The 72,089-nt window shown below is 38.5% G+C and overlaps 6 protein-coding genes across 8 annotated transcripts in view; 2 read left to right on the top strand and 4 right to left on the bottom strand.

The window, feature by feature from the left end:
- The window catches only part of LOC139127478 (uncharacterized), a 99,564-nt gene extending 99,346 nt beyond the window's left edge, over positions 1-218 (bottom strand). Inside the window, exon 1 of the mRNA XM_070693403.1 lies at positions 164-218. The gene's annotated coding sequence lies outside the window, so the exon portion shown is untranslated. The remainder of the gene's footprint in view (positions 1-163) is intronic.
- LOC139127467 (B-cell receptor CD22-like) overlaps positions 1-9,453 on the bottom strand; it is an 11,847-nt gene extending 2,394 nt beyond the window's left edge. Inside the window, exons 1-7 of the mRNA XM_070693389.1 lie at positions 9,355-9,453; positions 7,041-7,147; positions 6,593-6,907; positions 3,686-3,970; positions 2,579-2,851; positions 1,517-1,783; positions 766-1,092 (exon numbers count right to left, since the gene is read on the bottom strand). Of these exons, the coding sequence (XP_070549490.1) occupies positions 766-1,092; positions 1,517-1,783; positions 2,579-2,851; positions 3,686-3,970; positions 6,593-6,907; positions 7,041-7,107 (1,534 nt within the window). The 5' untranslated portion in view covers positions 7,108-7,147; positions 9,355-9,453. The remainder of the gene's footprint in view (positions 1-765; positions 1,093-1,516; positions 1,784-2,578; positions 2,852-3,685; positions 3,971-6,592; positions 6,908-7,040; positions 7,148-9,354) is intronic.
- Positions 9,454-14,754: 5,301 nt separating this feature from the next.
- LOC139127508 (complement C1q subcomponent subunit B-like) lies at positions 14,755-21,373 on the top strand. Of its 2 annotated transcripts, none has more exons than XM_070693420.1 (3): positions 14,755-14,996; positions 15,738-15,965; positions 20,772-21,373. In XM_070693420.1, exons 1-3 carry the CDS (start codon positions 14,895-14,897, stop codon positions 20,826-20,828), a joined length of 387 nt encoding a protein of 128 aa, XP_070549521.1. In that variant the 5' UTR covers positions 14,755-14,894; the 3' UTR covers positions 20,829-21,373. The 2 variants fall into 2 exon arrangements, 1 of the variants encoding a protein (XP_070549521.1); XR_011551034.1 differs by lacking the exon at positions 20,772-21,373 and adding an exon at positions 19,984-20,170 and having other exon boundaries at positions 14,765-14,996.
- A 2,751-nt stretch (positions 21,374-24,124) lies between these two features.
- On the bottom strand, positions 24,125-46,922 carry LOC139127509 (hemicentin-1-like). Its single transcript, XM_070693421.1, has 18 exons — positions 46,652-46,922; positions 43,306-43,575; positions 42,737-43,024; positions 40,976-41,239; positions 39,737-40,000; positions 39,250-39,513; positions 38,123-38,386; positions 37,642-37,905; positions 36,292-36,555; positions 35,139-35,402; positions 34,464-34,760; positions 33,313-33,597; positions 32,290-32,427; positions 28,237-28,264; positions 27,120-27,202; positions 26,871-26,992; positions 25,817-25,862; positions 24,125-24,995 (listed from the first exon to the last, which is right to left on the bottom strand). The coding sequence occupies exons 1-18, from the start codon at positions 46,854-46,856 to the stop codon at positions 24,988-24,990; spliced, it is 3,618 nt and encodes a 1,205-aa protein (XP_070549522.1). The 5' UTR covers positions 46,857-46,922; the 3' UTR covers positions 24,125-24,987.
- A 1,366-nt stretch (positions 46,923-48,288) lies between these two features.
- Positions 48,289-54,468, bottom strand: LOC139127468 (kin of IRRE-like protein 3). The gene is made up of 2 exons (XM_070693390.1): positions 54,214-54,468; positions 48,289-48,629 (listed from the first exon to the last, which is right to left on the bottom strand). The coding sequence occupies exons 1-2, from the start codon at positions 54,272-54,274 to the stop codon at positions 48,289-48,291; spliced, it is 402 nt and encodes a 133-aa protein (XP_070549491.1). The 5' UTR covers positions 54,275-54,468.
- An 11,298-nt stretch (positions 54,469-65,766) lies between these two features.
- The window catches only part of LOC139127502 (hemicentin-1-like), a 24,018-nt gene continuing 17,695 nt past the window's right edge, over positions 65,767-72,089 (top strand). For both annotated transcript variants that reach the window (XM_070693416.1, XM_070693417.1), the window contains exons 1-6: positions 65,767-66,046; positions 67,282-67,605; positions 69,093-69,381; positions 69,665-69,948; positions 70,371-70,640; positions 71,605-71,889. In XM_070693416.1, coding sequence (XP_070549517.1) covers positions 66,016-66,046; positions 67,282-67,605; positions 69,093-69,381; positions 69,665-69,948; positions 70,371-70,640; positions 71,605-71,889 — 1,483 coding nt within the window. In that variant the 5' untranslated portion in view covers positions 65,767-66,015. The remainder of the gene's footprint in view (positions 66,047-67,281; positions 67,606-69,092; positions 69,382-69,664; positions 69,949-70,370; positions 70,641-71,604; positions 71,890-72,089) is intronic.

The following is a 72,089-nucleotide window of genomic DNA, read 5'->3' on the forward strand; positions in this document are numbered from 1 at the left end:
ATGATGAAATCATCCGTTTATCAGACACAGGAGGGAACGTTGAACATCTCTTTCAAATATTTGACGTGATAGGACCAACAACACTACAAGGTCCAGGCTAAAATGGTTTTCTTCTTGATCAATATTACTACTAGTGTTCAACAACATATAGAACGATACTTACCGACAACATGTAGAGTGATATATTCGGAAATAGATGGCGACCCCGGGAACAATTCATTAACGGCCTTGCAAGAAATATTTTCGCCGTTTTCTCTGATTTATAACTTAATTGTAATACTATGTTCAGTTACATTTCCTCCAAAGACGCCTACACTGATATGTTCACTTTGATTAACGGATGATCGCATAGGTTTGTTACCAAGATACCAGTGTACGACAGCAGTCGGATTGCTGCTACATGATGTACATTTGAATGTCACATAAGTACCTTCAGGTATTAAGTTTGTTGTGTTTCCCTTCGTTCCGGATATATGTATCCTTGTTTTACAGCCGTCAGGGAGCCTTGGTGGAACTATGTGTTTTGAATAAGCAACATTTATTTCAAGTGAAAAAATATGAGTCATAGAGGGGCAAACACTAATTGAAGGAAAACGATGTTTACTCTAGATCTTAATGTTGGTCTAACTTTTAAACCACTTTCTAGGTTGCTATCGCTATTCACTAACTTAGATTCGGCCATGGTAATACATTCCTATACATATAGCTCTCATTACAACAAGAAATTTACATAATTCTTACTGTTGAAAAATTTTGTCGACTCACATGTGGCCACAATGATTTCTTCATTTGAAAAGACTTCGCCTTCAGTAAAGTTTGGATTTTGTGCAGAACACCGTATATGCACGTCTTTATCGCCAGGTTGCATCAATATATTCAGTTGTTGTGATGTCATAAAACCAACATTTTCACACTCAGACTCGATAACGTCTTCAAATGTGATGTTGTCGCTAATGCTATCAATCTTACTATCATTCACATACCAAATCACTTCAGCTGCCGGATTGCTACAGTCTGTAGAGCATGTCAAACTTACAAACTTTCCGTATCGCTCCGAGGTGTGCTTGCACAATATGGCAGCTGTTGGTTTGACTATAAAAAGAAATGCAAGAGCTTTCCCGTTGGTTTTGATATAATAAATACATGTGTCTCAAGAATAAGATGAGCAAGATGCCAAAAGATGCCTGCACATAAAGCGACGATCAAGGGGAGATTGAAAATCAAGTTTGTTCGTGTGATTAAGAATGCAAAACTCACAAAATAAATACATCCAGTGTCAATCGCGACTTTCTCTAATAGTTCCCTACCTGAACAAAAATGTTCAAGGGCCAGTGAATAAGATCATATAAATTCAGATTATTTTAAGACTGTATCAACTAAATTGCTCTTCTATTTTTCTTCAAACAACATAAGTGTATTTCCACACTTTTGATTCCCTGTCCACTTATGAGAAATGGGTACTGTAGCTAAAAAGCGGAAGCCCTTGAAGAAAGGCAAACTCGATTCGTACACTTACAGTTTATAGTGACATTCGTAGAACTACTAACATGCCAGTTCCAATCCATACCATCACATAATTTATAGGTTGCATGACAAGTGTACACTCCTCTGTGTAATTTTGTGACGTTTAGAACAGTCAGGATTTGTCCAGGATATATACTGCTATCAGGTGCAGTCCATTCAATGTCAATAGCTTGTGTTATTGATTTGACATTGCAATACAGTTTAAGGTCTTGACCTTCATTTATTTCGTATAAAGTACGTGTGCTGACGCTTGGCTTGTCTGTTGATCAAGAAAGGAAATACCAAGATGAATACTTAATAAGGTTAATCAACTGAGAGTTGTACGCAGAGGGGAATTTACCAAACTGAGAGTAATGTCACCGAATTTAACATTTATATCAGTTCTAACATAAGGATGTACCCATTTTATAGTTACAGTAAATCATTGTCGTTGCTTAAACTTGACCCCCTGGAAGATAGGCGGCAAAAAATATGTTTGAAGTTTGCCAGAGATATTGTACAACCAAATCATAAGCTCAACTACCACATTCCTACACCTGTTCCTCACAGTTATTCGACAAGAAATCGTAATCGTGTAGTGTTTCCATGTCGGACACGACGTAAAGAAGTCAGTCCCGTTGTTTATAGTGTTAACTTGTTGACAAAAGTGTAAAGTATCACTGTTTAATTTATTGTTTTGTACAGTTTGTAAGTTAGTCGTGTGTTTTTCTAGAGTGTATTGTTGACGTTTTAATATGTAACGGATTGAACATTATTTTGTTTTTTTCTTACAACGCTGTGGACAGCAATGAAATTTTTCGTACAAGTTATTTTTTTAAAGTCTTGTATATAAACGTAATTTGACCTTTTGGTCACAATCATTATTATTATAGGATAGCAACATAGTTGCCGTTAACAACAAGCCATTAAAGACAGCATTTACCAAGGTGTCCTGTCAATTATTTTGTACAAATATTGACAACCATATGGAAGTTATTTGAATTAAGGACATACCCCGAAGTATTTTAAAAGGGAGTCAATTAATTTCAAAGTTAATCCATAACATTTAACCTACATTCAAATTGAACCATAGTTATTCCATCATCTCGTCCTTCACTGCCATCAAAGAATGTGTTGGTAACAATGCATGAATAGTTGTGAAGATTATTCGAATGTTCATCGACACTATCAATGATAAGTGGGTTATCTCTTGTGGCTGTTTCGTCATTCGGTGCTTTCCATTTCACCTGTGTATCAGATGGATTTCCCGGCGTGTATTCACAGTCTAATGCCTGACGAGTGCCAACCATGACACATAAGTATAGTGGAACTTTTACGACGGGTGAATCTTTGAATTAGAACGATAACAACAAATATAAATATATATATATATATATATATATATATATATATATATATATATATATATATATATATATATATATATATATATATATATATATATATATATATGCATCTAGTTTCAATAATATGTTCTCCTTGGCACTGGATGTTTTATACCTTTACACTACTGATACAAAGAAATTATTTTATCTTATCATATTATTATTATGTAGGAAATTATACACGCTTATAAACTGGCATTTGCAAATCATGCTTTAAAGTTTACGTTCGGTCCGGCTAGATACTGTATTTCATTGGAATAGATAAACACCTGCATTCATCTGCATACTCTGCTATGTGTGGCATTTCCTCATCGCTCGTCCGCTTATAAATTACAAACAGACTTGAAAAGAAAGTCTAGGGCGTAAAGTTGGGAGGAAATTATATAATATTTATATGATTGTTTCTCTTGCATATACTATTAATGAAATTCAATGTTGATTCATTTATCTCCCAAAAATGCAACTCCCATAAAAGGATACCAGAATTATAAGAAATAAAGAAGGACAACACTGCTCTTGAAAAATGTGATGATTCGTAGGATGGCCAACAGATGCCGGATTTCCTTGGGTTACTGAACGACCTTTGGGGAAATTTAGGAGTATCTCCCAATGTAAGGGCTGAACAATATCGACATCAAGTTTACATACAAGGGTTTGAAGTAGAGGTGCTTATGCGCTTGAATACAGAAAATCTGATTGCAGAAAAAACTGCGAGTACTCTGAGCACTGATTAGCAGTATATTTATGAAAATACGAAACATTTAGCAAGCACTTACACTGTACATCCAATGTAACTATGTCTCTGCAAAAAAAGGAAGTGTCTCCATGTTCCAGTTTACAGCTAAAATTAGCACCATGGTCTTGTATCTCTACTGACACTGTGTGTGATAACTGATTGTGGTGGACTTCCTTTACATTCTTGTTATCTCTCATCAAAACGAGTTTTGCAGACGATGGTAAATTTGACTCAGTCTTGCATCCCAATGTTATGCTACTCCCGACAATTACTTCGTTTCTTGGACCAATTCTTTTTTTTCTAAAACAACTTGGCTCGTTTGACCCTTAAATTAATGACGAAAAAGAGCAATAGTCAATTATTACGTTATGAAAAGGGACAGCTAAATCAAATAAAGGAGTAGGGACGCACACAGGGACACAGACACAGAGAGACACACAATATGTTTTTATAACTTTGGCCCGAAAGCGAGAAGTTGTGCGGCTCCGCGAAAAACACGTGAATACGATGACAATTGCAAGGGATTATATATTTATCTTATTAATACTCTTCTTAATTTCCGTTTGATGTGGATGGATCAAAATTATTGCCAAAAATTGTATGTTATTTTTTCGCGATTTGTATTTATTTACCCGGATTATTTTCTTTTTAAAGCTAAAGCGGAAGGTCACGCAGGAGATATGCAAATAATTTACAGGTCCCTTCATATAATTATCCGATCAAGCTGACATTGTGATTCTTTCTGAGAGATGCCGTGGCTTTTAAAAATACAAGTTTACGACCTTTGACAGCCCGAAAGATTTCGTTTGATGACACACAGCATGGTTGTGGGCACAACGCTGCCGTCACCGGTCAGCCAGTGTCAACTCGTCAATCCTGATCTCGGTCGTCAATTACGGGCTTTGTTGTTTGCAGTGACACATATCTAGCCCGTACATCCATCCAAATGTTGTTACTTGACGGAAACTCTGTGCTGTTGTCCGAGTTAACTTTCGATATTACATTCATAGCGCCGCTCGGCAGAGTTCAAGGTACAGCTCGACAGCTTATCGCTTCGCTACAGCCCTACGCTGCATGTTTGATTCCGATCGAGAATTTACTGAACTTCGTGTGTGAAGGATATTTAAACGTTGTTCTCTCGACTGATTTGATGCTTGTGCCTTCTAGGTCGCTTTTCCTAAGATTATACCGTACTCGTTTATTAAGTTGAATTTTGCATTAAGGTGTAGCTTTCGGGTTTATCGCCAACCAGCATTGTCAGGTACGACATCTATATTTAGCCTTACAAATAGACCGGAACTACGAGGTTACTGATCCATTAATACGGGCGAAGGTATCAACATTAGGCAAAACGTCCCGATTGATGACGTTAAACAAAGTTAATATGGATATATATATATATATATATATATATATATATATATATATATATATATATAATATATATATATATATATATATATATATATTGAAGTTTTATTTCAGACAATGTCTCCAGCAGCATCGCACAAACAAAGGAAAGTTATACTGAGATGAAAAAAAAAGGAAAAAGGAATCAGAGATGATGAGAAACAAAAACCTCCGAAAGAAAAAGTAAAATTTTATACAACTGCTTCCTCAAGAAAACGAAAATCTTACTGTGGCAATTCAAGTCTGAATTATATAAGGCAGAAATCAATACGCTTCTAAATCAAAACACAAATGGATTGCTTGTCAATGCAGGCTTTGTGTAGTGCTCAATGCATTTCTGCAGGGCGGTAATACTGAGAATCTAGGAACTTGTAGTTGTTACTCTACAGGGTGTTTTTATACGCTAGTCAATCATCATACAGGGTGTTTCATGCGCTAAGCAATCATCAGGAGTCCTGATGATTGCCAAGCGCATGAAAACACTCTGTATGATGAATGCCTACATTCCTAGTTCCTAGATTCTCAGTGTATGTATATATATATATATATATATATATATATATATCATATATATATATATATATATATATATATATATATATATATATATATATATATATATATATATATATATATATATATACATTAAGATAGATAGATAGTTAACTATTAATTGAGTTCAGTCGATCTCACACGATCATTTCAATGTTACCAAAAGCAGAAGTTTGACAATATAGATCAATTGCATATTCGAATATTTTTCCTGTAAATCCCTCTTTCAAACACTTTTTGCAACTTCACGAAATGCTGAAACAGGATTTACGTTTCACTGTTATTCTTCCTGAATAATTGATTGTTGAAGCCGAATTTTGTTTCTGAAGAATTTTTTTCTCCTCGGGAGTTTCAATTCCTACAAGTAAAGAAGCAAGTTACAAATACAAGGGAAGCAGAAAAGCTCAGGCAGTCGGTGACAGTTACCTTTGGACGAAAGGTGTAGGGCAGGAGTACAATCGCGTGTCTTTACACCTGTACGGATGTAATTTTCTGCACCAGTGTTGACTTTTACAGAACAAAGTTGTCTACTGTCCTTTCTTTACGATAGCGTCTACATGTGTCACCACCCCTGACATTGACCTATAGCTTTTCCTTGCAATGCGCCACATGGCAAAACATTTTAGACTGAGTAACATATAAATATTAATAGACGTCGTCCAAACCACCAAAAATAGCTTGTGTGTCGTTGGAGTCATGTCTAACGATCTGTGTTGGGAAAGCTTTCATGTTCTCTTCAGAAAAAATATTATTTGCAAGTTAGTCACTTCCTGTCAGCATTTGCCTTTGGTCGAAATATTCTCTGCCTCACGTCTTGTGAGTTTACATCACCCAAACTAATCAATGACCCAAGCATTAGCTTATCTTGACATGCAGAGTAAATAATAATAAAAAGAAAAAAGAATAAAACGAATATTTAAGGATGTAATAGAAAATAAATAAGAAGTAACGCAGGCAATGTGTGAAATGAAAATGTCACTCATACCTATTACAGTGATTCTTGCATTCTTCTTTCCTAACCCAGCAACCAGACACTGCCATTCTCCATCGTGAGATTTCGTTGTGTTCTTGATGAGTAAGTTACTCTCACCATTTGATATGTCACCAGTGACGTCACAGCATTCATCGAATGATACACCTGCTTGTGCAACTATACGGCCTGATTGCTTAGGATTCATTATCCACGTAATTACCGGGTGCTGCTCTCCATCCGTGTTGACTTTACAGAACAACGTCGTCTGTTGTCCTTCCTTTGCGATAGTGTCTACCGGTGTTACCGCCCATGACATTGACCCGTCGACTGAAATAAAACTACTAGTTTACGTTAGCAATGTGAATGGCATACAAAGCTGCACGCACAATCACTGTCGATGTAAATTGCTAGGAAAGGAAGAAATGTACACAGTCAGAAAGTGTTACTGTCAATGACTCACCTCTTTGTATGATGAACAGCAACGTCATTTGAATTAGTCGAAATACCATTCCACATTGACTTTCCATGTCACTTTAATCCTTTAATATCCCTTACATTGTAGCATCTCTACAGGGAAGATGAAATGGTACATTTACAAAAACAAACGTCCCGATCCCTCATATAAATTTTGATGTGTTAATACTTTCTGTGCAACCTTTAACTACTGACAAACCTGGCGTGTAAATATTTACCTATGGGGAATAATTGTTTGCGAGTCAATTCGATTATCTGTGCGTTAATTGTCCACATTCGCTCATGGTGCTGTAACATAATGCTATTAAAAACATCTAGAAACGTATGTAAATTTTTTGTGTTTTTCCAAAATCACTATTCTTAAATTTCATGAAATTTAGTTCATAGAGTTACGATTAGGGTTCGTTGTTTGTTTTTTTTTCTAAACTTCAATCGTAATTCGTATTTTGTAGGTCTTTGCATCAATATCATATTACTGCGAGCACAATACTTCTGGTTGCTAAATACTCGTTAGCGTTTTGTTATTATTGTCGTCATTTTATCCACATTTGTTCGGACACAAATATAAGATCCGACATCAGAAAACCAATGTCACTGATAGTCACTTCTCAAAGAGTACATTGATTTTTTATTGCTGGGTTTTAAACTTGAAAGTTCCACAATTTAATACTGTCATTTTTGTAATATCAGAAAAACTCTCTGACTATAAAAATGAAAATGTTTAAATCCTATCGGACATTATTTAATAACACGGGACCATATTGCAGTTTAGTTGTTGTTACATTTTTATTGATATAATTAATTTATTTTTATTGTTCTGGGATAAAATAATCTAGATACGGAAAAATCCTCTTCTATGAAAACTAATGATGAAACATAATAGCGTTTTAATATTTTACTATGGAAGGTGATAACAGTCACTTTGACCGTGTGGTCACAATGCGAAGATACAGTGATTTAGTATCGTTAGCACGACTTAATGAAATTTGGCGTGTAAAATGGGCAAACAATGTTTAGGATGTGATATTGGCTGCTTAAGAAAAATTACCCATCAACGTCATCGGGTTACGGTCAAATCATACTCAGCTGCAGCACAGCTGTAGCTGTAGCTGTAACATTGCTTGTCACATGAAGGCTCTGATAAAATATAATATAATATAGTTACTATTATTTGCTCGAAGTGGTTGTAATGGAAATTTTTATTAAATAAATTCATTTAATATCGCAGACCTCGCATATATTTGTGACTGTTTTCAAATTTTGGAATGCCAGATACGCGTTTGCAATATTTTCGTGGCATTCACTTTAAGTTGTTTGAGCTTGATTTATTGTGGCAATTCAAACAGTCGACAAGAAATTTGTAAACAGTACACATAAACAAAAATGTTTCCGTTTCGCAAAAATTGTAGTAGAGATGACTTAAAACCTCAAAACATAAAAATTTTGAATCGACACATTTGCAAGTTGCACTCAATCCTTATTCATTGGGATTCTTAGTCTCAGTCTTTGCTTGATGTTTAGAGAGTCGTGGCCCAGATTTCCGTGTGTGGACGCATAAATAACCCAATTTCAGGGTGAGGTACCCATAACCCACTACCCCAATGGAGCACTGATGAGTAAAGTGCCTTGCTCAGGGGCACAACACCGTGCTAGAGTCTCGAACTCACCGTCCTCCGACAGTGAGCCCATAACTCTGGACCTACCAGGACTTGAACCGGGTCTCGAACTGATCACTCTGATAGTGAGTCCGTTACCCTAACCACTGGCCCATAGTGCCTCCTATATTTTCTAAGTTAGTGTCGCTCCGCAAAAGAGAACATGTCGCCCGATTCCCTGTGCTTCATACACGCGGCTGACATCAACAACGTCTGTAGAAACACCATGTGGAAAGTGACCGTTTTTCAACAGTCAATCGTATCCGATTTAGGCCTGGTCGATCAGGAAAGATATACTGGTCAGCGGCCGTTAAATTTGCCCTTCTTGCGCGTAAAGCGATAACGAAAGCATGAACAGTATAAATATTGCGATTTTATGTAGGCCCGCCATTTTGTACTATGAAAAATAAGAGGTAACATAGAGATAAAGTTACGTTGACGTATTTTTAGGCTACGATCATTTCTGAACGGAAATTGAATTTGATCCTTGGACCGGTGATACGTGGGACCTATTCTGGCCCTGACAAAATCTGCCTGTTTGAACCAGGTTATTGACGCAAATGTAATGTTAGATGCACAGAGGATGATTTCTTAAAGTAGGACATTTAGGGGACGGTAAAATTGAAAAAAAAATTGAAAACTTACCAACAATAAGTGTTGCCGCAATTTATGTTCATAAACACTTTCTATACACTCACGCACCAGGCCAAACTTCAGATTGCGACTCGTGCGAGATAGAACAGTATTAATTTAACCCCGCGCTTTAACCTCGCGTGTTTTGTATGTTTGTTGCACTATAAATCTAGTTTTTATACGTGGTCGAATTACGATTCATAACAATGTACTATAATCTGTAAGTTGACGTTAAAAAATCATAAAGGCGCCACCTCTGCATGCCCTTGATGTTTGTTTAACGTTTTTGTTTTTTATTTTTATTTGGAAATATGCGTCTTGCAAATCTTATGTAGAATACCAAGGGTGATTTCTGTATCAAGGTTTGTAGGCAAAATATGTCTTTAACAAAGATACAATTTTAGAAAAACCAAGAGGAACGCCAAATCTGATTCATATATTTTTTCCGTCAAATTTTGCTGTAACGACGTGGTAACATTGTGGTAAATGTCAAGAACGATAGGGAGCTAAACTCAAGTCTGACGATATATAACGTACAATGGACATTTTTTTTAGTCACATGAACCTTTTTATAGTAATATTAGATGCTTTTTAATACTTTAACTAGGAAAACAACAAAATGTCGGCCCATTTCTTGGTACATTCGGATGGTTTTGTGAACGTTTAGGCATACCGATAGAACATAATTGAGCTTGTCGCTGATTTTTTGAAGGCGACACACAGGGCAGCACAGGGTATGGTTCCATAAACATGACTAGAAAATCTCATGACGCAGAATACTCGTTTCTTTGACACGAACACCTCGACCTCAAATGATCGCCATTTGTTAAAGACGTTTTACTATTGGATCATATAGTTCTCCTTTATCAAATATGGGATCGCATCTTCAACCATTGCGTGTTTTGTCTTCCCTTTTGACTTTTTGGACACAGGAGAATTGGAGTGAATTCCACACGATGCAGAATTCAAAATGAGGAGCAGTCTTCTTCAAAAGCTAACGATATGTTAGTTTGTACTGATTTTGAGATTTCGCGGCATCCGACGCGTTATGCAAAACACAAGCTTAGTAAGGTCACGTCTGAATACAGCATGGATTAGACATTGTTATACATTCAAATATGACTTGGTTACCTGGTTACAATATGTTTCTTATTTAATCGAACGGTATGTATGACTCTTACATTATGTGCATTCCATCAGACAACATTCCACAGTGCCCTTTTCACTAATACTTATTACTTAAATTATCACAAAAATACTTTCATTGGTGCACTTATTTTTGTTTTATCTTTGCCATTCCAATAAGATAAGGCCTAAAAAAAATTGTGTGTTTCCGGTAACCCGACCTACTCTAGTTCAAACCCCCCGGACCCTAAACTTTTTGTTGGACCTTGAAAACAAATCCCGCGAGATTGGCTGGGAAAAGTTTTAAATCACGCGTGATTTCATGACGTCATTAAACAACAATAGCGACTGCTTGTGCAAGCGTGTTTTCCGTAACATGTGAGAAATGCGATCACGTTCAAGAAAAAATGTAAAAAGTGTGAGAGGCTCCCCACCTAACTATCCAAAATGTTTTTGTGTCGAGTTTGTGTTTGATTCGTTTCAAAAATGTGTTCCTACATTTTTATCCGATTATTTGTGTTAATGAAAATGTTTGTTTCGCCTCGGATATTTGTAGGGAAGTTTGGATTAGTGTGTGCGGTAAGGTTTAGTTTGTGTGGGGAAAGCTTATGGCGATTGTAAAAAAGTGTGAAAGAGGCTCCCGACCTAACTAACCAAAATGTGTTTGTGTCGAGTTTGAGTTTGATTGGTTTCAAAAATGTGTTCCTACATTCTTATCCAATTGTTTGTGTTAATGAAAATGTTTGTTTCGCCTCGGATATTTGTAGGGAAGTTTGGATTAGTGTGTACGGTAATGTTTTGTTTGTGTGGGGAAAGCTTATGGCGAGACGCAGCCGGACCTATGATGTTACAAAGTTGAGATTGGCCCTTTGACGCTTGCGTTTCGAAACCCGAGTGTGGTTTCTCATCAGTCACAATGTAGATTCTTTCGTTAGTTTGTGTTTGTGAAAATTTATTTTAATGTATTTTAGTGGTCTTGCTCTTCGAATAGCGAGGCAAGAATATCAATGTTTGGGTCTCGTTGTGAGTCCGTTTGGTGGTCTGGTTTGTTTGTTTTTTGTTTCTTTACTTCTGTAAATTTTGTTTTGACTAGTGTGTCTTTTAGGTTTTTGTTTCTCTTGTAAGCAATGATTGGTGATTCTGGGAATAGATTCCTTAGTGTTGAGTCCTTCTCCAGTTTAAAAAAATGTTTCAAAAGACTTCCCTTAAGATCTTTTGTTTTTATGCAAGGGCTGTATGTTGTACTGAAGATGAGTTTGTTTGTTGCTTCTTTACGTGTACTTGTACAGTTTGTTAGTGTATTACGAATACTGTGGTTTATTTTTTCTGTTATATTCGTGATTTCATTGTTTTTGTATTCTCTGTCGAGTAGTTTGTTTCTAAAGAAAGCGACTTTTTTTAGTAAAGTCGTCATTGTTGTTTCAAGTGCTAGCGTATTTACGGATTTCACCTTTGATAAAGCCATTAAATGTTGCTGTCGGGTGACACGATTCTCTATGTAGAAATTGGAATGTGTCTGTTGGTTTAGTATGTGTTTTTGTGTCGAGGATATTTTCTTTGTGGTATCTGGCACCTTTGAAAACTACTACATCCAGGAATGTAATTTCTTGTGTTGAGTTTTCGTATGAAAACTTAAACGTTGGGTGCATTGTGTGGATTATTTGAATGAAGTTAGTGAGTTCGGTTTGTGTTCCCAGAAAGATTGCAAAGACACCATCTCTGAATCTTTTCCAGAAGTGAATGTTGTTGTGGTTGTTTACGATCATTTTCTTTTCAAGTTCATGTAAAGCAATGTCTGCTATCTCTGGCGAGGCATTCGATCCCATGCTGCAACCGCGGGTTTGGCGGAAATATTGCTTGTTAAATTCAAAACTTGTATTTTAGAATTAGTGAAAGCATTTCTATTAAGTCTTCCGTGGGTGGTTTTTTGATGCCGTAATTTGAAGCGAGGTTTGTGAGTTGAATGTTTCACTGACTAGCCGAATCGCTTCGTCGTGAATTGTGTTTGTGTCCATCGACACCACGTCGAGTGTTACAAGAAATGCATGTTGGGGGAAATTTGTTTTTTCTATTTCTTGTATGAAGTTTGTTGTGTCTTTATATTTGACGGTTGTTGCTTGACCAGTGGTTTTATGAAGTAATCCAGGAATTCTGAAATTCTGTTAGTGGGACTGGAGCAGCCACTAAATATTGGTCTCCCTGCAAACGTTGAGTTTCCAGGCGGCGGTTTGTGAATTTTAGGCAATAAGTACCAATGCGGGGTACGGATTTTTATGTTTTTTGGATCGAGATACTTGTAAGTATCATGGTCGATGTGTTTGTTGTCGTACATTTTGTTTATAGTTCGTGTACTTTGTTTACTCTTTGTTCTGTGTCGTCACTGTCTAGTTGTGTATAATACTGAGTGTTGCGTAATTGTCTTTTGCATTCGTGTATGTAATCTTTTGTGTTGACAATGACGATGCCTCGACCCTTGTCGAAGGGTATTAAAATTTTCACATTTTCTTTTTGCAGAGAAAAAAAAGTTACCAAAAAAATTTTTTTCCTACCTACATGTTACAGGAAACACACAATTTTTTTTGGCCTACCTTTTTGGCCTAAGGTAAAAATTAATATTTTGCCGTCAGCTAGATTAAAAACATTAGTTGCAATACATTCAGTGTGTAGCAGTGAATAAGCATGAAAGAGTATACTCAATAATGCTAGCACAAAATAGTGTCATTACAATATATGTATGTGATTATATCGCTACATCTGGTCACACTGTCATAGTTTGCTTATGTTTCTATGTAATATTACTTTTTGCTATGGGCGTATTTAATCAATTGGTTGTGTTCGGGTCAAACAAGTAGCTATGATACAGAGTATGACATTTGCATGACACCTTATGTTCACTGGTGTCAGTTTTCTCCCATCCCCTAATGTAAGTGTTTGGACATTGAAGCATAGCTTATGTATTTATCGTATAGTTCGCTCGAAATTCATAAAAAGAGCATAAGTTTATGAGAAAATATAGGCAGAGAAAGTCTAATGTAACATACATACCTTCGTTCTTGCTGTATTCTAGTACATCAACATTCCACATCGATTTCTGCTGATAAGCGCCCTCACAAGATCTTTTACTTACATATCCATCTGTAACTGTACAAATATGCAATTATTTTTCAATCGTAATTTATGTATATTAAGAGGGAAAATGTTATGTTGTTGCTTATATATATATATATATATATATATATATATATATATATATATATATATATATATATATACATATATATATATATGTATATGTATATGTATATATATATAACAAATCATATAGACTGACAGATATAAAGAAATAGATAGAAAGGCGGATAGATAAATCGATGAATAGACAGAGAGACAGACAGACAGATAGATAGATAAACCATGTGACGTAAAACCATTTGCAAAAGTGACTAAATTAGGCAAAAACCTGTGATAAGAACTCAACAATTTATTTCTTAGTGGAGTTTTAACTATATAAACCATGACCCACTCTTTAGGGTCCTGTACACTTGTTCATGCTAATGTATTTATATTAGTATAAAAAGGGATACAAGTCAAGGACGGCCTCCTTCTGACTTAATACTCCGCTGATTACCAAACATCTCGCACAAGGTAGCCTGTCCAATAAGTAGTTCATATGCAAAGCATCTCAATTGTTAATTAGTTGTATCTATGTAAACTACGTTTATAACGTAACCACAAAGTTGTGGTCTGCAGATGCCACAGATACAATAATTTCGGAAGCAAATCATATCAGCTCAAGTGGTCATTCTCTGAGAAACCCCCCAAAAAAACAAACAAACAAACAAACAAACAAATAAAACAAGAAACAAAACAAAAAGTCAGATAAATTTCGTTTTTCGTATATTTACATAACAACCAATATTCTCTTTTTGACAAAAATGAGCAATTAGTCTCCATAGGTTTTTTCTTGCCTTTTTCCTTGCAGTGCAGGATACTTTACGTAATCTTCAAAAACGCAAATCGACAACATTACTTGCTTAAAAGGACGTTTATCGATTCTAAAGCTAGTCTACAATTTGTTTTACTCACAGGGGACATGCGAAACGTCCATTAAAAATCCCCCTGGCCACATAACATTCGTTACGATGAATCTTCATAAGTGTGCCTTATTCTCCCATCGGCACAATTTATCGGGTCAATTCAATCCCTAGTGTGCAGGTTTCAGGTTATTTACACATCACTCTGTTCATTACGCATGTAGCAGCGAGTCATAGTCATTTTCATGTAGCAAAACATTATCAAGTGAAAACAATGTTCCTATTCCGGTTCCTTTCGAAATCGGTCATACCATTTCCCGGAAAGTATCTACCTAAATATATACGTGACTTCCCTGGCAAGACTCCATTTCCAGTTACTTTTCTTGACTGACGATGGACAGCACATCAGGGATGTTGCCGTTACGTGTAGTATTTGTCCTGATCGGTATCTGCGGTGGTGTTGTTGAATCCCAAGGGCAAACAGGTTCTCACCAGGTATGAACACTGTATTTCTGTTGCAACTGCCAGAAACACGGTCAAAAGTACGAATACTTCGAGAAGTGTGATCCCACTTCGATTGCTCAATCAGCGAAAGTTTAATGTGTAACCCAATGAGCTGCATGTGCCGTTGAACTTGTATAAGCACTAACAGCTTTATGTATACAAACAGTTTGATCATGACAGATACACATATGAAGGGCTATATTCAGATCGTCCACGTTATGTTCAGTAATCTTCACAAATTATTCAAAATGAAAAAAAAAACAACATACACCCTGTCAAATAACCTAATACGCATGCAATTTGATCCACAATTGTTGAAGAAGTTAAAAGTGCTTGGTAGCTCCTACGATGAAATATGCATAGTCGCCCCCGGGTTTGTAACTTTTAATAGATATTTTATGAGCTGCATGCCATCGACTGGCATCTGTGTGCGGCAAAGGTTGCTGTGCAATATCCTTACAGGGCGGGCGGTATCCGTTGCGTTTGTACATAGTGAGAGTGTCATAATTCACCAATCAGTAAATTATCGTGAAGAAATATGATGAATCAAGTAGGTTCAAGGTAGTGTTACGAGTAAACAATCCAGTCCCACGTTATAGTAGATATGTTCACGAATCATGAGCAATTGTGCCTTTGCTACCATATTCCAATGAACTCAGCTCTCATGTGATTCAAGGGTTGTTTTCATGTATTCAGTCCAAACTTCGACGGGAGTTCGTTTGCTTTCTCTAGCCTCATTCCGTAGGATGTCCAGCGCCAGCTGGTATTCCAGGAATCCCTGGTACACAAGGCAGTCCAGGTCGTGACGGGCGGGATGGGATCAAAGGTGACAAAGGTGAACCAGGACAGGCAGGTCAGAAGGGAAAGATCGGAGAACGAGGTCCGGGTCCTGACCCTCGGAACATCAAACAATGTGCTTGGGACAAAATCAACGACAGTAGAAACAACGGAATCATTAAGGTAATCCATATTTATGAATATGACACTCATATATATATATATATATATAATATATATATATATATATATAATATATATATATATATATATATATATATATATATATATATATATATATATATATATATAAGGGGCCGTTGGTAATTGAAAGCATGCGCACAATAAACGCTAAGTGCGTTTTGCCTCAACTCTTTCGCCCCTCTCCTTAACGAAAGTTTGGAAGTGTAAAAATCCAACCAAGTCTCATTCTGTTTCGGCATACCTACAAATAATCGGTAGTTATGACGCTATGAATTCACGCATACGCTAACAACCCCCTCCTGCTGCATGCCCGTCTAAAATCAATATTTGTTCAGCGCCAAGTAGACAATAACGCAACCAACAGAAATGAATTGGAACAGAGTATCCAAATTATGATTGATACGATATTTTACTCGTACGCTGAACCACATGTATGTCTAAGTAATCCTGGTGTAGTGCCGGTTTCACACTAGCCTGGTATACTCCAAACAATGTTGCGCGATATTTTGCGATACATGTAGCGGGATGCTACGAAATGAAAACATGTAGTGCGATTTTTGATCACGGTAATCAAAATACAGCCGAACCCTCTTCCCCCTTAACACAAAAATTGCGTTTACCATTATTTATCTATGGCCCCTAAATAAGATAGACCACATGTACGTATGTTCAACATGAAATTGTAGACTCAGAGTAGTAGACTTTTCTTAAGTTCTGTGAGTTTACTTAGAAAGCGATGTACTCACTAAACCACGCGTACGTAGACAACATTTACTTTGTTCAACCATTCAAAACAATACCGGGAAGCAACACTGCTTATCTGTATCCGACATTTAAGGAAAGTGCATGTCCCCCGGATTTTATGTATAACGCAATAGGTTGAATAGCATTTACATTTACCGTTGAAAGTTATCATTCATGAAACGAGTGAACAAACTATGGCAAGTAAGTTGCAAGATTCTAACGGGTCAATCATACTATACAAAGTCTGAATAAGAGAGGTTTTGAGATTAAGCGACAGCTTAGCTACACATGAGGAGTGATATGTATATCGGATATTTCTGACATTACTAATTTTAGTGGGTAAGGGTATTACGCGCTGCAAAACTAAAGAGTGTTAAACTTTTGCTCAAACTTTACTTAATGACAGTTTCGTTCGATCTCTTAGCATGTCAATAATAAAAAATCAGGGGTCACTGTGCAAAGTAGGAAACTAGAGAAACTAGCTACCTGACATTTACAGATATTGGCAATTCACAATTGCCGCCATCCTGTTTTAACTCTACGAAAATCTACGATGGTTATTTTTTCCTTCTCCTAGAAATTTAAAATAGGCCTCCACAAGTAGTACATCAGCAAAGAATCATAAAATAATCAGAATCCGAATATCAGCCTCTTGAAGGTAGAGTTGACTTTTCAGATCCTCAGATTCAGACCTCAGATTCAGACCTCAGATCTCAGATCCTATAACTTCGGACGCAGATTCAAATTTACAAGCCTTTTACAATACCCATATTAACAGTATGATTACAATATTTAAAATAATAATTTGAATTTGTGTACAAGGCAGGTATGAAAAAAATTGTCTACATAAAGGGTCTTGCCCAGCAAGCTTTAACAAACACAGGTTTAGGGACTGGTCAGTTTCTTCAGCCTGGGGGGGCGGTGGATTCATGGGGGGGTCACCCTGTTTTTGACTTTGGTGTAGGGGGGTCACCATGTTTTTGAAATAACCAATAGGGGGGGTCAGTGTGTTTTTTGAATTTTGACATAGGCTCATCATTGCCTAAAATGCTAGTGTCAGCCAAAATTTCATCATTCAGTTGTATTTTTCGGCGCGCCCTTCGGGCGCGTAACTTTAATAATCAGTCATATTTTTTAGCACGTCCAACTTTAACATATCAAGCATAGTTACATACATCAGAGATATCTGTATGTTCAATATTTTTCAGCGTGCTCTTCAAGCTCTTACTTTAATATATCAGGCATTTTTCAGCATGCCCTTCAGGTGCATGAATTTAATATACAAGGCATATATATCAGAGATATCAGGATGTTTCATATTTTTCTGGCGCCATACTGTAATAAATCAGAGATATCTTGATGTTTGCAAAGTGAAAGTGTACATTATGAAATCTGCATTTCATATGAAAAGGATGACAAATTCCTGATACTTTTCTGTTCTCTCTAAGAGAATTCAATATGAGAAAGCAACATGCACAAATATTTCACAATATATATTTGATTCAGTGACTTATTTTAGAGATAGATAAATGACAAGATATCTTTCCTTCTCATTGATGCAATTATTTTCCTTTGTGTCACAGGTTTTCTGTAGAAAGATGCTTTTTTATGAACAAAAATAACAGTTAAAAAAGGCAGTTTTTGTCATTATTAGCTGTGCTTTTGTGGTTTCAATGTTACAAGAAAAGGTCATCTCAGACACTGCACACATCAGATTTGGCTAAAAAGCTCTCTCTATGGCTCCTCAGTAGATTTAATTGGATGGTTGGCAAGTCTTAACACCCATCAAAGTTTTTGATTCGCTGCTTTTTCCTCTTTGATATCAATGATTGACATCCATTTCTGTACAACAGTTCAGGACATCTGGTTAAGCATAGAAAGTGTGAAATACATCCACAGCTCATTCAAAATACAGCTCATTCAAAATGTACTGTATTCAAACTTTAAGGTTGACACTTTAAAATTCCTATCTTACAACTGACATGTTAACAATTTCATTAAAACATAGAATGACTATTCAAAATATAAATATATATGTAAAAATGTAAAATATATATATATATATATATATATATATATATATATATATATATATATATATATATATATAATTTATGTCTACCTTTTGTTTTACCTATGTCGCGCGCCGGGGTGGGGTGGGGGTCACCCTGTTTTCAAAATTTGGAAGGGGGGGTCACCCTGTTTTCAAAATTTGGAATAGGGGGGGGTCAGCCACTTTTTGACGTCGGCAAAAAATAATCCACCCCCCCCCCCTCAGGCCGAAGTAACTGACCAGTCCCTTACAATTACAGATTAGCTAACTTGCTTCTTCCGACCCCTGAATTCCTGATCTAGCCCGCGGTCACTGGCCTCCAACATTGATTAGTTATATTCCCTCGCCATCAATATTACGAACGATGGTAAAATATGGACGGTCGATAGCCGGCATTTACATGATCGTCGCGGTCTTGATCGTTCGATCGCTGGTGTGTTTATCTCTATGTATTGACTATAGAGGGCGTATATCGGCACTAACTTGACGTTCCTTCTGGCATGATTGCCTACACACGTTATCACATAACAAGTGGAATCATTGTCTGCATTGTGCACCCTGTCTTCGACTGATGACGTTCTGATTCCGTTATCGAAGTTTTTAAGTTCAAGATTCAAGATAGGAATAAAATAATTTCTGAAGCCTTTTAAAATTTAAATTATATTTTGTTTATCAGAATACTACATCAATTTTGAAAGTTGTGAAATTTGAATTCCTTATCTGCGTCTGAAGTAATAGGAGCTGAGATCTGAGATCTGAATCTGAAGGTATCTGAAGATTTGAGAATCTGAATCTGAGGATCTGAAAAGTCAACTCTACCGCCTCTTGAAGCATTCTAATTTAAAGCGCACAGCAATTGGACAGAATAAAACATTTCGGTGCCAGCTGACACTGAGAGAGTAATAACACTTAGGCCTTCAAAGTCCCTTGGTAGTATATCTGCATGGGACTAATATAGTAACAAAAAGTCATAAAATACCTTATTCTATCTTGAATACTTCTAATTGTCACTAAAGAGAAACTCAATGCCCCAGTTGGTCACATGGTAGTTCTCACAGTGTTTGAGATATGAGATCAACTATATATATATATATATATATATATATATATATATATATATATATATATATATATATATATATATATATATATATATATATATATATATATATACCACACCTTGTTTGATTGTTCTTCCAGGAGTGCAAGTTCAATAAACTATCAGATAATACTGCACTACGTGTTGTCTGGAATGGTAACTTTCGTGCAATGTCTTCTAGCTACACCTGTACTCGATGGTATTTTACATCGATGGCGCAGAGTGCAATAACCCTTTGCCAATAGACACAGTCATCCACACACATACCAATCTGAATATGCTTTTCGGCTCATCGGGTATGTGCTCTCTCTCTCTCTCTCTCTCTCTCTCTCTCTCTCTCTCTCTCTCTCTCTCTCTCTCTCTCTCTCTCTCTCTCTCTCTCTCTCTCTCTCTCTCTCTCTGCGTTAAGGCGACTGGCAGCGCTGGTCCAGGTAACTTGGCTTAACGCCGGTGCATTGATATATATATTCAGCCAAGTATAATAAGACCATATTACTAAATAAAGCTTTGTCGCACTTTTACTTTTCTCTGATCGTGCTATATGCTCAGAAAAATAAACTCTGCATCATTTTTCCAGTTGTCATAAATATACTCATCATGAACAATCTTGCAATATCAGTCGTACATATTACACCAAAAATATGGTGATCAGTACACTATGATCAGCTGCTACGGTACGATGCAAGCCTATCTTCCCTCAACACTTTTCCGAGTCTTGGTCTCCTTTGGAATTTCATCCAGTGACTCAGCACTATTTGTCGTCCCGTGCTGAGTTGCTACCTTCACACTTACAGGTTTGCCATATCCAAACCTCTGTATTTGTCGCGAGCACGTCAATATCGATACTCAGTAAAATTTGTAATTATTATAATTTCTCTATTTATTGCAGTCGAGGGTCTGTGCTTCGGTATTGGAAGAGGGCGAGTTGACATCGAATTTCGTGTAGCAACAGGTTGCTATGACTACCCAGCAGGGGATGCCTATACTGGTTGGCAGTCAGTTAGTAGGATCATTGTCGAGGAAATATCAGTGTAGCTCCGAGGCATTCCAATCAGGACAACGGGTGCATTGGAAGCATCAGAGTGTATGTTAGTGATTACATGAATGGTTGATTTGCCAACATCCGAAGACATGTTAAAAAGTTGTCAACGTAACTTTTTTTTATTTCATAAAAGGTTAATTTTTTATCAGAATGGTCGACTCATTTGCGACAGTTTTTGTCAGTTAGCAGACTGCACGTCATCGATTGAATTGAAACACTGTGCAGCAATAGCTGCTTGCACTGTAAACCGTGTAGCCTTTATGTATCTGAACAGATGACAAATATTCGATATACCTACCTTGGCAAGTCCTCAATATCAAAATTTGCGTACCCCTTTTTGGAATCACAATTGGACAAATGCTTTAGTTGTTGTTGGGCGGATTTTATGTATCTCGGCAGAGAGTATCTCGAGCATGCATATATGCAGGTCAACAATAATGTGAATAAAAACCGGGACATGAAAACAATACAATATTTTAATGACCTTCACCTGTCCGCAAACAAAATCATGAATGCACGCAAATATTTTGTCTCCATGATTGTACCATTTGTAAAGAAAACTTCTTGCTAGATTATGCGTTTAAGTTTGATTATTCTTGTTTCTCAAAAAAACTTTGATACGACCCATTCACAGTTATCTCAATGGTTAAGTCGCGTGTCATAGAGTTGCAAAGATGAAGTGTTCTTAGTTGCCCGTGCGCATGCGTGTTACCTATATGTTCATGATCTTATTCTGCACAGCATAGCAGAAGGGGGGCGGGAATGAAAATTGACGAGTCGAGTGATTCTGGATTGTGTTGTTGTGTTGTGAATTCGTTGGCCGAAGGGTATATCATTATATAATGTTAATATTCCCGATAAGTAGCCATGATCTAGCAAGACTTGGGATAGCCTCGACCTCGCGCGAGAAACCAGTTATTCACGACATGTAAGCTTGGTGTTAAAAATAGGTTTGATCGGAGCAAGTACTGAGCAATGTTATGGACTTTTGTAACGTTTGAGGTTCGAAGAATCGAACATTACATTAAAGTGTGAAACAATAAATTATCATGGTGCATAAATAAGGATTATGAGTCACAAGTTAGAAACGGGGATGTCTTAAAATGTGATAAACAGAATGTTTCACTTGTTAGTTTACGGTCACTGAGTTAACATTCTGGTCTAGGTTATGCTTGCAGTAACTGAAGCCGACACACCAAGTCGTTGGGTGAACGCACCATTTACATCTTAATACAAAGCACCAACCGTGACCACTCAATTTGCAACTTTGTACCGAGCTTTCAGCTCTACTTTTGTCAAGAATGTTTACAACTTGAATAAATTGCAAATTGATTTATTATAATGAATGACTCGGCATAGAGTTTTAATTAAAGGAAGTCTGGAAAATATTAAAGTGCGTGGATTGTCAAAACAGGATGAGATGATCTTTGACTTTAAACCTTGGAGTCAAAGTCAACCTCCGGTCATTTCTAAAAGCTTTAGCATTTGTTAACACAATGCGTCACTCAACGCAAGACAAATGGATACTTTTACGTTTTGAATGTTAGAGCCAATCACTCTGTATTTCAACTAATAGGAGAAGTGTTTAAGAATTTCTTCAATGGCAATCGTCAAGGGAATAAATATAGAAACATCACGTGATGATCACGTGTCTTAGAGACTACTATCCACTACCCTACTATCGGTCAAATTGATTACAGTGGGTCAACGACATCAGGCGGGACGTGTGATGAAGGCGTTATAACACATACATGTACTTGTCACCGAGTAGATTTACTTTGAAGTTAGAGTCAACACGACCATTTGAAATTTTGATGACGAGGACCTTTTGATCTGAAATGGATTAATATTTCATTTATTTGTTAATTTAACGGGGATATTAACACAAATGACGACGGGGGTTTATCGCTGTCAATTGATGAAGCTAGAGAGAAAAATGACAAAACAAATATTTTTATATAAACAAAGCATTGCGTTTATTTTATTGAAAAGATGTTGATCGAATTGTAAAACATCGCTGGAAAGACTACACAAATTGCAAGACATTTGCAAGTCGATAAAAAATCTCCAAAATCCTGTGTAAAGCAAAGATAGCGCCAGTGCGGTGAGTATTTGATTTTTGATTTGTTTCGCCGGATGGGTAAACGAAGTTTAGAACATCTTAGTGCTATGAAGTAATACGTGTATTCCAAGCGAGGCATGCTACTTTCAAATAACGCGCTTGATGACCGAATGATATCAATATAACTTATAAAATCAAACGCGGGTATCAAGAAAAAAAAAGAAAAAAGTTTGGAATGAAACGATTGCCTCTTTGTATCTTCTTGAGTAAATACACATGTAGCTGAAGTTATACCAAACTTTAATTATCTTCCCTAATTTACACATGAAAAAAATCACGGTCTATCATAAATACAAAGCGTTAGGGACACCTCCCTGTAACAGCACAATCAGGAAAAAAACCAATGTGAACGTAGAGTACATGTACATTTAGCTTGACGCATGCGTACTAATGAACATGCAGGAATCGTTATTAATCAATATATATTCAAACATTTTTCAAAGACTACTAAGGTTACTTAAGCACTGCAAATCTGAAAGCTGAAGCCTCGCTTATTATTTGCTCAAGTTAACACGATGGGGATCAAAGATCCGAGGCCAACATCATTTTGAGCGGGCACAAAACTCGTTACAAATTGAATTTACCGATGTCTGCAATAGCTATCAGGGTCCTTCTGAACGCTTCGGTGACAATGAACTTTCACTAAAATAAATTGTGCGAATCAATGGTCCCCGGAGACCGTTTTGGCAAACTTGTTCCTACAAGATGCAGCAAAGTGAAGATTTAAGACTCTCTGTAGTCCACTCTACGCCAATCATGGTCTAAAAAGATGCAATTTCAATTGCTTTTCCTAGAACAAACAGAGTTGTGTAAAGCTGTAAAAATCGTCCGCGTCCATCTTCTATAACGCGTTCAGATATTACTTGTAAATATTGCTAAAGCGTTATATCTAGTTTGTGCCGAAAATAACATCACAGACGCCCTGATTCCTTAGTATTTGATGTGTACAATATCTATAATCAATTACGTATCAGCAGAATATGATATATAATATAAGTGTCAAAGCAAGACGGTATAACATTCGAAATCGCGATCTTGATTGGGCATGTACTGTAAAAAATACTAAATACATCTATGGTTTGTTTTTCCTTGTTTTATTTCCATTTTTTGACTAATTTCCGAAGTTTTATATTCACATTGCCTTATAGCAAAACGTAACTTTCATTTCATTAACATACTGCTACGAAAAAAAAAAGGTGGTTCACCCAATGAAATTAACCATACCTCCTCTCGACGTGTTTCTACTAGCGTGTCACTACCACGCACTACAGTTGTTCATCTTGAAAAATTCGATTAAACCTGCTTCTCATAATGCCTACAATAAATAAAACAACAAATTCGGACCGAAAACATTTTCGATATTTACACTTCACTGTGTACATCGCGATGGCACTGCTACAGAAAAAGAGCCGACCAACGTGAAATGCAAAGTGTACCCATGTTGGCGTACCAGAGCATCAGCACACTTTCCAGGCTGTATTCTTCTGTGTTCGGTGCCTGCAACGAGAGCGTTGTTGTTCTGCTTGCTAAAACGTCACACATCTAGTTCTTGCATTGCAGTGTGACATGAATTCTACCACTCCTGGTGAAACTTGACCTCCCATCGGACTCGCGTTGCAACCAAAAGCTACAAATACTAGCGCGGTAAGCCAAAGAACATCCCGGCAACCAATATCGTTTTAGCAAAAAAACAGCAATAGGGCAGTTTGTTGGTGGAGAAATGATATATAAAATTTAAGTCCTCTTGAAATATGCCTGCAAAGTCCGACTGTAAGCGCCCATATATAATAGCCCCTCGGAGGAAAGGAATTGTACGGCACATTTCACACATCCAGTATCATCAATCCATGTCTTCACACCCATGCTGCATCGGTAGATATTATCTTGTCCTTTTGTTTGTGCGTTGTTGATGTTTGTTCAAACTTCTGGTCTGGAAGATCCTCAGTTGTCTAAAAGGGACAATCGAAGTTTGGTTTCAAACAAACGACTCCAAAGAAATACACACAATGCAGCAAATAGCAACAACCACGAAATTTAAGAAACTTCGACATCAAATTGAATGAAGCGGGTTTTTTGTTTCGTATATTGGTAATCCTATCACTTTCACATTCATTGCAATAATATATATGATGGTTGTTAGTGTTCGATGTGGATTACGTTGATGGCTTACGGATATACTATATTGTCAAATACATTGTGTAAGTATGCATTTGGGAAAGATTGTTAATAACATAATGTTAGAGTTGCGCCTGGATTGGTTATTTGGTTGAAGCAATGGACACGGTTTGTTTCGGCAATGGTGCAGAGAGAACACGTGTTTGAAAGCACGCTATGCGATTGACATCGCGGCAGATTATGCTACTTAAAGAAATGAAATCCGGAAAGCTTCTTTCAATAGTGCGATGAAATAGTTCTTTGATTTCGAGTGCGAGAAAAGCAGGGTCAACAAGGAAAAGAAGTAGTACAATTTTCTCGCCATCTTGTGTTTCAATATCCCTAGCACAAAGTTATCATACCTTTGGATTTTGAACAGAGTTACTTCCGGCTCGGCGAAAAATGTCAGTATGACATCATAGGTCACCAGGGAGGTCAGGGTGCAAAGGGTTAAGCTGTATGCTCTGTCCGTTGTACGTATATCATGCTGCTCTATACCTAATTCGACTAATTCGAGATCTCGTCCCTATATTTATTTCAAAATCCATATGATTCTGCGATAAACTCGCCATTTTCAATTGGAAACTTAAAAACAAATAAAGTGAACAGCACATACCTCCTTCACTTTTGGGAGGTGTCTCTTCATCGGCTGTAGAGCTTTCCTACAAACAAAACGATATTTCGATACAGAGAAAATTAGCCTGTGACTTTTCTCCGGGTCACCAATAGCCTGTAAGTTCTCAGATTTGACATTGATAGGGTAAAGTTTCCCCGCCTCAGCCATTTTGCCCCCTCCCCCCCCCGAAAGTAATTTGACTGACCCTCTTCAAAGTCGCGTTACTTCAACAAACGCGGAGTTGTGAATAGTATATGTCGCAAAATATTAAGAAGCTGCGCCGGCAACTATATGGTCTGTGCCTCAATATATCACCGATGTCCAATATCAACGTCAAACGACATGTTTAGCCGTCAAATTGCAAAAGGGAAAAAATCTGTGATCATGAGGTGCTTTAAAGGTGTTGAAAATACATGTTAGATCAAAGTGCTACATTCACGTTGGTGTTAAGGTAGGTATACTCTACAAAATGTGTTTCATCATTAATTCACTTCATGTACGTATTCTTAACTGTGCCAATATGTTAGTCATTGCAATTAGGCAGGGTAATGACAATGATGATGACAGGCAAATACGTTATGAAGAAGATATTCAAAACTCGGTGAACCACAATACATTGCATAAAATCAGGTCAACAAACATTAATTTCACGGCAAAACGCTCATTTACATGTCTTTAAGACAGGACATCGATGCACTACACGCGCAAACTCTTCAATATAAATTGCCATGGTAGAGATTTCGCAAGCTCATATATTTAAATCTTTTTAGCAGTGACAGCTTCCTCTTGTTTACTGGCGGCGGCCCGATCGAAAGCAAAATTCTGAAAAGCAGACGATTTTGCTTTCGTTCTCGCCATCAAACTTCGCTATTACCGGTTTTAAATCCGGTTTCCCAAAGTCTCCCAAGAAGTTATCCACACATACTACAATTATAGTATAAGCCGGGTGGCTAGACTGACACTTGACCGTTGTTCCCGGATGTGAAACAAATTGCTTGTGTGGCATCAATATTTACACACTGATATCAAAAAAAGTCGTAGAAGTGAATTTTACCTTCTTGGAGTTTGTCTTGTCTGGTTTAGCATATATTGGTTCCATGGCTATTTCATTGGCATTTTCTTCAACTTTCTTGGTCTCATCCACGTTAGTCTCTACGACCTTCTCGCCGCTGGTATCTACAACATCCAACGTAATTAAAGGTTTAGTGTACTGGAAAAACGGAAAGTGTTTTTTTAAATCAAAACTCGCGAAAAATATAACTGTTCTCAAGTGGTATTCGCTGAGATACAACCTAATATATACCTTTTCCGTCTGGAGACGACCTCGGCATTGCACCATTCTCAACCCCTTGGTCTTCAACGTTTGTGAACTCGTCTACCAGAATCCTGAAAGGGGTGAAAACGTTAGCTTATTAGACTTTTCTGGATTAACATGATACCATGACAGTGTCTGCGTAATTGTCAATAATAATAATATTAGAAATATTTACCCGTTCATATTATAATAGTACATATTAGACTTGAAAATAATGCGAATATTTGTTTGCTGACGTCGTATGATAATTGATAAAAGATTACAGAATTTTAAAATCAAGTCAGGAATACACGCTAATCTCTCTCTGTCTCGCTGTCTGTTTCTCACTCTTCCTCTGTCTCTATCTATATATCTTTATATCCATCTATCTATCTATCTATCTATCTATCTATCTATCTATCTATCTATGTATATATATATATATATATATATATATATATATATATATATATATATATATATACATACATACTATGTATATATAATGTCCTACCTATTCATTTATCTTCATCTATTCATCTATCAATCTATCTTTTAAATTATATCTCTACATCTAAACTATCTCTATCTATCTATCTATCTATCTATCTATCTATCTATCTATCTGGTAATCTATCTATCTATCTATCTATCTATCTATCTATCTATCTATCTATCTATCTATCTATCTATCTATCTATCTATCTTGTTATCTATTGATCTGCATGTGATAAGCTGTTATATATAAGAACTCTTATTTATCCATGTCTGCATTATGCATTTGTGTAAACTATAGGGCAATCCACTTAATATACATTTTCTAATACCATCAAATAATAAGAATGCCTGCTAAATATATATTTTCAACAATCAACATACCCACTTCGGGAGTCATTTTTTATTGGCGATACTCGGGTTTTGTAACGTTTGGTGACACCTGTAAGCCTCAAGTACAAAAGAGAGTCCATACCGTTTGTACGCTATTTGACACCATTTCTGAACTCGTTAGAAGTGTTAGCGTGTTAGCCATACTTAATCGTGTTATTTCATTTGAAATGGTGAAAACGCTGCCCTTGGTCTGACGTCAAACCAGAATCAGTGTTGATGATTAGAGCTTTCCACTTACTTTTTAGTGTTTTCTTCATCTGCAGCGCCTGCAACGAAATGGAATATTGGAAAATGGTGAAGGAATAGGCTGGTAGGCATGTGTCGGTAACGTTTAAGCTTATACATTTGAAAAAAAAAAAAAGATTTTGTTATATTTGAACACTGTCTTTAATATATGATTACCAAAGATTATACTTTTTCATGGTTTATTTCAGAGGATTGCATGACAAAAGTTTCGACCAGTATCAATAAATTAATCAATCAATCTCGCTGCCAATTTTGCTATCTCTACATGATTTACCATGGTGGCGCTATGATATTAAATAGAGCAAAATAAATGTTAATTATCCGGTAGTTAGGTGTTATGTGACTTTTTTTGCTTTGTATGTTAATTTCTTTAATTTTAGTTAAAAAAACACAAAGTTCAATAGCGACAGGGTACAGAACAGTAGACAACGGAGATGTACACAGCTACCATCTACAGTGTGTATGTGCTGTGATCTCCATCAGGGAAACACACTAATCAAGTCTCAGTATATATAAGCAGCAAGTTATTTTCCTTACCCAAATATATTGGACACTGCGCATGACACGGTGCGTGCAACATGCTTGTTCTTTATCATCGTCCATTATGAACCGTGAACTTTACACACAGTGATAGTTCCTCGACATTCACTTTGCAAAACAAGCTTTAACCCATTGAGCGCCAAAGTCAATGTTTGTCACCTTTACAGAATATACCTCAGGCAACGTTTTTTTTTCAAGTTTTTGCCACAATTTTGATAAAGAACTGTAGTCAATGAAATGTGATTTCCATTTGGTCCAAAATTATCAAAAAAAATTCAGAAAAATTCATAAAATTTGTTAAAATGTAGCACTAAAATTTTGGTGGGAAAAATAACAGCGCTCAAAGGGTTAAATTGTCTTACTGATTTAACATATAGCTTAAACTTTAGATGACATTTTAATGCGATGCTATTGTTTTATTTTCTTCTTCTTAGATCTTTTATTCAGCTACGTATCCATACAAGGTACTAGCTTTGCCATCGTCAACAAAAAGTAGTTATCAAAAGAATATTAAGCATTATAAACATACGACGTGTTATCAACTTGAACATCCAGCATTCTGACATGGTTAGAAAGCAGAACATAAATACGTATTATAGAAACAGAGCGGATATACCGTAATTGGCTCAAACGTTACACATAGTGTGGCTCTCACGATATCTTGGGACAATGCGTACGCAATAAAAACACACATGACAGCTGTGCTGCCAACGATTTTAAACGCTGAAAAGGTACGATGGCATGCAACACATTACGATACAATTTGACAAGAGTAAAGCATTACTTGTAGATAAACTAAACAATGACATGAAATGTTGTGGCATAGCATAGCCACCTCTGTGAAAATCAGAGGAAGATTAATCCAAATAGGTAGAAAGAAAAGTTAAGATTAATTTTGTGTGGAGGAATTTAAATCAACAGAAAAAAATAAATGTCTTTTTAGCTGGGGCGCTAGTTATTGGTTAGTGCTTGTCGCTTAGCAACAGCCTATGTTCGATGTAAAACAGAGGTTATAGCCTAAATTTAATAGAAAACTGACTGTATACGGTCACATTTCTGATTTACTACTGTTGGAAAGACACCGAACTGACATTTTATTGCTGAAATAGACGGGATTACTTGAATACGACGCGGCAGCTACATTGTATCAACATCCGCTCTATCGCTTTGCGTTTAACCCAGGAAAATGCGTTGGGTGAGATGTTTTGGACTTCCGCTATTGACCCTTTGCACCCTGACCCCTTGGTAACCAATGACGTCATACGGACATTATTCCCGAGCCGGGTTCAAAGCTACAATGTCTTTGAAAATGTCACTGTTTCAATTCTTGGTGATGTACTTGGTCGATTGATTCCACGCGCTTACACAACAAGGTGTATATTTTCTGATGGCCATATATGAGTTGCAACGGTCGAAAAATTATTTCATCGTTAAAACTTATATTTTTTTCCAATCTTTGCCAAGGTTTGAAAAACCATTTCTATTGTCACACTCGAGTGATCTTTTCCATAAGCTACAGTTAAATTTAAACTATCCCATCCAAAAATTTAAAGCTAATGCAGCTTTAAAGAACGTGAAGTTAAAATGACCAAATTATCTCTGATATTTCATATTGCCAATCTCATCTTTGCGTGTTATGTGATAACTTGAAAACAGACAAAACACTGAAGTATGACATATTATATTTCATTTAAGATAATGTATTGTGATGCATATTATAGTATATGATACTTTTTTTTTATATATAATCCCATGGTATTTTTCTCTGTTTGACGTCATCGTATACGAGTGTTTTTCGCGGAGCCGTGCAACTTCGAGCCGAAGGCGAGAAGTTGTGCGGCTCCGCGAAAAACACGAGTATACGATGACGTCAAACAGAGAAAAATACCATGGGATTATATATTTATCACATGAACAGTCTTCTTATTTTTCTTTTGATGTGAATGGATCAAAATTATCGTAACAAATTGCATGAATTTCGTCGCTATTTGTGTTTTACTTACGCGGATTACTTTCATTTAAAGAGTAAAGCGGCCCGTCACCCAGGAGATACTTTCATTCATAAATCCCATCAAGCTGAAATTTGCTACATGAAATGGTATCTCCACCAACCAGACATACGGATTCTGTCACGTGAACCTGTCAATCATTGTCTCGCGCTGTACCGATGCCAAGGCAAGTCGGCCATCGGTACGGTGCGTGGTGGACATAACTTTCATCGTACTAGCGACGGATAGCCATAGTATTCAGAGTTATTCAGAATATTTACAAATAGATTTTTGAAGTAAATGCAACGACACGATCGAAACAGTAATTCTCATTCTCAGAGATTCCGTGGCTTTTCAAAATATCACACAAGTTTACGACCGTGGCGAGCGCGAAATATGATATTCTGTTCGATGACACACAGAGTGTACCTCATTGCATGTTTATGCCCACAACGCTGCCGTCACCGGTCTCTGCCATGCCGGTGTCAACTCGTTAATCCCGATCTCGGTCGTCAATGTTTTCGTCTTAAGGACTTTGATGTTTGCAGTGACATATATCTCACCCGTAGATACATGTACATCCTAATTTTACTTGACGGAAACTCTGTTTTGAGTGTTGTCTGAGTCAACTTTCGAAGTACATCGGATTCCACAGCGCTGCAATGCATATGTCTTCGCTATACAGCCTTACGCCGCGCTACAGGTTTGATTCCGAGCAAGAATTTACAGAATTTGTTGTATGATGAAGGAAATTTATCGTTTTTAGTCGAATGACTTTATGCTTGTGCCTGTATGTCGCTTTCCCGAAGATTATACTGTACTCATTTATTCAGTTGAACTTCCGTTGAGGTGTAGATTTCAGGTTTATCGCCAACCGGGATCGCCAGGTACGACGTCCACATTGAGCGTTACGAGGCGACGTGGCTGGATCGGCGGTATTCGGGGCGGTATCCCCATTCGATTCCCGATAACAGCTATAGTTTTAGCGACTAGAAATTTCGCTGGACATGCCTTTTATGTTTCCATGTGTGATTTATCGGGTCACCTTTTTTGTAAAAATGTCATGAGAGCACGGCATCGATCACGACAAATCGGTCTATGTTTACGTCGCGACCAGCATAGTGTATTAACGGTACCATGCAAGAAAAAAGTTCCGGTTGATGACGTACAACAGGGGTAATTCGGATTTCTTATCCGTCCTGTTCTACGTCACACAGGTGGGAATTCGGGCCAGTTCATGTGATAATACAAACTTATCGAGACATGGGACTCGGCTGATCAATGGATGGTCAGTTAAGCAAGGTTTGCCTTGACCGAAGTACGCCGCGGTTCGATCACACAAAACGACAATCCATGAGAGAAAATGCCAAGAGAGTTTGACCGGTTGACCTCGCTGTTAATTTTATGCAGGAAATTACAATAACAATGCTTGGTCGAATGACGCAGTGCCTTGGGGGTGGGATCACCAGTGGTATATGGGGGGACTCTATCGATGTGTTTAAACGGTGTATTCATACCTGTCGGGTTGCCTTCCTTTGCAGACCGAGGCTGACAACAGCACAGGATACCCACTATGACGATGACTGTGATAAACACGATAACTCCAACGGCGATTCCGGCGATGGCGCCATCACTCAGAGCAGACGGTTCTTCAGCTGTCATTGGAGAAAATAAGTACACGTCAACAAACGACTGTGCGTCGAAATTAAAATTGCTGGATTATATTGCAAAACCGATAATCGACGAAAAGTTGATGAACGGCGAGTTAGAACCTCAATTTCTAAACAAGAATCAAGTGTATACAACCATCTCTTCAGGAGGAATTCAACATATCGAGAACTACTTCTTCACATTTTCCAGGTGCAGCTAACGGAGCTATTTATCGAAAAAAATATTCCGGGAGAAATTGTTTGAGGCCAGGGAAAATTTTAATTTTGCTTGGGCGGGGGACATATTTTTAGCTGGCAGGGAGCAGATTTTAGTGGGTTTTTTTGTTGTTGTTTTTTTGTCGGGCAGGGCAGACATCGGTTGATTGGCCTGGGGACCGAGATTGGAGGAAAAGGAGGAAAGGGGTCCAAAGTTACTTGTAAAACGGGGACAGGAGAAAATCGACAGGTATTTTTATGACAAGGCAATGGGGCTTCATGTCTGCAGTGAAATGATACAATTTTAAAGGGAATTTTTTTGCAGGGCAGGGGAAATTGACAAGTTTTTTTACACAACAGGGCAGGGGAACTTCCAAAATTCACAATTGGGAGGGGAAACAGGAAAAATATGTGGGGAGTTGGCAAAAATGAAGTTTGAGTGCGGGAGGGTAAGTCAAAAAAATTTCAGTTGGAAGCCAAATCGTGAACAGCTAATTAATTACCCTCTTGACTTAAAATTAGTCAGTTCACATTACTTGTCATGTACAATATATCTTGTCATAATAAGGACCCCTCCAAAAATTCATTGTTCGTTGGCTGCACCTGATGTTCGTCAAAGTTCATACAAATACACACAGATTTTTTCACTGGGACTGAAAGTAAAGGGTGACTTACGTGGTGGCAATTCAACCACTTCGATGCCGTGTAGGTCTCGCCCGGCGCTGTTTGAGGCCTCGCAGAGATAGATACCTAGCTGTTGCTCCGATATGCCGGGTATTGTCAGCGTGCTCGTAATAGTGTTGCCGTCGACAGAGTCGAGGGCGTCACGTATCTCGCCAACGTTGTCTGTCCATGTGATTTTAGGGATAGGGCTGCCCTCAGCAATACATTCCAGTATGGCTTCGGAGTCTAAACTGACTGAAATCTGTTCAGTTGCTTTGTTCAGAATAACTGGAGGAGCTGTGTACAAACAAACATAGAGTTGTGCATACATTAGGTCAAAAAAGGCGTATCCTATGGTAAAACTCATTATTGGCGTGTATGTATGTATATATGTATGTATGCATGTATGTATGTATGTATGTTTGTATGTATGTATGTATGTATGTATGTATGTATGTATGTCTGTATGCGTCCTTGTCTGTTCTCATTGTCTTCTTCTCTCTCTCTCTCTCTCTCTCTCTCTCTCTCTCTCTCTCTCTCTCTCTCTCTCTCTCTCTGATATGTAATGTTGCCAGTAATGATTGAGGTGATTCAGAAAACGTGGACGGGACTGATGTTACTGGCGTGTCTGTCGAGTCACATGAGAGTCAAATACGCCAGGCAATTAGAAACCAAGTTGTGCATCGTCGAATCATTACACGCCTTCTGTCTCTCAATTATACTATGTCGATCGCTTGTTTTTATTTTGTTTTGTCTAGTTTGTAAAAGGAGTATCTCTTTTAAAGAAAAATTGTGTAGGTAGGTGCGAAAATTACAAATAAAAATGCAATAAAGATAATTTGCCAACCGTTGCAGATCTCTAAACTTTGTTCTTCACGAAATGCGTTGAACATACCTGTAGTGCTAGTAGGTGCAAGAGTCAAGGTCACCTTGTTTTTCGAATTGGCTCCTAATGAAAACATTCCACTTAAACACTTTTTAATGCAAATACTAATGTGACAATTGTCGCAAATTCCCTTAATACCCGGCGACAGATGACTCTGGCTAAAGACGTCCTGGCTAATATATGACAGAGTATCCACATCAGGTGTAAGTATCGGAGACCACGTCATGATTTCACTGTAAATGCACTCAACGTAAGGTCGTTGACTTATTTCACTTACTAAGCACAATGACTGATAAGTCGACGCTAGATGTCTCCAGCTCGCTTCCGTCGAAAAACAGCGTCTTCGCTTTGCAAGAGTAGGCGCCCGACCTCCATACATCCGCGTCTTCGATCTTGAAGGCGGCTGATGTGGCTCCGCTCACGACTTCAACCTCGTACATGCCACTGGAATTGGATTGGTATAGACCCAATTGGTAGGGGTCTGGACTTCCCGTTTCGGCCCTGCAGGCCATCTCCAGGTCGGAACCCTTCGTGACCGTCGCCTGTCCCAGAGCGATGGTCACCGTTGATGGATCTGCGTGAAAAAAATGCATAGCTCGAGGGTTACCATGGAAATGTTACATTCTAAAGTTCAAATTAAAATCAAACAAAAAACAAGACAACAAATAGTTTTGTTATCGGCAATATAGCAATAATGTCTGCACGTACTCTCATGGAGGTAGGAATTCTAAGGTAAATGTTGGTGGATGCTTTTTTAGAAAAAATATTTACTCTTTGGATACGTTGAATCAATTCGAAAGTAAAAGAATATGTCGTTGGCACTTAATACTTTTCAAGTCTAATTTGTATTTTTTGCGTCCACTATTTGCATTTAACAAGGCAACCACCCCTTTAAGTGTACTTGCCCTAAGAAGTTCATGATGTTACACGTGATAATCGATTCGATACTTACACTCAACCACTAGTTCAAGGCTCTTCTGGCCCATGGCCGTCGAGTTGTCGTAGAATCTATTGTGCGCCATGCATACGAAGGTTCCGGCGTCATTCCTGCCGGCGTTGCCGAGTGGATAAATCGCCCCGTCGTATATTGTCTGACCGTCTCTCATCCAGTGTACATCGTAGGCTGCAGGGTTGGCGTCGACGGAACACTCCAAGGTGACGAATTCGCCCTCTATGACACGTAACTCATCACTATCAAATGTAATCTCTGGGCCATCTGAAATTAGAATGAAGAAATCACGTGACTTTTGTATAAAACAGGAGTTAACAGGCAAAGATGTGATGATTGCTTTATTGTATCATAATCGGTTAATTATATTTTAGCCAGCATGGAAATCTCGATAAAAAGTAAAAAGCTAAAAACAAGGGACCGACCTATTTGATAAAAAGAGACTAAAAATTTTGAAAAGTTTGTGAATTTAAAGCAAAATTCTCTGCTCAATCGTAAGAATATCAGAAGAACAAAAACTGAAGCAAACGTTTTTTTTCAATCGGATCATGTAACGTAAACGTTGTTGAAGCATTGACACGAAATACAATATGTAAATCGCAATACATGTATAGAGATTATGGTAACAATGAGGCGATATAAAATTTAACGAAAAAAATTTCCAGCCGTTGAGGTTTTTACTGTGTTCAGGAAGGGAGGGGCATCCTCCCTGCTGTTATAACATATCAATGTTTTTTACCGTAAATTAGCATCTGTAATTCGTTTCTCATCTCATGTTTGGTTCTGTTTTTTGGTTTTGCAGATACATAATATTCTGTGGCATTCGTATGAAAAAAAATGGAGTTACAAAATTTGCACGTAAAGGATGGAATACCCTGGATAATAGCTAATTGCATGTCATCAACGGAAGGGTGTTTATGAACACTAAGTTATGATGTGCGATCTTAGACGATACGCAGTTGTTTGTGTCGGTTATAGCTTTTCTTTTCGCTCATAGTTGACGCGCCGTTCGGTGTACAGGTAATTTAATGACACAATTGTGCCCAGGGTAGGCCCGCCGCCACACTACTGGGTTCAAGTCCCGAGTGTCCTGACGGGTACCTAAAATGAAAGACACAATGGCTGAAAGCCCTTGGATGAATCAAACAGCACTTACACTGGACGTCAAGATCAAGGTCAGCGCTGCCGATACCCTGTGTGTTATCGTAAAATGTGTTGGTAGCGGTACACGTGTGAATACCCGTGAACTCTCTGGTGACGCCAGCCAAGGGCACGACTGGATCTGTGAAGGTCGTGCCGTCATTGAGTCTCCATGTAAAACTGACATTCATCGGGTTGGCTTCGACCACGGTGCAGTTCAATGTCACGTTTGCGCCTTCTTTAATGGCCGCTGAGGGCAGTGTTGATACCATCGGTGGATCTATATTTGTTTAAAAAATCAAACAAAACTGTCAGCGTGCACCAAGTGCGATGAATGCACAAGGAGATAAAAGCTCTCAGTAAAGTTATACAGAATATTTTCGTCATGCGAAGGTACAAAATTATCTGCTGTGTGCGAAAATGAAAAAAAAAATCAGCCTGATAAGGTCTAGATTGGTAAATTTATTAAGATTGCAAGTTTATCACAGACAATTTTCAGCAGCCAATCGAATAACGATTGAATCTCAACGAGGTTAAATCATTGGTCTGATGACTCGTCGACTGTGACAGGAATTTAATGTCAGCTATGTCCATAGAAGTAGCTATTAGAGGCTTCAAATCGCTGACACTAATGATTATATAATTTATTTTTGTAACTGTAATCTTTAATTATATGCTGACAAATCGCTGAATTTAAACCATCTTATTGTCTTTATGCACCAGACATTCTCTGCAATTTGAAGACCATGAGCAATCTTAATACTTTTCTAATTAAATTTTATATGATATCATGTGCCTTTCAATTATCTATTTATATATAACGTGTCTTTGTCACGTGATGTAGATAACCCTCTGGGGTTCAAGTTGAGTGTTTTCTCTTTACATCTAAATAAATAAATAGAGATAATGAAATAACAATGCACTGTGGTTTTCTCAACGGCTATATTGTAACTTCTATTTTTTCATATTTCCTATTCATTTGTGTGCACCATTTCAGAAGGCATCTATACGAAAAGTTGTTGGAAAGGCTTAACTGGATATATTCAAAGAAGAACAAGAGATTTTCCGTTACAGCACAGCTTTTGCGTTCACAATGACTAGACAATTTGACATTTTCCGCAACTGCAAACTTCAATTAGGGAAACTGCGTTCCCTTATATGTACGTGTTAAATTTGGCAAGTCACAGATGTGTCACATTTTCTCCGTAAAAGATATACAGTGATTGTAACTACGAGGTCTCGAAAATCAAAGTATATGTTTCATTAAACGAGTTTAAAAAAATTAAAACATCCACGTCTGAGAATGGAGAATACGTAAAAACACAAAATGGCATGCTAGAATCGAAATTCATCTGAAAATACTTACATTGGACAAACAATTCAAGACTTTCCTGGCCCATTGCCGTGGAGTTGTCGTAGAATCTATTATGAGCCATGCACACGAGTGTTCCCTCGTCGCTACGATTGGCGCTTGCGAGCGGGTAAGTCGTACCATCGTAAATTCTCTGACCGCCACTCATCCAGTGTACATCGTAGGGTGCAGGGTTGGCGTCGACGGTACACTGCAAGGTGACCGATTCGCCTTCTTTACAGAACACCTCCTTTCTATCAAAAGATATTTCTGGTCCATCTGAAAATTTTAATTAAACAAAATCGAGAGTCATGCATTTTTTTTTCTGTTCTGATATTTGTTACCGAATCGGTTTTTTTTGTATCACGAGACATATTTAACCATCTCCCTACATAATGCCCTCATGTTGTACAATGAAGACCTACAAGGGGTACATTTTATATTGCTGTAAGTTTAAATATCATAAATCTAAATGTCCTTTTGTTAGTTCACTTACACTGGACGTCAAGATCAAGGTCAGCAGTACCGGTTCCCAGTGTGTTGTCGTAAAATCTGTTAGTACCAGTACACGTGTGAATACCCGTGAACCCTCTGGTGACGCCAGCCAAGGGCACGACGGGTTCTGTGAAGGTCGTGCCGTCATTGAGTTCCCATGTGAAGTTGACCATCATCGGATTGGCTTCCACGACGGTGCAGTTAAGTGTCACGTTTGCTCCTTCTTTAATGGCCGCTGAGGGCAGTGTTGATACGGTCGGTGGATCTGTTGGTATAAAAATAGACGAAATTATTTCTCGGCTTGGGATGTGAATAGACCCAAATCTAATGGATAATTGAATCTCAGACATGTCAATGACAAGTCAAGATCATTACTGAATTCGAATGTAAATCTATCTGATGTACTTTAATTTAAGACTGGCTGTCAGAAATTACATTCCCATGGTAACTATTATCATATCCGGCGACTTTACTTTTTATATCAAGATGAAGCGGCGATTAGAAATATTTCTCTAAATATTTGCTTCGGCAGTGAAATATTGTTTTCTTAAAGTGACGAGGACCTATTTGGATGTATTACACAATCTGATTCGTGTGTTCGTACTTGACCGATCATGTAATCGTCTCTGAGGTTTCTGTGCTCGTTCGTTCGTTCGTTCTTTTGTTTGTTTGTTTGTTTTATTTGTTGATTGTTTGTTTGCTTTTGGACTTCAATATTCTTATCAGTTTGTCGGCATCAACATTCCGAAGCTTTGCAGATTTCTGTGACCGATACATATACATATGCAACTGCATTGCTTCAAAAGATGCAAAATATATTACTTATCTAACTAGTATAGTAACAAGGAGAGCATATACTAGCTACTGATGTCCAAAAAGCAGAAAACTCTTGGCACAATAATAACAATGGGATCAGATTTAGTGTAGGACCCATACAATCCAAAATAATCAAGTCAATTTACACTAACTCAGCGTGCGATTGTCGACTTTGCAATAGACCGCTACGTTCATGATTCTGAATTAAATTCGCAACTACCGTTATTGACCTTTCCGCCTAATATGCTCGTATAAACTAGGCGCTTTACACACTGACGCAATCATGCGGGTTTGCTATTTGAAAATACTTACGTTGGACAACCAAGTCAAGATTTTCCTGACCCATTGCCGTGGAGTTGTCATAGAATCTATTATGGGCCATGCACACGAGTGTTCCTCCGTCACTGCGATCGGCACTTGGGAGTGGGTAAGTCGTACCGTCGTAAATTCTCTGACCGTCTCTCATCCAGTGTACATCGTATGGTGCAGGGTTGGCGTCGACGGTACATTGCAAGGTGACCGATTCGCCTTCTTTACAGACTACTTCCTGCTGGTCGAAGGAGATTTCGGGGCCATCTGTAATTGTAATAAACGAAAGTGACGTGTCACCGTACAGACCAAGATGACTGAGCTGTTTGAATGACAAAATTATTGTACGCCAGTCAATGTTTTCAATTCTCACCAATAATTCAAAGATAGGTCATTTCTATCATTTAAATCGAAAGGAGCCCTGCCATGGCATTGTGGGTGATCAACCTTGGCTAAAAACGTGGATATGATAATTTGCTATCTCACTTACACTGGACGTCAAGATCAAGGTCAGCGCTATCCGTTCCCTGTGTGTTATCGTAAAATGTGTTGGTACCGGTACACGTGTGTATGCCCGTGAACTCTCTGGTGACGCCAGCCAAGGACACGACTGGTTCTGTGAAGGTCGTGCCGTCATTGAGTACCCATATGAAGTTGACCATCATCGGATTGGCTTCCACCACGGTGCAATTCAGTGTCACGTTTGCGCCTTCTTTAATGGCCGCTGGGGGCAGTGTCGTTAGCGTAGGGGGATCTGATGGCAATTAACATACAGAGAAAAGTGGACTGGATGGGTGTTATTTCTTATAGAAAGGGTGTTCATTCGCTGAGGACAGGTCTGTCTCGATACACCGCCCTCTCTCTCTCTTCTCTCTCTCTCTCTCTGTCTCTCTCTGTCTCTCTCTCTCTCTCTCTCTCTCTCTCTCTCTCTCTCTCTCTCTCTCTCTCTCTCTCTCTCTGCGGAAAGTATTGGAAAGTTTTTTTAAATGTTCAAGTATGATTCAATTTGTGAGACAGTGAAAGATAATATATAAAACAGGAAATAGTGAGACAGAAGAGTTGAAAGTTGGACTCGGTGAAACGGATTGACCGGACGAATGACAACCGTTTTGTTGTCGTTGTTTTCTTTCTTGCTACTGCTTCACTTTCCATTATTATTATTATTATTATTATTATTATTATTATTATTATTATTATTATTATTATTATTATTATTGTTGTTGTTGTTGTTGTTGTTGTTGTTGTTGTTGTTGTTGCTGCTGCTGCTGCTGCTGCTGTTGTTCGTTATGATGATGATGATGATGATGATGATGATGATGATGATGATGATGATGATGATGATATGGTGATGATGTTGATGATGGTGATGGTAATGGTGACCGTGACAATCATGGTGATGATGATGATGATGATAAACATGATGGTAAGGAAAGAGTGATCATGTATCCAATCAAAAAATGACACACACATACACAAAACGGGTTTGAATGTTAGGATGTAACGTAATCAGTGAAAGTAATGATGTTGCAACGTCATAATGACAAACAGAATGGAGGCAACGATATGGCGATAGTCATGGCGATGCAAAGTGTAAATCGGTGGTATGAGAATGCAGGGCATAGAAAAATCAACACAGGAGGGAGAGAAATGAGTGAATCGTGAAGAGCAAAGCCAGAAAATTAAACGACTGTGATGATAATCGCGAAAGGTTAAGGCTATTCTCACTTACACTGCACCGTTACCATGACTGAGTCATTTCCAATAGCCGCTGATCCGTCCCAGAGAGTGCTGTTTGCGTAGCATGTATATAACCCTTGCTGAGTTCGGGAAATACTTGATATCTGCAGGTTGTTGCCGTATTGCACCATACCGTCGAAGCTCTGCCAATAAACGTCGGGGCTCGGGTTGCCATCGGCGGAACAGCTCTGCGTGTAAGATTGGCCTTCTATGGTGATGTTATTGCTCTTGTCGGCGATGATGACTTCAGGTGTAACTGTTTTTAAAGGCAAAAAAGATCAGCCTCCGAACTCGTTAATCAAATCAGATTTACTTCAAACTGTGACACGATAGCGACATGCATGCATGCATGCGGTCTAGAATTTCTAAATTCTGTAAAAATATGCAGTGTAGTTTTTATCATTCACAAGTAACTGCAAAAGTAAAACAAAATGTATACATTAGGGAGGGAGCATTCATTCTCTGCTTCCTAACGTCTCTTTATTCAAATTTTGACACAATCATCATCATGATGACCGCCGGTGTCCGTTTGTATCTCCACACAGATACCATCGCAATTTGGAGTTATGAAAGTAGACAGACTTTTGTTCTCTTTGAAGCTTCATATAGTGTAGGTTATTTTTGCAAAACGAAGTTCCTGCCCCCCTCCCCCACCAAAAAATAAATTGAGTCGCAAGTCCAATTGTTGGACTTGTCACCACGGCCCGTGGGACTGCAACGATATCCTATGGTAAACACGATTGGAACTAATTTGGGATAATTGAATCTTTACATTTTTCAAATTTCTCAAAAGTGTTAAATGCCATATAGGTGAATGTTGCGATGTTATAAGGTTATTGCCAAAATACCGGGATTTATGTCCGAGTTCATCGTGCAGCGGAGGTATTGTCCAAGACGCGTAGCGTCTCGGACAACACTGAAGCGTATGATGTACGAGGACATAAATCCCCGTATTTTGAGAATAACTTATTATACACCTTTTTAGTCCAACTTTACCAGAAAGAAGTCGAAATTGAAGCGTCTTTCGGATGCCCGTTACGCACTGTACTGAGCGATCATCTCCAGCAGGCTGGGGACACGTTGAGCGCGTCCAAGCGCACAGAACGAAATTTCAACCCGCGCTGCGCGGTGGACATTGTTGTCAAGTAGAAATTGTACTTAAGCAGCAAAATTTCAATCGAATTTACAGGTTTTGGACTGACCATGATTTAATTTGTGAAGTACTGAACGCTAAGAAGTATATATTCTTGTAAAAAATGTAAAATATTCCCTGTTTTTCACCATGTTGACGTAAAGGTGTGTTGAGGTCAAAGGTCATATAGCGTCCAATAACCTCTACAGTTATTAGACTCCGCGTCTCCTGATACCGAAACTTACTGTACGACGAAACTCCATAGGTTACAGACGCAGGTGTATAATAATACAAATTAATCCTAAAACAAGTGTGTAACTTAAAAAGAAAAGCAGATGAGCTTACATTATTGCAGATTAAATCGACATTACTTCACCATCTAATTATCCCCAGTTCCAATCGTGTTGGTATGTTTTGTTGAAAAGTGAACTTTATTTCGGGCTAGATATAATTTGACGACAGGAATATTCGTAAAGAACACAATGCGTCAACGTGTCAAGTCTGTATCTTGCATTTCAACTTGTTATTAATAGAAGAACACACGATATTGAAAATAGTATCACCGATTACAGCTATCCTCACACCCACCCCCTGCACCTTTATTTTTGACCATTTACTTACATTGCACGTCGATATTGATGGTGACATCGGCAGAACCCACCGATGAGTCCCAGAATGTATTGTTTGCTTCGCATGTGTAGTCTCCGCCATGATCACGGCCGATCTCTGTGAAGTTCAACCAGGCGCCATCAGCGTTGGCACTTACATCGCTCCACTCTATGACGTGAACGGCTGGATTGGCCTCGGCAACCATGCAGGCAACCGAAAGTGGCGCGCCCTCTAGCACCACAACACTATCGCCAGAGTGTTTGGCGGTACCATAAACTTCGGTCGTGAGCGCAGGTTTGTCTGTAAAATACGAATCAAATGAAGACTATAAATAATGTTTACTATCAATAAACTATACGGTTGGGCAAACACGAATGGATGGCAAAAATATGGAAGTCGAATGACGTTGTGAGAAATTGAAACTACATTCATGAATTTTCTTGTTATTTCAGTAGATATGTTTCAAACATTTACATCATCATATTTGTTCAACAATTTGCGAAATAAATTCTCTTTTGGGCGCTCTGTAACCTCGATTTGTGGCAGTACCTTCAGAGCAGACGTCTCAAAATCAAACTTACATTGCACGTCCAGGGAGATACTACCGGTCTTGCTTATACTGCTGCCGTCCCACACTTGACTAACGGCGTGGCAGGTGTGGTTGCCAGCATCACTCCTCGTTGCGCCGTGAACGTGCAACTCATTGCCCGCTTCTGTGCTACCATCGGGATGCATCCAGCTGATGACGGGTGTCGGATAACCGTCGGCGGTGCACGTTGCATGGTAAGAGCCCCCTTCGACAACTCTGCCGATGCTACCTTCATCCTCTACAATCACCACGTCGTCCAAATCTGCTCGTCGTAAACAATAGGGTAAAATCAGTAAACGCCAAAGTCAACTCGTCTCAAGATTGAAACATGTTGAACATAAGTTTTGCCCTTTGAGAATTTCGTAAATTATTTACCCTTTTCATTTTAATCATCTGTCGAGCAAGATGAGAGGCCCTCTAACTTCTCGTATATTCATATTTTGCTTACTCATACTGTTACCTCAATTTCCACCATTTGTTTTTGAAAAAAAAAAATCCGTCCTATGATTTTTATCACAATCATAAATTGCCAGACCTGACTACCGTCTGAAGACCTGAAAACCCATGTTGGCCAACTGAATTAAACGATGGTATAATAAGTTTGACGTAAAATGCACCTGAGTGGCAGATATGTGGTCTTTCTTTCAAATCTTTACAATATTATGTCGTCCTGTCGCTCTAGAGGACACCTTTTGAAGTGCTAGTGTACGGAGTTTGTGAAGTTTTTATTCGCCTTTTTCTTTAAAAAATGAGTTTACCTCAATAGAGTAGACACAGGGCTAGACATTATTTTGGCTAATTTTTTTTTATACAAGAATGAATGTATGAATGCTTTATTTCACAAGATGCCTCACAGTATACACAATAATGAAAATGAAAAGGAAAGGTGTATTTCTGATGTTACACAAAGTCAATAAAAGTAAGAACATTGCAGTATTGTATAATCTGGTGGGAACCATGAAACTAGTCAAATAGGCCAGTCGAGTTCATGGCCCCTGATTATACTAATAATTATTCAGAGTGCTAGTGTAGATTCAGTCAGTGATGTTTCAATGTGGACTTGAAAACGTGTCTACCTGAATTGACAATTGTTTGAGACAGGCAGGATTACCACGATAGCCAGAATTAACACATCTATTGTAACATTTCAAATTCTTCACCGTGACAATGACAATGATCTGAACTTTTATTACTGACAGTAAGAAAGATTAAAGTTAAAGTTTGGGTCAAGAGTGCAGAATATATTACATTGCGTAGCATTAAGTAGAACCCACCTCGGTGACGGATATTTCAACTCTCAAATTTCTACAAATTCTGATCTGTAACTAGTGGCTCAGTGTCAATTTAGAGCTCTTGTTGGAGAACGAAAAACTTTCACCGAAAATATAATTTTCCCCATAGAGTTAACACAGGGGTGGCGACCATTTTGAATATCACATATCGCAAAATGTTGGGCATTTTGTTTCGCTAGTTCAAAACTTTGCACGGTAACCGCCGATTTTATTGTTGATTTGGTGAGAGAATGGTTGAAAGTTTCATTTAGGAAAGTTTTAGAAAAAGTTTGAGTCTTTCACTTTCAAGGTGCATACTATCTTAAGGCAGAATTATATATTATAGCCCAAACATGGACTATGTGCCCGAGGGTAGGTGACCATTTGCCTGACGTAAGGAGGGCAAATGGTCTCCTGCCCCGAGGGTACATAGTCCCATGTTTGGGCTATAATGTTTTTATTACATGCCTCTCTTACTCAGTTTGCACCAAAAATATTTATGTTTATTGGCAAATTATAGTAAAATGCTTTATTTTCGTTTTAGACGAAAAACGGTTAAAATAGAACAATTTTCGTCATCGAATGGCGCATTGATATATGTAAACTACTGTTATGCGGTTTATCAATATTTTTATGCGAAATTTTCCAAAAACCGGATTTTCTGTGCAAAACATGAAATTTCAAGACTTTTGCATCCAAAAGTTTTCAAGTTGAAAATAGTTCCGGTTCACTTTCAGTCCAGTGATGACTATGCGGCCCGCGACGTCATCGGCGAGTTACCATTGAATCCTTTGGAGCGCGCGACGTTCGATATTCGAGGCATGTAATAAATCTATTGACGGTTTGAGAGAACATCCACCAAGACCGACACAACGCGACCAGAATACGAAAAACCAAAAAGTACTATAAAATAGGGCAATGAACGGGTGGAAAATCGTTGTTTCGAGCAGTCTTTCTGGGGCGGCAGTCCAACAAACCTTCCTGTGCAACTTGAAGGCGGTGTTCAAGCGGAGTTGGAAATTTAATTTTACTGCTCAGCATTGGGTTTGTTTCGTTGGGTTCGGGAAAAGCATCGTATTGTGACAAAGAGATGACCCTGAGATTGACATTCGGAAAAGGCAGTGCAGTCACAATCCTCACCGTAGTGTAATTACTATATATTTGGCAAGCGCAACTTGGAGGTTCTAATTCAAGGGCACATCGGGGATGTTTTGTTCTGACCGGAGGAAAGTAGAGAGATTTTCTGGTGGGAACAAGGGAAAGTGGAACGCTTGTTTCCTGTTTGTTTGTTATTTTCCGAAATCGTTGTATGACTGCAGTTAGAAGCAGCCATCATTTCACCTTTGGAGTTTAATTTGTATTTGTACAAAATACGTTCAATTGCATATTTACGTAGAAAGTACATACTGTCACATTTTCTACAAAACTCATTTTTTGGGTGCCCCTTTCTGTCACATTTCCCAAACATCAATCAAACGAGAAATACGAAACATGGACGAGTCCTTCGATGGTAAATACTTCGCATGATTGTTTCTAATCTACTCGGCTCTAAAATTAGAAACTACGAGACGGCACAGCACGGGTGGCTGTTATTCGGCCTTAAGGACTGGTTTCGCTTTTCCTTGTTCACGGCCATTGCATTTGGGGAAAGCAAAAAACAGTAGAGCGAGAATAAAGAGTAGGCGCTGACATTTATGATTTCAAACTTCAAACACCAGAACACGTGTCATGCACATTACCTGCCTACGTTGAAAAACAGTTGCTGGCGATAGCGGTAGCCGGATGTCAGCTTTATTAAGAAATGATTGCAAATGGATTTAAAATCGAATATTTGGTTTCTCCGTTAAAATATCACTTGATTATGACAAATAAATTTGTTTACTGGCACTGCGTACACTTCTCGCAGTTCAGTTCCTTGATATCGCTGGGACATGCCAGATAGAGTAGGGTTGGTGTTAGGGCTAGGATATCAATAAACGTTTCCAAATTTTGCTCATGATGCATAGGAAACGTATTGATTAATTTTTGATGCATGATGGGTATTGATATGAGAACGAGACGACTTACATTGAACAACAACGGCGATGTCTTCTTCGCAGGATAACTGCGACGATTGTTCGTCGGACAGCTTGGGGTGCACGATCCTGCAGTCAAATCTTGTACCGTTGTCGGTTTTGTTCAGCGTCGTTGTCAGGTTGTGTGTCATTCCCCTTACCCTTTGAACTTCAACACCGTCCTTCAACCAAGCCAGGTCAACGACTGAAGAGGACATGCATACAAGTGTAATTTCTTCGTTTTCTACGGCGGTGTAACCCGGATGTATGCTGCATTCTGGTGCCCCGTCTGCATGGAATAAGAAAAATACCGCAATGATACAGTGTCGCTCACATTTGATCAGAATTGGTACATACCAGTATCACGGGTACCAAAGATGAACAATAAATGTTGTTTCTATCTGTTCAGTGCAGGAAAATTCTACGTTGATATTATGACAAAGATTTCTGCACAGTACAACCAGAAAAACAACAAGAAATATTTAAACCAGAAAAATAAGAATGACAAAAGTAAATAAACTTTAGGTACTGGAGGTAAATTTTGGCAACATGCATAGCAGAAACAGCTAGTCCCTCTTAGTTTGAGCAGGTCTGCTAATATGTAACAGTTCATAAACAATGACAGGATATGACTTAAGTCAGTTGAGTAGCCTGCTTCAGTCATTGGCTTGCCACCACTCCTGAACATTTGCAGAATTTCCCTTTTCTTACCTCATTTGCACATTTTTGACACTGACGTGTTCATTTGAACAACGTCACATCTCAACCCCTGCATCTACCTGTACACCAAACACTGAGATTGTAGCTTTGGCGGTCTGGGAGCCTTTGCGTGTGACGGACATACATCGGCACATACATACAGACATACAGACGCCACCGACTAACCATATAAGCTCTTTTTGGTATTTATATACATACAAATATGAGCTCGTAAAATGAGCAAAATATTTTTGACAGATTGATACATAGATAGATAATAGATAGCAAAGATAGATAGATAGATAGATAGATAGATAGATAGATAGATAGATAGATAGATAGATAGATAGATAGATAGATAGATAGATAGATAGATAGATAGATAGATAGATAGATAGATAGATATAGATAGATAGATAGAGATAGATAGATAGATAGATAGATAGATAGATAGATAGATAGATAGATAGATAGATAGATAGATAGATAGATAGATAGATAGATAGATAGATAGATAGAGAGAGAGAGAGAGATGAGAGAGAGAGAGAGAGAGAGAGAGAGAGAGAGAGAGAGAAGAGAGAGAGAGAGAGAGAGAGAGAGAGAGAGAGAGAGAGAGAGAGAGAGAGATAAACAGACAGATTATCTCTGTAATTGTTTTACATTAACTAACTGACGACAATAGAAATATATCTGATGATATGTAAAGGACAAATTTAAATCGTGATAATTTTACCAAATATGAGCTACGCTATTTTACCAAATATGAGCAAGTAAAATGAGCAAAATATTTTTGACAGATTGATAGATAGATAGATAGATAGATAGATAGATAGATAGATAGATAGAGATAGATAGATAGATAGATAGATAGATAGATAGATAGATAGATAGATAGATAGATAGATAGATAGATAGATAGATAGATAGATAGATAGATAGATAGATAGATGGCTAAATGATGTGACAACGCCATGTATTCTTGTACTTACCAATGACGATCAGATCGGCGCTGGCTGTGATACCAGCACCGAAATCGCTGCATGTGTAGGTACCGGACAGATCGACTGCCGCCTCGATGACCCTGAGATGAAACTGGTTCTGGGAGCCATCGCCTGTTACTTCGTAGCTGTCTTCCAGGTCGTTGTTTACATCGCGATTCACAGCGATGCCCTCCGACCCTTTCTGCCAAACTACGAAACTTGGCAGGGTCACAAAGGAGCAGTTGAGTTGGGCTGAATCGTTGACAAACACCACTGTCTCCTCAGGGCGTTCCGTGAATGGATCTTGAGCATCTGTAGGTGATGGAAACAAGATGCAAATATCATTGCAAATAATTTTATTACACCTCACCTGTTATCCACGTACTGTGATTGGCTGTGCCTCACTCACGTGAAAGTGTTATTATACCTCACGTATTTTCCCGGTACTGTGATTGGCTGAGCCTCACTCACGTGATATAGAACAAAAAGTGATAGAACATGGCTAAGGTGATATAGCCCTGTCGCGTGCACTGATATAGCCCTGTCGCGTGCAGTGATACAGCCCGCTACCACGTTCTGGAATATCGCGCGTACTTTCTGCGCGTACAACATCATCACCTACATTTGCTTGGAATTTTCTGTAAAGCAATGGCTTTTGAAATGGTACAAGAAATCAGCTGGACCTGAAGTAGAGGACATTTAATACATTAAACTAGGAAAGCTTTAACAACACTGTCTTTGTTTTTTAGACGTATATTTAAGTTGACCTTCAACTCCATGTAGCATTACGATCGAGCAACAAATAGAACGCTTCTCTGTGGCGAGTCTCGATCGACACATGACTGCATTCTAAGCAAAGTTTCGAAAACAACAGTGTTTGTTCGGTGAAATAAAATTAATAACACATGCTAGCACGGGCAAGACTACGATTTGTTGCCTGCCATCGTGTTGCTGCTAATGACGGTAATATTGATGATACCCTCGCCTTCGGCTTGGGCATCATCAATATTACCGTCATGATCACCATCCCTTGGGCGGGCAACAAATCGTGATCTTACCCTTGCTGGCGAGTGTTATTTTATATATATATATATATATATATATATATATATATATATATATATATATATATATATATATATATATATATATAATGTTAATCATTTAAGTGATGCATTTTTACTGTACTGTACGTAGCATTGTGTACAACCAGCGTGACTGCGCGTGATCAAACCCATTTGTTCACTGTGACGACGTGCAGTAACTCAGCGACATAATGTGCCGAGTGTAGTGCCTCAATGTTTGTAGCCTTACATGAGTTTAAAATAGAAATACACCATGAAGTTCGTTTCCGATCTCAACATTTTACTATTGCATGATGTTGAGTCTTACAAAGGCGTTAACAAAGCGAGGGACTGCTCCCATCTCACTCAGATTGAAGTTGAGAAGACTTATGTTTACAAAAAATTATGTTTCTCAACAATAAAATCGCGCACGCGCAGCGCGACGACCACTGCCCTTTAATTAAGTTTAAAGAACATAGGGCCAATGTCCCTGAAGCTACTATAGACTTGGATACAAAAATAATGAGTATTTCCTGACTGTATGAAATAATAACACTAAGGTCATCTTAAAGACCTGTATACCAAAATATTACAGCTGTCTGACCAGCGGTTTTGAAAAAACAAACGACCCAGTCGACAGTGCTCTTTTATTTTATGTAGAGAATAACTTTTTTGTGGCACATGTGTTGATGACGTAGGTGGATATCTTTTTATAGCTAGCTCATTTCAGGATGGCCTGACCAAAATGACAAAATTAGCTGCAATAATATTAATTGAAGATTTCATCATAATTTCAATATCTTACACTAAGATGAACCCTAGGAACTTGTATTCCAAATATCAAAGCTATCAGATGATGCATTTGAGAAACAAAGATTTTGACCAAAAATGGCAAAAATTAACCAAGAAAATACAGAAATTGAAGAGTTCATCAAATTTCAATATATCGCCTTGGAACTTGTATATCAAATATCAAAGGTAGTTTGAGAAAATATTTTTTTGACCGAAAATGGCAAAAATTGCGACAAAATTACAAAATTGTAGATTTCATTATAATTTCAATATATCATATTATTAATCTGTAGGAAATGTATACCTTTGAGAAACAATTAATTTTTTAACTGATAAATGAAAAAAAAATGCCCAAAATAAAAAATTGTAGATTTCGCCATTTGAATATATCATATTTTGATCATCTCTATGAACCTATATACCAAATATCAAAGCTGTAAGACAAGCGGTTTTGATGAAATAAATTTTGGCCAAACTGACAAAAACAATTCCTTAAGAAATATAGATTTGCATATTTCATCACAATTTCAAATAAATCTATAGAAGTTCATCCCTATACAAAATATACCAAAGTATTCCAAATATCAAAACTGTTTGACCAGCGGTTATGAAGAAGAAAATTTTTTACCAAAAACGCCTTTTTGTGCTAATTTGCATATTTACAACAATATCGAAAATTAAATTAAAAAGTGGTTTCTCATTATTATAGTTTGCTTCTGCACAACAAATATCAAATCTGTAAGTAATGTGATTCTCAAGATATTCGAGTGGACGGACATACATACAGACGTACGATGGATGCCGGACGGATACCCATCCCAATAGCTGCTATAGACTATAGTCTATAGTAGCTAAAACAACAATCAAAAACAAAAAAAACCTGAAAAATTAGATATTATTAGTAATTTTTTTTATTTAATTAACTTACTATCACACATCAAGTAATGAAGACGCTACTATAAATATAAATAAAATTATCTAATTAAGATTTGTATGGATCAGGCTGAAAGATTTTTTTATGCTAGGCATACACCCCACGTACCCCATATCTTTGCAGAAAAGCGGGCAATGTCAACGTTTTTACGTTGCATTAGAGTTGAAAAACTTGACTTCAATTAGCGATATTTGACGGAGGATTCTCTGTTTAGTTGGAATACAATGCATAACAAATCCTACATTAGTTGATTGTCGATGTTGTATGCGGGGTCGGAGGTGCAGCGACGTCATTATGAACAACAAAGAAACGCTTTGCTCCAATCCAGCGACACTGATCAGCAAAATTGAACACGTCATCGTCTGGAGCAATGTCGTAAATGGGGAAGTTTTTTCCAGTTGTCACTCATTTGGGTGAAATTGTTCTCATTTACACTATAATTTTTCATTTGATTTATCTTTCTAATATAAAAGAAAATGATGAGTTGGCTGCACACTTGAACATGCATGGCACACGACGAGCAACGGTGTTTAATACATAAGAAATACATGAAATACAGGACACCAGGAATATAACAACTATGACGAAACGAGGACCTTTGAACTTCATCCTCGTTCGTGGCTTGTGATATACAACAATATCAGTCGACGAGATCATTTAGCATCTTGTTCGTTCTGTTTTGTTTGTTTACGATGATTCATAGCAGGGCGTGGTCGGCTGTCGACATTTATTTCACTGCAAAGCGCTTTATCACATATTCTAGTTTGCATCTGGGAGTTACATACTGATTGGGAAATTCTACGAGTCTGGATATCTCAGATAATCCCATACTGAGATAGCATATCATTTGCATCGCTACGGTCATTCGACAAACATGAATGACTAAAGAGAATCGATAAGAATTTGAACGTTTCACGTTGGGAACGGTGGTACTACAGAAGTGATAGACTGCCAAGCAGAGCACCGAGTGCGTCACATTATGTTGACAGTGACACACTCTGACGCCGAGGGCAGCAAGTTCAGAAACCGGGAAAATGTGCTTGTCGATCATAGTAAAATTGCATGAACGGTTTCCCAGTATATACTGACATTTGTCGACGCAAGTGGTCTAGCTTTTTTCAATTTTGATTCGGTAGTATGCTATATAGAGGGTCAAGACATAACGCTCAAACGTCATTGGCAAAAACTGCAATTGCGTGTAGCATACTATCGGACGGTCATAACGCCAAGGCTCCTGAGAATGTGTCATGAAACTCGCGCGCCTCTAATTTAGCGAACGAAAAGACTTTCACTAAGCAAACATGGTCATGTCGTTCGTCCTAATTTGTAAGCAAACAATTGCTGCTGCAGTTTTACACCTGTAACTTTAGTCAGGTGAGTGAAAGCTTCAGCTGAGGAACTCTATTGCGCATGCGCGAGATCATCAACCTTGAAGCCGATCCCTCGAAATTACAAAAAACTTTCACCTGTGTGCTGAGACGCCAGGAAATCAAATCAGCGTTTGCTCAGAGAATTTTTAGCTCGATTGCGATCTTTCATAAAAATGATGATTTTTTTTGAATAGGAAAACCACCAAATATTTGCATGGCGACTTCATAGCCACTTCAGTTATTCAATTACACGCTGGCATATTAAAAGACGTTCATTCCTATTTGTGTAGGCACCGTGATTGAAAGAGGCACTGCTTCGTGAAAATCAGGTGCAATTTTGCGGCGAAAATTACAAATGAGTGTGAAATACCCTTAATGGGCTATCTGATACATAAAAAGTCGCAGTCTGGTATGGACTCAGAAGGGTGTACGATATTAAACATTACGTAACCCATAACCCTCAAGTGTGTGACGTCATTTGATTTATGCATGGACTTTGGATTGGAAATCAAGATCGCATAGTTTTCTTATCAACTAAGGCAGCGATAGAATTACAGTTGCGAGTGTTTATCCATGAAGAAACCAAGGTTTCCGACAGCTCGCCTGTGAAATCGAGACTACTATAGCTTTCCGTCACATTACATACTGGGCGAAATCGGTAATGCATTGTCTTGATAAAACAAATATAAAAATAAAAGAATAGTTGACTGTAGGTGTTATTGTTAGCCGGAGTTTTTGATTTTAACTTCTGTGTGATCAGCTGAGGGCTGCCGTGAATATATCTATCGGTACATAGTGAACCAAATAGTCGAACTGAAAGATTGACCGATAAGGAGCACAGTGTGCACCTGTCTTGGGAATACCAGTGATACGCCTTGCAACGCAAGCGCCTACAGTTTTTCACTGGAGTCGAGAAGACATGTTTAGTCTACAAGAGAGTCACAGTGGAGGAACGAGACAAGAAAAGTAAGACACTGGCAGACGGGGTGAGAGATCGTTCTAAGATTAAAGAGAGATTCAATCAGGTGTATTTACTTGGGGGTACAACTCGTTGTATGATGCGTTTAGTTTCTTTTTATTCGAATGACAAAGGCGATATGCGAGCTACATAGATTTTGCTAGATCATTCTAAGATTAAAGAGAGATTCAATCAGGTGTATTTACTTAGGGGTACAACTCGTTGTATGATTCGTTTAGTTTCTTTTCATTCGAATGACAAAGGCGATATGCGAGCTACATAGATTTTGAGCATTCTAGCTTTATCGCAGTTCTTTACAATGCCGTGCTATGCAACGCCAAGACTGGACAAAGTCGGTCGAAGGAAAGTTTGGAATATGCAGCGTGCGATCTCAATTACTTTAATTTTGTTGGAGGCGTAATGGCTTCTATCTATGAGGTTAACAAACGTTTTATATATTCCATGAAGCATGAACAACTGCCATGCCAGTCGACAGGGGCGGGGACCGTGCCTCCCGACCCTGGTAAATTTTATAGAAGTCATTCTATCTTTTTGACTCCATATGGCTGCGAACAATTCATTACATTCAGCCAAGTGACGACAAGTTCACTAAACGATAGTTTTATGCCAAAGTTGGAAGTGTATGATCTTCTAGTACACTTCATTGACGAATCCTGTCGCTGCTTGACGCAACAATTTACAGTTATTACACATTGTTACTAGACGATTGAAAACTTATTGAACGCTCTACGTTTAGTGCAGGGCGTAGCCGACTTACCTCCAGGTCGTACCGCGAAGGCAACGCTCAGAAGAAGCAAACATAGAATACGGTTCTCCATCTTCGGCCGCTGAGATATGTTCTTCCACGGTATAGAGGATGTTGCTCTGTACCACTACTGTCGGGGCTGTTGACCGATGCGTGTCGTCTCGACGCACTGACACACTCAAGGCTGGTGAGGGATCAAATTAGGGGTCTGGCGAATTCACGTGGTAGCCCCTGCTGCGTGTGCAAGAAAACGTGACATCCCACTCACTGGTTGACGGGTCAACGACCAACTCGTCTTTGGCCGGTTTATTAATCAAATATTAGCTTTAATATCTTCTTGAGATACTCCCAGGTAAGACGATGGGAGCCAACGACGTTATTTTGTTAGTAAAGACGCTTTGATTTTAAGACAAACTTCAGCCGTCTGTATGTGCACAGTAATTTTTTAACTCAATGTCACCGGTGCAGCGTAATATTTATCAACAATATTCATCAATATTGATGTATCTCACACATCTACTCGGTCAGTAAGTATGTGCACAGTCGCTTGTGGAAGGCAATACGCCAAAGTCCTTGCGAACAGCATACAGACAAGATAATTTGCTGTAACGAGAACCTTCGCCCTCCCAGTACCAAGCCACTGTATGTTTCTGTATAACGTCACTGCGGTATACAGGACCGAGTATACGGCTTCATGTTAGGCTGCGTTCACAAATAACGATTAGGGGGGGGGGGGGCTGGAGGAATTTCGATTGAAATCTTATTTTTTTTCAGATCCCCTAAGTACCCAAAAAAATTTTCAAATGCCCCCCCTCTATAAGTTCAAATTTTTTCAAGTCCCCCCCCAACTATCACAGGCCCGCATATTTGTAAAGGATGTGAGCGCAGAAAAAATAAACATATTGCGCCGTTCTGCTCACAGGTGTTCAACACTACCCGTATTAGTACTTTGTATAGTCATATTCCCAAGGCAAGTTCTTTAAATGCATCAGTGATTTTTTTAGATTTATTGGTCTAAAAGCCAACTTGAGTTAATCCAACTCTGGCCAGGTCAATTGCTCCTGCTGAGGAGCACACAAAATGTCAATCATGAGAGAGTAGGCAAATTGTGAATTCTGGCTAATTGCCATATTGCACAGTGACCTACCAAAAATTTTTCCAAAACTACAAGACATCTATGAATTAGATGCTACTCTAAATTGACAATACTGGAAGGTTAAAATGTTCCACCAAATAAATGTTTTAATCTCTGAAATTTTTAGGTGTAATAATTTCAAATTTGGTTAAAAAATAAATAATTCCATTTGGTCAAATATTTTTACTTTTAGTCTTTACTGTTCAAAGTTTTACATCTGTATCATTTTATAACAAGAATATGAAAATTTAGAAAACCTAGCATGGTGACCCTATCTTTTTTCTGTTTTATTCTTATATGCTAGAATTCAAACATTACTATGTGTTCTTGCATGTGTTGCTCTCTGGCCTGATCTTGTGTACAATTATGTTTCACTGTCATGAGCATCATTTGACCCAAATTCTTCTTCAACTACCATGTACATCAGAGTCAGAGCTATCTCTGTCACTGATCAGGTATGCAGTGACAGTGAAACTGCAGGAGCAGAGCTTTAATGATAGTGACACTATCCGTAGGCAGTAGCTGTATTAACTTTGATAATTTTGGCAATATTTTTGTTCAGTTTTACAAATTTGTTCTAGTTCTACTCCCTACAGCCTGTTGAAATGTCTAGTATTCAGCTTGCTATCACAGCCTATGTATGTGTACCATGCATTTGTATCACTGACAACTGACTGTCAGTCTGGACTCCAATTAAATTATCACTAAATACATATTTATATTTATATATACAGGCTTTGTCGACAAACTAAATATTGTATGTTTGAGCATGCTGTAGGGAGATAGCAAGAAACTGTAGTTGTTATATTGCATAGAAATATTGCAGAAACCATTAACAGTTGCAACTTCTGCCCTGTTACGAGGCTCAAGTTTGTTTTTTTACGACAAATCACACATTTAGATTTTTTCGAGATAAAAGTCATGAAATGTGACAAAATAGTTCTAAATTTTGTTAAATTATTTCTAACATTAAAACATTTTGATGACATTAAAAATGGTATTCATTTTTCATTGAATTATCTACAAAAGCTTGGAATTGGCAAATGTAAAACACAAAAGGGAACAAAAAATTTTCAAGTCCCCCCCTATAGGTAGAGCAACATTTTCAAGTCTCCCCCCTCTACTACCCCAAAAATTTTCGAATCCCCCCTGAATTCCTCCAGCACCCCCCAACCGTTTTTTGTGAGCGCAGCCTTATGCGATTGACTGATTACGTTTTTATCTTTCGATATTTCCACCCGTACCCTTTCGACCGAGTCCATCCTCCTATAATAGAAATATTGATTTTCACAAAGTTGTTTCTTTGAAACACATCGACAGTTGAACTCGACCTTTACTAAAGTGAAGACAAGAAGTCGTGAATTTAAAAAAATGCCATGATATATTTATTGACATGCAAAATATAATTTGAAGCAACCATCTGGAAGAAATCATACCCGTTGACTTGGACTGACAGCATATTAAATATACCTTGATCAAAAAACAAGCTGGCATTCCAGTGAAATTACGATGAAGCAATATCGCATATTACCCAAGAATAAGACTCTAATAGGCACGCAAATTCGATTATGTTCCCCGAATAAGAGAATCAAGTTGAAGAGCAAAACCGTGCATATTTCGAACGGTGGACAAAATTACGGATCAGCAGTTATGTAATGAGCTGCGGCGGCTAGATAGGCGATCTGGTCTGCGTTCTTTTTCCATGTTTGTAGTTCCTTCATAAAGTTCATTGAACACATATTTGCCAACATTTTATGGGACATAAGCGTGATTATGCAGAGTATGCCATGTGTTGGCATTGGGTCAGTTTGCCAAAAATACCGCTGTTCGTCTTGTGTCTCTAGACTAACCACCATTCCGACAGATGCGTAAGGCTTTTTAGTGGCAAGAATTGGTCGTGTATCACTGGTCACTGCCTATAGGATAAAGTGACCCTAACTGGTTAAAATACCCAACATCTTTTTACAATTATGTTAACTCCTGCGATCTTGGCCTCACTCGCAATACCGTATTTTAAGATCCATGACCTACTACTAAGATTTCAGATGAATGTCAGGTTCAAACTTTGACGGTTGACTTTTGCCTTGCTACGTACGTATGTACAGGGTGGCATGGACCAATAATGATTTAATGTCCCTTTTAATAGCTAGCCTTCACAAGTGAATTTCAACGCACTCTTCTAAAAGGGACATGTTGTTTATTTGAGGAGCAGCCAAATAGGCAATTTTGAGAAACTGTATGATCCAAAAGTGTTTCCCATGTATGTAGACTCTTGCACTCCAAACCTCCAAACCACTTCGATCAAATTCAATTCTAAGGGAAAATATCATCCTTTAATGATTGTCCTCTTTGGGGGAAAATGCCCCTATCACTTGTTATTCCCTCCTGACTAGCGACTTTGCCCTCCTCTCCCATTCGCCGACCATGAAACAACTTACTGAACTAAAACTGACACGCTTTCGGCACTGGCAAAGAGCCAAGCCTAGGACGCCGTCTCTCTGCTGATGAGAGTTTTAATATCACGGGTATTTTGCTAATTGCTAACAACACGTACAATTTATAACTTTCTTGCTGAAAAGAAAAAAAAAAGGTTCCTCCGTCGAAAAGGAATGCTCGATTTTCAGTTCGCGGGTCGCCGGTACAAAGAGTGCCCACCGACTCGACAAGATATGATCGCTTCCCAAAACACTTTGGACAGTTCTGTTGCCGGTGCCTACCCTGCTGTTTGCGACATGGTTTTACGTGACTTGATGTTGTCAAAATCGGCCTTCCACAGCAATTTTCTCCGCTGGACGTCGAGTCGTGTCGTCCTTGTGTTCAACAGGCAGAATGCGCCTCGGACACAGACATTTGGACTCTCCAACTTCAATTTATTATTTTCATATCTACAAAGTTGTAGGCGGTCATTTTCAAGCCCTTCGAGTGAAAAAAAAACCTTCACAGTCTAGTTTTAATTTATTTTAAAACGAAAATTTTGTTTTTCTTCATAGAAGTAACACGGCTATGGTAGCTATTTCGAACTTCCATTCTCGAGAGTGTTTTTGGTAGTGCCGCTTTGTTGCTTTAGTACAAAAATGTGCAAGATGGCCCCCGATTTGTATCCTTGATTTTGAAAGTGAAAGATTTCTTGAAGAAATTTTGAGCAAAAATTTAAGTCTTTCACCTCAGAGGCGCATAGTACCTCACGAGACTCTTCAAGTTCAAGTACATCATCTGTTTGGTTTCAGACCTTATGCTCGTCGACGTGATGTAGTCAGCCTTGACTATCACATTTAACTCTGTTTTTTTTGTCTTTTTGTTCCAAGATTTTTGAAGATGATATCGAGCCATAGCATATGATATCTTTATACAAGTTCATTTTCATTCATTTTCATTCGTTAGAAAAAAAAAAGATACTTTAATTTGTTTTTCTGGGAACAGCATGGAAGACGCCCGCCCACACGTCTGGATAACACTGAAACTTGAACATGTCTCATCCTTGTGAAGTCCTTGGCACCAGTGACACCTACTTGTAGTCCAATATAAGGCCTAGATACTTGATGATATCTGCACTTTCTTTTCCAAAAACATAAACAAGTACATTTTATGGTTTTGATTTGTTTCTCTTGAATAAGACAGTTGATAGGACGTGAGGTGACGTTTGAGTTCCCCATATGCCGCACGCACAGTGCATTGTTACCCTGCAATATCTGTCGATAATCCGATGTGGCATGTAGCGACCTTTAAAATTTCTCAAGTTTCGTTATGCTCTGTTACAGCATCTACATCTTTGCAATGGCTATTTGCAAAGTTCGAAACCAGCTAAACGACCTCGAAACTATCTCAAAACCCAAGTAAACCAGCATAAACTAGCATAAACCACCCATTTCAAGATGTAAACCACCTGAAATAAGCACAATAGGTACACAAGGGCAAAATCTAGTTCCCATCTCACACAGAAACCATCAGAAACCACCAAGCAAGATTCCACTCAAGGCAAGTAGACATATTGTCTGTTCCAAACGGTACTAAGTTGAAGGGACCAATTCTACTTTAACTTTGATTTAACTTTGAGTTTCTTGAGGTCTTTGGAAGTCCCTGGTCATGATGTAATCATTGTCAAATCATCAATCTGTGCAACTGTAATTATAAGGACATACAGGTATTTAGTACTTCTCGGTTTTGTGATGCACATTCTTCTAATACATTTTCGATCAAACTAATGTTGTATTACAATATCCTATGCAGCTGAGAAGAGGGGCACATATCATAAACTTGGCAAATCTACTATCGTAGTTTTCGATTTTCATAAAGCTGGAACACAATGTCAATGTCTGAAAAAACATACTGTTGTCTTGAGAGCGTATTTTGCTGATATTTGTTCTGTAAATAGTACTAGCTTATTGTGTGGCATGCACACCTATTATCATAAACTAAATCCACGCAACATGTCTTCCTCTGACAGCAAACATGCGTCCAAATGGAATAAAGGGAAAGCTACTCCACACATCTTTCATATGTTAGTTGTTTAAGTTTTGTGTACTTTGTGTATTTTGCAAGTGTTTGCAAGTGTATTTATGGTTTTGCTGTTTTGTGCATGGAACTAATTAGCAATGGCGAGACAGCTGTGAGGGAGACGTCATTATCTACGGCCTGGGGGTCAGAGGAATCTGAGGGGGAGGCAACTCAAAATTTTTAAAACTACAAGGGAGTTGCTCAAAATGTGGAGAGGAAGAAGGACAGGCTATTAAATTTTTGGGAAATGCTCTAAAGCATGTAATGCAGCTATGGAAGGATACAGAAATAGAAGAAAAGAATACAATACATTATGAAGTGGCACAGTTTTAAAAAATATTTTATCATTTGATTATGTATGTAATATATATGCCAAGTATATAGACTATTAATACTAAATGAGTAATTTTCAGTATTTCCTGATAAAAAAATGTATACTTGCCTAATCAAGCACGACAATCATCTACTCTCCATTCTATAGGGAACTGCATATTTAGGAGAATATATAAAGAAAGCTAATTCTAAGTCAGAAACCTGAAACCCCCAGACTGAAGAAACTGACCAATCCCTAATGAACAGTATCTTGTATTTGAATGAGATAAGTGGGGCCCCTTAACTTGTTGATGCCATATATAGGATTTTTGCCATGATCAATCTTTCTGGACGGTTTCTGCTGGTTTCTGTGTGAGATTGGAACTAGATTTTGCCCTGTGTACCTATTGTGCTTGTTTCAGGTGGTTTACTTCTTGAAATGGTTGGTTTATGCTAGTTTATGCTGGTTTACTTGGTTTTTAGATAGTTTCGAGGTCGTTTAGCTGGTTTCGAACTTTACAAATAGCCTCTTTGCAATCTCTAAATCTGATACGATTCAGATAGCAGTTCACTGAAAGTATACATCGTACTAAAGCAAACGAGCAGCTTTTGGGACAATAAAGCACGGATAGCGACTTTTTTTCCTGTGAATATGTCATTTTGGAAATTACGGAGGCAACTTTTATATTTTAGGACTCGGTCAAATATGTGTACAGACCATATGTGTTCTTCACTTCCATCGCCATCACCCGCATACTCCAAAATCCAAACTGTCTTCACCCAAGTTAAAACGCCTTCTTTTCTTATTTTTGCCAGTTTCCCTGTACATTGCAAACAATAATGGCTATAAAGTCGTGTTCCCTGGTCTCATGTCGCCCCACCATAAATGCCCTCGAAAGTAGAGAAATTTCCTCTCAGCCCCTGAGGAAATATCGACCACTTGCTCTTTCCCGCCAAAAAGTGCCAACAATGCCCTCCTGGTCGACAAGAAATCGCTCACGAACGTTTTTTTGTCACGTGTACGAGCAGCGTCGTTTGTTGCCGACAAGTTTATGAGCGTGTGAGATTTGATTCGATATGATATGACTAGAATGTGAATAGATATCCGACACAAGCGTCAAATCGTCACACATGTTTTATATTTTAAGTGATACTCTCTTCCAAAATTGACCACAGCAAATCAGCGACATGATAATAATCGCCATTAAGTTAACAATTGTCCGATTCCATTAAAAATTTCGACGATATCCTAAGATTTATCAACATAAGAGTTCCCACGCGTATACACGAGTTAGCTGATAAAGAGAAAGCCAACAATCCATCCCTACTTCATGATGAATAGCAAATTTGGCTTTCATTCCGATGGCGTGTTGGTCGTGCAGCTACTGTACGGTAGATCGAAGTGTCGATAGTAGCATGGCCTTCGTAACCATGTCATATGCGTTCCACTGCAAACAAAAGTCCAATAAATACACAGCGCCATTCGTCGCGGCAAGGCAATACTTGGAACAATCGGTAATTCATAGAAATCACGTTCCACCAGAATGTAAGGATCTTATATTTTCGGCATTACGCAAGTCGACAAGTTGGGTGTGACCTTATCACTGCCCGTCATTTAGATATACGACTGACTGTCAGGAAACGCTGCTTTACCTCGTGCAATTTGTATATTGTCAATTATTCGAGCTGTATCGTTTTACTTTTAGTGGTAAAATGGTGAAATAGTTTTTCTTTCAGTCAAGTTTTTTTAACGGCCGAAGTTACATAAAAACATATTTTACATTACTCAGGCCTTATATGCTTTTAAAGCTTGGCAAATGTACACACATTATATGTTTTAGAAGCTAATTCTACCAGCGTTCTGTTGACCGCCCTAGCAATGTCAACATCTCAGTATGTCGGACGGAGTCCAAAGTTCACAATGTGTAATAGCTGTCGTCGATTGTGTCGATGATTGTGTTGAGGAAATTTACTGCTGCTATTGTGATATCAACATAGTCTTTCAACCCATGGTCAAATCAATTATGCGTTTATACGAATTGAGCTACCGCGTGTAGTTTTGTCGACGTTCCATACCGAAGGAAAAAAAAATCATGGTGTCATAGATTGAACTGCGTTGTCCCACAAGGCTCGTCTTACGGGTTAATTATTTCGTTTTATTACGTACAAAAGTATAGTGCTCTCCGGCACTCTGCGTACACCTCAAACCTCCATACGAAAACAGAGCCGAGATTTGTTTGATAACAGTAAAGCTATGCTTTCCTAATACGGTACAAAATTTCTTGTTTCAATTGCAGTATATATACGACAGCGACGTACACTGTCACTGCCTGGGACTTATAGTGACCAGCTACCACGCATGCGTGGTCGGCCTGTCTACACCTACGAACGGGACAGCAAGGATAAGGCTCATACGGGCACATGGCTTTGTGTCAGACGTGCATGACAAGGGACACAACACACGTGACTATTGTTACTCCACTAATCAGTGTAAACGTCATATGCTTGGCTTATCTCTTATTGCGTATCAGCTGGAGAGATATCATCTGTTCACCTTGCATATCAGATGCAAAAATTTTTATTTTTTTTTTTGCTATCATCGACTTCAAATATGTTCCTGATAGTCTATAGTACATATTATCCGTTTAAACAGCGGACAATATTTCAATCCGCCTATTTGCATTCATTTTGAGCCAGTCTTCAGTAAATTTCTTTTGAAGTTGCGTGCATTCGACGTGCTCGTCCTGAAGCGATCACTGCACATCAATGCGTCAGGTGTTCAATTTTTGAGCTTTCACTTGGAAAAGAAATGCTGTGATAATTTGAGTGTAGACCCCATTTGCCGAAAAAAGAGCACATTTTGGATGTCACACGAACTTTTGCAACAATTTCACTGATTTTATTCCAGTAGCAATATTCAAACAGACATGAGACGGCCTGTCTTCTTTTATTTACATTCCGGTTACTTTTGGCCAATGAAGCCACAAATCAAATCAAACACCGCTAAAGTATTGATACATGTGCGAAGTATTAGACAAATCTGTTTTTAGCAAAGATCGAGGAGACGAGATTTTGTAACTATAAACTTCAAGATTTGTCTTCATCCGTAATTCTTATCTTCGCATTCAGCGTGACTCGGGCAGCCAGGGAAGGCCAAAAATATTGGTGAGAAACAATGAGATTTTCTTAAGATTATTGAAGTGTTGTTTGTTTTCTGATTTATTTTCGTCCGTGGGCCATGCTGTAAAGGTCGAACAAGTCAGGCACGCCCTGTTACATTATATTTGTCATGAGTTACACAACTGAAGTAAGTAACTCCTCCCCGAGGCTCACGCCCTCCCCATCCTCTCTCTCTCTCTCTCTCTCTCTCTCTCTCTCTCTCTCTCTCTCTCTCTCTCTCTCTCTCCCCGATGGTGAAAAGTCATAACTGTGTACAAACATTGCTTCCAAATGAAGTTCCGACGAAAAGATAGACGTTAGTAGTCTATTATAATAATATTAGGAGAGTTCTTGTGTTTACTCATAGATATCTTCAAGATAAAATGAGTTGAATTTTTTTTTACCTTCTTCGTACCGACAGCGTTTCAAGTGTAACAATGTAGTGTAATATTGTCAAAAAAAGTTCAACCTTCACGGATGCCGGTGAACTTGATGACGACAAAAAATTAAATTCGAAAACAGAGTTGTTGTCGGATTTTCGAACAGTGTAGCAATATCAGCTAGTCAAATGCGCCTTTAAATGACGAAGTTGTGCTCCTTACCCGAAATGACGACAATTGGTACACATATATCATGGAAATCCATCCTGAGACAATACGTCGGAAACGGCTGATCGAATGGAGAAAATTGCCTTTCGATTTGCCAACAACTTACGCTGCGACCTGATGACAAGATCATAGGGTCTCATCTTCAAATCATGCGTGCATTATAAAACGGTCTTTCAAAGAGGGACACAAAGAAGGACACACGTTAGCCCCTTGAATGTATATGGTTCAGGGTGGTTGGTATTTATCATCAATAGCGACGGACAAGGAACTTGTATTCTTTTCACATTTTGAAATTTCCAAGCGAGCTGCGTGGGAGTAGGATGGGGTCGTTTTCGTTGCTTTGCCAAATTTGAGGACAATAAAACAAATATGGGGGGGGGGGGGAGGAAAATGTGGCCGTTCGTAGTTGGACGAATGATGGGTTTTCGTGCTGTTTGGAATAATTTTGCAGCGGGCGTCCTTGAAAGGAGTTGGCGTGTGGGGACAAGTATTGGACTACCAGCCTAATTCAGCAAAAACATGGCGAATGAACAGTTGCGAACGGACATGTCAATTTGAATAAAGAGGGCTTTGAATACGACATTTACATCGGTTGTTTCGTTGTCCCTGTTCTGGATATGTCACAGGTAAATGTGTCAATCTTTTCCAGGTTGACCTCGTGACTTTCTTTCGCCGTTGACCGTTGCCCCATAGCTAGTTATTCTGGCAATGACATCACACTTATTACATGACCGTAGAGGGACTGTTTTTGTCCGTGTGACATTTGCCAAACCATCGAGACCATGCCTTTATATATACGTTTCGTTCACATCCCGAAACGTGAAAACCCGGGGGCGATAACCAGCTGAGTTCGAGAAATCGTAACCACATGTGCTCTACATGGTACTCGTGATATTTGTTGGTATTTTGAACGAAACTGAAATGGGGGGGGGGGGGGCGAAGAAGCGAGAGCTTATTGCAACCTTCTATTATTAAAATTTGAAACTATCCCTCCCCGTTCTCTAGTTTCGACCTCATCCTCCGAAAACCACAGTGCCCCTCTCAGTTGCGATTGGAAAATCTGCCAGGCTCCCATACGAATGCAATCCTCTGACGTCATTCGCGGCCCAACTGATTTGCATAATGGTGTGCATAATGGTGTGCCGTCAGGCCCTCAAAAAAACAACCGTCAGCGAACAACCTTGTTTGCACTTCTCCCCCTCCCCCTCCCTCCTCGGTAATCTTCGAAATGATTATACAAGCCAGATAACCATAGTGATCGCTTGAGATGTTGTGAATACTTGTCAAATTGTTGTGAAAAACCGTGATATACGTTTGTGAATATGCGTTATATGAGAGTCAAATAGAAGCTTTGACCAATAAATTGATTCCGCCAATCCTGGGTACATTTTGCTAGATCGTAGACGTATAGTGCAGCCCAAGTGTTCAAATGCATTGTTCTCTATGGCTTTACATATCCCTCGCTTTAGAAGACAAACTAATATAACATTTCATGTTTACTGGTAGTAAGCTTAGCGGAACGTCTCTTATCAAGACGTGCGTTGATGGATTGATTGATTGACGTCGACTGATTGATTGATCGATTGAATAATTTTTCTGTTCGTCCATTCATCCGTTCATTGGTCCAAGATTCACCAACAAAACCAAGCATCCATTCATTCACAATGCCCTTCGTCATATCCTTCCAAGCTCGTGCTTGCGTGCACGCATGTCCCACCGATAGTCATCAAAAGCAACGGTGTTAACGTTCATCAACACACTTCAACGTTTTCGGGGATAGTTTATGTGTAGGTATGGCTTTCCATCGACCAGCGCCCTCAAGGTCCTCGGCTGGCCTTTTTCTTTAGCTTTTCTTGTGAGGCGCTGTCTTTCTCTGAGAGAAGTGTCATACTTTTTAAGTACTGGCTGGAATTGGAGGCGAAAGCAGCCGATAATCGTCAACTACACGACTCAACGAAGCAAAAAAAAATTATCAACGACGGCACATGAAGAAGGAAACCCGGACCTACTCAACCTACAACATCGTCTGTGACCTTTCACTGGTTTGTACAAAAATCATTGTACAGATACATACTCTCATACCACGCATCAAAACAACTTTACAACATGGCAGTTTCGACGATGTTATTTGTATCAGGTTAGTCACATCAAATTATTGCATGCTTTCTTTAGAAAGGGTTTGCTAATGGTATTTGGAGAAATTTATGAACCATCCTAATGAATATTTTTGAACTACCCGGACCAGGCTAAATAAAAAGAGGTGTGCATGTGTTCTGGTAACCCGACCTACCCTATGAAATTCTCCGACCCTAAACATTGTTTTCATATTTTTACAAATCACGCATGGTTTTTCCCAGTTTACGCTGATTTCTATTTGGTGGCACTCCCGTCTATTCAAGATAGTAAAATAAAACATTTCTGACCGGCAACCATTATAATTCCTGATTGCGCGTCTACCGATTCATGCGGTTTTGTTGACCTAATTTTTGGCCCCACCCTGTCCCGGACAGAGCTCGGAAATTCACACTGGTTGCTCTTTGTAAGAATCCGTTTTCGACTTTTTGTTAAGAATTATATAAATAATGTTATGAGCAAATGACAACATATTTCTAACAAACAAAAGACAAGAAAGCGGCCACAGCATACAGGCATGGAGCGAACATAGCAAACACGGCGACTTTTGACCTAAACCTGCGGCGGTTTGCACTCTGTAGCATGCATGAGTTTGAATAGCGAGCGCAACGATGTTGCCAGTGGACAATAATTATTGCATGATTTCTTCAAATGTGGTTATTTTTGTCGAGTTGATTTTCTCCTCTAAATAGTATCGGAGGATGTAGGAAGGAACCCTGTGTGTATCCGTTGTATACCTTCCTGCAGTCTGTCGCTCTACCTGTCTTTATATTCGCCTGCTGCATGTCTTCTCATAGACCAGCTTGTATCTCTGTACGTGTATCTGTCGACCCGTCCGTCTACCGTTCTTGTCCCCCCGTAATACTCTGACTTTAAGATATTTCACCATCATAATGTTATTTCAATAAGTTATAGCGGGGGTCATAATTCCCACAATCCTTTGAAAAAAAGAACCCAATATGACCACCGAATAGTCAATGGTCCATTTAAAGTAGGGCATAATGTATTCATATAATGTCCAAAGGGTTCAGAAACTAAAATACAGCGATGCAAATGATTCCCATAATTTTACCTGCAGAAAGTGAATGGTATAACCCCTACCAATCTGCCTGTTATATTTATTTAACATTTGCATATAAAATATGTTGTATTTTTTCTGATTTATTTATTTCATTTATGTTTACTATTTATTCATTTTCGTTTCTTACAACGTGCATAAATTGTGATTGGCTCTTCCAGTCGTACTTCTGTCGTCGTCAACCGCGACTGCAAACGTCGACGTGTTCAGATCGAGGCCCGCAGATACGCTGGTCCTTCTCAACGACGACGCGCAGCTGAACTGCAGTTTCAACACCCAACCTACGTCGACGAGGTGGGTCAAAGGTCACCGGAGGCAAGTTGTTGCTGAGGGTCGACGCGTTATTAGTGGCATGGGTAAATACAAACTTGGAGAAGACTACAATCTCATTATTCGTAACGCCACTCTGGAATCTACGGGTACCTACTCATGCGAATACAGAACCGATGATCAGATTGCCTCAACTGCTAATCTCTACGTCATAGGTATTAATTTTACTTTTCTCGGAATTCAGCTAAATGATTATCGATACTCCGACAGCCTGGAAGGGAAAATACCTATGGACTCAGTTTAAAAATATTTCAATAACATTTGTTCTAGAAACTATGTTCACGGTTTTGCGTACCAGCCCTAGGTATTTTGACAAAATAGTATGCAAATAACACGATTGGAACTAATTTGGGATAATTTTTTTCTTATAATAATTCAAATTTATTAAGATTGTTGGGTGCCATACAGCTTTAAATGCAATATTAAAAATTACCCATATAAATATGGGTATTGCGAATAGGGAAAACGGATGACCTTACATTTGCTGATTAAACAAACGTAAATACGATATCCAATTAGTTCAAATCATGTTAACTGGATTGTTGACAAATTATTTCTAGCTCGAAAAATGACTAAGTAAAAGCATTCCTGAAATTTGAGCTGGCAAGGATTTGAGAGTGGAACAAAGTAAACGATTTTATACTGGAAATGTAAATGTTCAGTGAAATTTAGAAAAAGATACCTGCACCAAATTAACTGAACTCTGAAGTATATAATTATAAAAAAATAGAAGAGTCGGCCGAGCCTTGTAAATTTTTAAACCTAGCTAGGGCCATTTCATGAAAATTCTTTGTTTGTCGTGCTTGGATTTTTGACAAACCTACCGTCCAGGCAGGGAAAATTCAATCACAGACAAAAAATACACGTATATTTACATAAACTCATTTTTTAAATAACATTTCCTTTGTAACAGTGTTAACATCGTGTTTGTTTCCTTAATTTTCTGTGAAAACCTACCAGTAGGCGGTCGGCAAACGAAGAATTGTACTTAAAGCGCCTCATATAGTGTATCAAAAGAAGCGATAGCAATAGTTTAATGTTCCTGTAAATTATCCTAGTGACCAGATTCAGAGGGACTTTCCATTTTTTCTCGGTAGTTTGCCATTGCTGGACGATTTCGTTGTAGAAGGTTTGTAAATTTGCAGGCATGATTTTGATGGATCCTGACTGTAACCTGGTGTGTTTCTATAAAAGTTTCATCCTTTAACCGTAGGTTCATTATGTAAACTGTTACTGTCAGTGAAGTTATGCAGTTACCAATAAATTGATAATTAGTGAACTTTCACCGTTTTGAAGGAAGGGAACTTGCATCCTTCATATCATTTAATCGAGTCCGATAGCTCCCATGAAATGGCATGGAGAGTTTGACCCAAATTCATAAACAGAGTATCGATGTATTGACCTACAAAATGTGTTCATAAAACGCTGTCAAACATCGCATATACTAATCTAGAGAAATCTAAAGCAATCTGTCCAGAAAAATATTTTGTCAATATCAACCCCATCCTTATCTAGAGGTCCAACTTTACCATAGAAAACAATGACATTCGTTCAAACCATGATGACGAAAGGGTAAAACAGTATTGTCCAATTTATTTTAGACCAACATTAACACTTGAATATTGTCGTTTGCGAATTTTAGACAGGGTGCCGAATTGCTCATCGGATCGTGGATTTACCGCCGTCGCTGGACAAAATACAACGTTCACTTGCAGTATGGATTTGGACGCGGCCGCTCCAGGGGATTTGGTGTGGTACATGAACGGCGTGGAGGTGTCCAGGGAATCTGGCATGTCGAACACATGGACGACAATATTCGACGTGGAGAACGATGGGGCTACTCTGAACTGCAGACTGGAGCACTCTACTCTATCTGAAGACAAGTGGGAGTCAATGAACTGCGGTGATGATGTTGTCCTTGACAGTGCAATGTAAGTATCATCTCGTCAACGTCTACCAATTCTGATCAACGCGTCAAACACTCTCGTTGATTCATTTGTTTTTAGTAGATATAGTTTGTATCGTGAGCTCTACTGACGATCCTCTTGCGTTTGTACTTTTTGTGCATGTAACGTCGTCACAAAATTATAATTGAACCCCAGTGCGATCCAGGGTCCTGAATGCGGAGCAAATTCTGCAGTTGTTCTGCCCCTCTTTTTCCTTCTGTCATGGAAATCAATTTGTCAAGTTTGGTTTCAAAAACCTGTTCCCCAGTTCCCCTGTCCTCCATCGTGAAGTCAAAGGCAACGCAGACGACAAGGGCACTGTCGTCGAAGGAAACCCGATATCTGTCGAATGCACGGTCAGCTCCTCCAACCCCGGTGTAGATACACTATACTGGACAAACCAAGACAACGTGGTGGTTTCACAAGGCAGTATTCTGAGTTTCGTCTCAATCTCAAGACACCAAGCTGGGACGTACACATGTATCGCCCAGAATACGTTTCGGAACGGTGCCAAAGGAACTGCGTCCATTGACGTCCGTATCGATGTCCAATGTAAGCTATATATATTGTTCACTCAACTTTATTTTACAAGCGTTACTTGAGCTATCTTGATTTATTTGCAAAAAAAAAAAAAAAAACTTTTTTTTTCTTATTTTAGCCACTGTTTTGGACAAAGCATAAGGAAAAGGAGTGATACGGAATGTTTGTCCAATGTGAAGTTATTTGATTGAGTTTGCATTTCTTAACAACATAACCAATACTATACCACCTACAAAGTTAAAGCTGTGCTGCGTGCTCTGTTTTCAAGGCCCCACCACCTTAACATAATCGTCATCCTCGTCCAAAGCACACACCAGTGACCGTCATGCAATCGCCGAATTACTTCATAATCGTTTATTCTGGGTGAAATTCATTTTCTCACCGGTTTCAAATCTCTCTGTATATTTTCTTCTTCGACATTTTCATTGACTAAGATTGGGATGGTGTATCTGTCCAGGACAGAAGTAACCGTAAAGTGGTAGAAGGGCAGACATATCAAGCAAACTGCACAGCCGCTGCGAATCCACCGGCTAAGTTACTGTGGATTAGTATAGACGGTGTTACGAACGAAAGCCCAAACCTCGTCATAACCAATGCCAGCAGACACGATGTGCTGTCGCTTCAGCCCATGTGTAGCGCCTGGAACCACTTCTGGGATGGCACCAGAAATAACGGTCACGTGATCCTAGATATAGACGTCCAGTGTAAGTATGTTACAATGCTTCAGATGTGGTCTATTTCAATCAGTGCTCACTTCAACTATTCGATCGTACTCACTTTTTTCTGTTAATGTTTTGTGTAATCAATTTCATGACATTTATTTTTTAATTTTCTTCGATTACTTTCTGCCGAATGAAAAACAACAACAACAACAACAAAATAAAACAATATCAGTAGCAACTTCGGCCGATGCAATTTTGCCATTATAATCAGTCGAGCTAATTTAGCAGTTGCATTCTTTGTGTGCAGAAGTTATCGGGTGGCGTTCACTATAGCCAGTAGACTTTCTACTTCTGCCACTGTTGATAATATTAGGTCAACGTACTCTTAATGTCAAGTAGCCCTTCGCATGCGCACACAAGAGCTTTTATCACCATATGACCGCGCTAACTTCAATTAAAAGACGAAATGTCGAATTGTGTTACTAAGGAGTAAATACACTTTTCACCTTTGACTCCAAGACACGAAACTAGATTTTGTATATAAGTAAATTTTCGGAAAGTTATATTAAAGACAAGGGGTCGTCGGAGCTGCGGTCAAAGGTCGTATGATAATGAGACCCGTACGACCAATGTAAACACTGTATGCAACAAAAAATATGACTAATGAAAGTTAAAACATGTACGTCATGGTATTCATAGTGAAATTTAAATGTTGCAGCTATGCTGACGTGATCCTTCTAGATATTATACATGCAATGCATTCTTTTGTCAAAAAGAAAGTTGTAACGACCCCTCAATTTAAATTTATCTATTTAAACTGATATTGAAGGAACACACAAACAATTGCGTGTAATTGAATACAAAAGTAAGTTGTATATATTACACATTGGGTTAATCTCAACCCACATGGGCCCTCTCAAAAGGCACTGCAAATGTAAATCATGTCAGCAGATTTTTCAAACTTTATTATAATAGCTTTCGACTTATTCGTCATCTCCCATGCCAGATCCACCTGAAATAACGCTGCAAGTCTCAGGCGAGGCTGACAGGAACGGGACAACAACGGAAGGTAAATCCCTGTCGGTCGAATGCGTCATCACCGCCTCCAATCCCGACACCGACCTCATCTACTGGTCAGACGGCGAGCACTCCTTCGTCAGTGACGGGCGGACGATACACTTTGACTCCGCAAGCCGCTATCGACGGGGCAATTACACGTGCACGGCGGAGAACACGTTTTGGGACGGCTCCAAGGGAATCACCTCAAAGGCGACGAATATTGACGTTCAGTGTGAGTATATTGTCTTGGTTTTAGAGGAGATATGTGCGTCGATATGCGGTCAAAATAGGGTGCAGTATATTGCACGTGTCAGTCCCTCCTTACACCTTCGCCCCTTTTTCTTCTCTCTTATGTATGTAAAATACAACATATCAATCTGGAAAACAAAACAAGTCGCTTGTTGATAATATGTGATTCGAAAAACTTTGGAC

This window comes from Ptychodera flava, unplaced genomic scaffold (assembly GCF_041260155.1).
Source record: "Ptychodera flava strain L36383 unplaced genomic scaffold, AS_Pfla_20210202 Scaffold_32__1_contigs__length_2955704_pilon, whole genome shotgun sequence".
NCBI lineage: Eukaryota > Metazoa > Hemichordata > Enteropneusta > Ptychoderidae > Ptychodera > Ptychodera flava.

Coding starts and splice junctions, on each gene's coding strand:
- LOC139127508 (XM_070693420.1), top strand. CDS start 14,895: ATGGACAGCACATCAGGGATGTTGCCGTTACGTGTAGTATTTGTCCTG. Junction 14,997..15,737: donor GGCAAACAGGTTCTCACCAG/GTATGAACACTG, acceptor TGCTTTCTCTAG/CCTCATTCCGTAGGATGTCC. Junction 15,966..20,771: donor GAAACAACGGAATCATTAAG/GTAATCCATATT, acceptor TATTTATTGCAG/TCGAGGGTCTGTGCTTCGGT.
- LOC139127509 (XM_070693421.1), bottom strand. CDS start 46,856: ATGTCCTCTTCAGTCGTTGACCTGGCTTGGTTGAAGGACGGTGTTGAA. Junction 37,906..38,122: donor CCTTGATCTTGACGTCCAGT/GTAAGTGAACTA, acceptor TAAAATTTTCAG/ATGGACCAGAAATATCTTTT. Junction 27,203..28,236: donor GATGAAGAAAACACTAAAAA/GTAAGTGGAAAG, acceptor CACCCCTTTCAG/GATTCTGGTAGACGAGTTCA.
- LOC139127468 (XM_070693390.1), bottom strand. CDS start 54,274: ATGGAGAACCGTATTCTATGTTTGCTTCTTCTGAGCGTTGCCTTCGCG. Junction 48,630..54,213: donor CTTCGCGGTACGACCTGGAG/GTAAGTCGGCTA, acceptor CATCACCTACAG/ATGCTCAAGATCCATTCACG.